This window comes from Melitaea cinxia, chromosome 7 (genome assembly GCF_905220565.1).
Source record: "Melitaea cinxia chromosome 7, ilMelCinx1.1, whole genome shotgun sequence".
NCBI classification, from domain to species: Eukaryota; Metazoa; Arthropoda; class Insecta; order Lepidoptera; family Nymphalidae; genus Melitaea; species Melitaea cinxia.
In genome coordinates this window covers 10,277,104-10,349,192 of record NC_059400.1, presented here as the reverse complement: position 1 = coordinate 10,349,192, position 72,089 = coordinate 10,277,104, and the positions used below count along the sequence as shown (strand labels likewise).

At 33.0% G+C, this 72,089-nt stretch overlaps 1 protein-coding gene and 1 long non-coding RNA gene across 2 annotated transcripts; one reads left to right on the top strand and one right to left on the bottom strand.

Annotated features, from left to right (window-relative positions):
- Window positions 1-23,817: 23,817 nt before the first annotated feature.
- On the bottom strand, window positions 23,818-25,458 carry LOC123655426. The gene is made up of 2 exons (XR_006743398.1): window positions 25,402-25,458; window positions 23,818-23,924 (listed from the first exon to the last, which is right to left on the bottom strand). It is a non-coding gene; the product is annotated as an uncharacterized LOC123655426 (long non-coding RNA).
- Window positions 25,459-39,592: 14,134 nt separating this feature from the next.
- LOC123655167 (trypsin-3-like) lies at window positions 39,593-43,843 on the top strand. Its single transcript, XM_045591002.1, has 5 exons — window positions 39,593-39,630; window positions 40,772-40,873; window positions 42,119-42,310; window positions 42,575-42,833; window positions 43,550-43,843. Exons 1-5 carry the CDS (start codon window positions 39,593-39,595, stop codon window positions 43,841-43,843), a joined length of 885 nt encoding a protein of 294 aa, XP_045446958.1.
- The last annotated feature ends 28,246 nt before the right edge of the window (window positions 43,844-72,089 follow it).

The following is a 72,089-nucleotide window of genomic DNA, read 5'->3' as shown; positions in this document are numbered from 1 at the left end:
TAATAGTTTGCGCGGGCTGGTCCACGCGTCTTAATATAAGGGAAAACTTGATTAATGTTCGTCGAATATTTGATTTATCGTGATTTTTGATTGAAGCTGTGTATCTTAATTATCAAGCAGTACTTAACACTAATGCTAAGATTAGTACTGAATACTAATCTTAAACAAGATTGTACTCGGGAATCTCATATTTGGGATTTATTCATTTCTCATGAAGAACCTATATGCGAGCGAACGAGCAAGAGAAGCATATACCTCCATAATCAGTACAACAAAAATATAAGATTTTACCTTCATAAGAGTAAAGAAAAGTAAATTTATTACTCTATATTTAGCTAAAATAAACCTAATACTTAATAAAATAACTACCATAAAAGTAATATGCATTATTCTCATTAATTCTTAGTAATATATTAATAAGTAACTAAGCATTTCACGAAAAAACCGTTTTAATTATACGATTAGATGGTATCTAGTGTGAAAAACAATTTGGCAGCAATTAAAGCATTAGTTTAATTATCAAAGCTGTAAAGCATAAGTATAAGAACGAGCTGACATTGTAATTACTGTTTAATGTTTTAAAATGCATCTGATAAAAATTACTAGGTATCGTATAATAGTAACAAATAGTCCGTTGTTATAGCTCACTGAAAAGATGCCACAATTTTTAGATACGTAATATTATATTAATTTTTTTTTCTTAACCCTAAAACAGGTTAAAACAATTTTTTTAATTAATAAATCAAACATAGCTAATTATATTCATCCACTTTAATCAATAAGTCATATAAATTAATTAGGTAATGACCTTTGCTGGTAAATTATATTATTGTGTTAAAGAAAATAGTCTAAATATTTATGTATTTATTTATAAAACTAGAATCACATACGTGTTGTGAATTAATAATAACATACACTCTTTAATACTAATTTGACCCAAAAATTATGATATGGGGATGAATTTGAAGGTTACGGCCCGGAAACTACGTGATTACGTAAAGCGCGTAACGGACCGGTCATTGACCCTGCGCGAGCGCCTGTCGTCGCCCTATTGAATACAATAGATTACCTACCGTAGATATACCGTTAGGTATTAATAACAAAAATAAATAAAACTTTTTTTGCTTGCAAGTAAGGTACTATAAACATCAATGAAGATTTTTTTGTTATTTTTTTAATTAAATCATTAGATAGCAAATGCTTAATCATAAAATGGTGAGAGTCAATCATTTGAGGGTCATAATTCTTTGATGGATAGATAAATATTTGTAATAAACAATAATCAAATATAAAACAACTATCGCTGTCTTGTCGGTTCCTTATGTCTGAGGATCGTGGTCAGTATCAGGGTTGCATCTGGAGCGGATGATTTGCATCCACCGGTCTCTATCCATGGCGTCTCTTACGACCGTATAAAACAACAACGCGATTGAGAAGAAGAATGTTTATATTCTTACTATTACGATCAACACTATATATTTAGGATAAATTTGTGAAGGTGTAGTAATATATACTTATTTCTGAACTATTTTAATATACTCTACGTACTTTTGAAAATATTATTATGTGTTTGCTTCCAATCGACAAAAAAATTGACTTCAATTACATCGACAAGAAGTACAACTTAAGTAGAAGAAAAAATAATCAAGTAAATACACATTATTAGAAATAACTCAAAAAGTACTCATCATATCTCAATCAAATTCAAAAGGAACTACATGACAAGCACCATTTTTTAATTAAAAAAGAATCATCATACCTAATCGGTGCACCCAGTAAAAAGTTCTGAGTTCTTGAAATGATAACCTCCATCGATATCCTTATTTTTGGAAGACAATTGAAAATAAAAGTCTGCGAATTGGCTTAAAGAGTCATAGACATCTTAATATACATTTTTTGATAAATATTAGGAATAAACTGAAATAAGAAAATAAATAAAGTTATTAATAAAAACTTAACAATGCAAGCATTTAGATTGGGTATATAAATATCCAACTCCATATGCAAAGAGGTCAACATTTACTACATATTAGAACGAAAGGCACTTTAGTGACCGTTATTCTTTGACGGAAGTTCTAGGACGTGTTTCGTTCTCGTTAACAGATCTTCCCTGCGCTCCATGGGACGCCAAACATCGTGACGTTTATGGCTTTTATTATGGCCATTGTTAAGACTCAACGGTACACGGCTCATGAGATATATACGTATATGTTGAATCTTAATAACATTACAAGAAAGACTATAATTGAATGGCATACACGCTCACATTTGATACGTACTATCGTCCAAGTATCTTCGAACTAAACGGCTATAATAACTAAATTAATAAATTTCGCGATAAACGTTTCGCCAGAATTTTATAACCAATTAAAGTTTCGTGTTGTGATTTATTCTGTACATCGAACGTCTCCGGTTGCGGTGACACGATAATGTCGTTGTAAAGTGTTATTTAAAGTTTAAATTGAGGAAAAAGTTTAAATGAATGTTTTAGGAACTGAATATAGGGCCTACTTTCGAAAATTTAAATTCAATGAAGAAGGAACGATAAAAGGAAATATTTTAGGGAAACCTGCAAGCTTGGGAAAAAATCGGGAAAATATAAACATGTGTGTATGCTTGATTTTCGACTATCAATACTAAAAATACTTCGTATAATTATATCTCCTATGAATATATCTTATAACTAGTAATTTTATTTCAAGACATTATTTTTTGTATTTACAAAATTTAGCTGATAATCAAAATGTATACAGTACAAATAAAAACTGACTGAGTATAGGCTCCCGTTACTTCGGACAAAGTAACAAAACAACACTAACTTAAATAAATAATTTAGTGTTTTAAGCTTTACCAACTAAGCTGTTATGTTAACTTCGAAGTAAAAAGCGTGATGCCCGAGGCGCGGTAGAAATATACAGACGGGCAATTGATTTTCGCGGTTGTATTCAACGTCATAGATATAGCTGACTTACATAGTTACTACAATTATAATACTTCAAATCATAGTAATATAAAGACATTTATTTATTTAACAAGTTCCGTACATGTACGTGTAACAAAACTTAAACGTTATCATTCTCTATCTTTAACTGAAGTTACGATTTTCAATTTATATTTACAATTTATGTTGTTTATTTGTTATTGCCTAACAAAAGTTATTAAAATACATTAGTATTAAGCAAGCTGAGCTAATGACATTAGCTTTTTTAAATCAAGTAGATTATCTGACATTAGAAAAATAATAATTGTAAAAACATAAAATACCATACGAACTAAATAACAATCTAAGATGTTGATCTCCTCTTTCTTAACGGTATTGAATAATTGATCAAGTGAAAAAAAATATAATGGTATTGTAACCGCAGTTACAAAATTTGATTAGCAGAATGGTCACGTCGGAATTCGTCTATGAGAGCTCACGATGCGAGAGAAAATAAATTGTAACGAATCTATGGATGCGTTACTTTAGATTTCTGGAAATTTACTAAGTACATACTTTATTATTAATCACTACTAAAATTTAAATTACTCATTAATTTACTTACAATATTGATTTGCGTACTCTGTTGTAAACAGATGAACGCTTCATATCAAATAATCATATTGTACGTACTTACATTATATTAGGTCAAATTATCATATTGTACGTACTTATATTATATTAGGTCACACTAATTAAAACTGTAACAAAAATATTGTTTAAAGTATTTTTAAATAAATTATAAATATTCTCACATTTTATCATATCCATTGTGTACTGAGTGCGCTCCGCACATTCGTAGATTAGTGTTTTTAGTTTCGTCGCGTTCAGGGGCAAGTGGAACGGTACAGCGGACGACGACCCGAGATCAGCGCCGATAACTCATCGCCGTATTTATTCACTATTACCGAATCGTGGCCAATGAGTGAGTGTCTTGTGACTAATTTGGCCAGTGCCTCGACATTAGAAAAATTCTGGAAAAATTAGATCAACATCGTCAATGTTTACGATCTCGCCATATTGACAGCATTTCATTTAAAACTTTAATGTAGAAGTTATGTTCATTAATTTGTTAACCGTAATATTTCGTTCACGTTGTAAATAATACTATTACAACTCCAGAGCAGTGATTATTGAAAACACTGATGGAGTCATAATTTTAAATAAGTAACGATCGTTTCACATTCATTATTTATTAAAACGTTGACGCAATCATCAAATATGAAAACGCAAACACGAAATCAATGCTCAATTTAAGTGTAAAACAGTGAGGGGTGTGATAAACGAGGGCCGTAAATAAACGGGTTGCATGTATCGGGTATATCGGTGTGATATTGAAATAGAACTGGTTCCCGGCTCGGGAACGCGGTGACCCCACGCGGACTCCCGAGGAATATTGAATCGCGACTTAGGATCTTGCAGAATGCAGTGCAGCATAGTGAATTAGAAGTGGCGCCGACCGACTATTTATTGTATTCGATATTCACCATTATTTAAACAAAACCATGTATCTGCATATCTATGGTCTGCATATTTAGCTATCTTTGGTTAAGTATTTACTAAACAGAAATATTTATTTAGTTACTGTTAAGTTATTTGTTCTTTTATTATTTATTATGCATTTATTATTATATGTTGAAGTCTAAACTAATCGAAAAATAGCTCTCGTAATTAATGGATATTCTACGTAAAAATAAATTTGATTATAAATATTAAATCCCATTTGATGTTATCTCAAATATACGTTTAATAAAATTTACAATCTGTTCTATAATACGAGTATAAATATTAAAAAAAAATGTCAAAAATAAAACATCGACATTACGCAAACTGAGCCTGAATTGCGCGCTATCGATGTTTTTAAGCGCACTTAGTATATATACAGTTATCAGGACAATCTAGCAGGAAGACCATTTCTACACAGTGGAGCAGTCGTGAGTAGTAGGAAGAAGTTATTTAGTAGTTAAGTAGTAGTTAATTAATAAAGTAAATAAATAAAATTTTATTAATAATAATAATTAATTAATAATATAAAAAAAAATAAAAATAATTGATATTTAAAGTAAAAATAAAAATAAAAAATACATTGGAAAAAATAAACGGAAATAAATATAATAATATGTAATAAACATATTTATTATATCAATTCACTTTTTTTTATTAAACAAATTTTTAAGAATTACATTCGTGTTTTTTAAAAGGACGGACCGGGCATACTCGACCTGGACCAGGCAAGGTATGTAGTGCAGATGATTGATCTGGACCCGATCAGGAATTTCTAAGGAACACGAAAAAATTTCTACTCGGGATGTAGTCGAAATCGTTACACAATTAGATATGTACCTGAATAAACAATTATTTAAGCACAGACCTATAAAATGCGGTAAATAAGTGGCAGACCACTTGCTTGATATTTATTGGTAACCATCTAAAATGAACCGATAAATCTGTACTAATATTATAAAGCTAAAAATTGTTTGTTTGTTTGTTTAAACGCGCTAATCGCAGGAACTACTGGTTTGAATTGAAAATTTGTTTTTGCGTTGGATAGCCCATGTATCGAGAAAGGCTATAGTAGTATAAACTACTCTTCCTCAAATTAACGCGCGTGAAACAGCAGAGCACCACTAGTAAAATAAATGACTATTAATATAGCAAAAATCTTGAGAGGAAGTTTTCAATTCATTTGTACTTTTTAAAAGTTAAACCCCTTTAGAATCGTTATAATTTAAAACTCGATGAAACGAAAAATGCGTCACGAAAAAAGAAAAAAAAAGCACATAGATGTAATAGAGAAAATGAGATAGAGTGCGTAACTACGTTTTGCATGGCGCTTACGACGTTTTCCAGAGCATGATCACGGTCGATGGAACAAACCGCAACAGCTTAACTTCCTGCGACTTTTCAGAAATTTAACTTCTGCCGTGTGCGAATTGCACACATCACTTATTACCTACTGATTTCGATGATTCTTTTTTCAATCGAAAGCTGGTCCTTGTCGTTTACATTTAAATTTGATCTAAACCTGACGAGTGCTTTTTGAGACGAGTATTTTTGGAGCTATCCTCAATCATCATTGGCTTTGTTCCGTCTATTGTAGACGATTTAGACAGTGTCAGACAGACACTGTGTTGCCTAGGACGCTCTTCAGGAAAACGCAGAGTTGCCAAAGCTCTGTGCCACCCTCTCGACCTTACTGGCTGGGCCCACAGGAACGACGAGTCGATACGTGTAGAGCCAGTTCGGCTGCAGGAGTCATTCACATTTAAGAGCTATACCACGAATGCTTGGCGGAGACCCCATTCCGGGTTTAAAATAAGTTTTGCTTCTCCAGGACCCTGATGATTTTGAGCCAGGTTTATCCCTCGGTCGCCTTTTATGACCCCCACAGGAAGAAAGAGGATGGTGCTATTCTACTCGGCCGACACCACACGACGCAATATATCCCCAATAATGCGTATTTATTTGACTATTTTTAAGTCTCCTGACGTTATGTTACTTGTCGGTTTTTAAAATTGAAGTCGGTTTTTTTCATTGCGAGCAAACATAAATGTAATAAATACCACAGTTAATAAAATATTCAAATAATATAATGATTACTTTTTCTATAAACGACCTTACTTTGCAATAAAATATAGATTATTTTGACCACTGATGTTAACCATTGCCAAACAGTTGCATATTATATTACGATAACGCCGTGTGAGTTAAGCTAGGGTTGGCAGCCACGTAAAACACAAATAAAAATAATTATTGTACCTTACTCAGCATAGAAACAGGACACTACTTGAGAGGAGTGTTATTTGACTATGATGTTCTGTGAGGTTGAGTGAGGTGCTTGGCTCCAGATTTTCAGGCAAAATATTTCCTACCTAGCCCTATCTCAGGTATCTTACCAATATTCTTAATAATAATTAATAATATTCTTTCATTAAAACAAAAGTGTTTATTTAACTGAACACGTTATATTCAAAATTGAACATTTTAATTATAAAAATAATTGCACCTTCTATTTCTAACTTCTATTGTTTAACTTTAAAGGGCGAGATTAAGTATAAGTTAAGGAAATAGATTAAAGTGACTTAGATATGGTACCGAACACTCAACCCCCGGAGGTGAAAGAAAGGTGACTGCGCTAATATATATAATATAATCTTTAGCCACTTAACAAAAATTGAGAGAGTTTGACTGGGAAGTCTATGCATCCACTATAGCCCCGATCTTGGACCCTCATATTTCCACCTGTTTCGGCATCTTCAGAATTTTTAGGTAGTGGAATGTTAAGAAAAAGACTGTCAAAACTACTCGTCGCAACGTTTTAATGAGAAGTTCCATAATTTCTACACCAACGGAATCCTGTCACTACCAAAAAGATAACAGCAAGTTATCGAACAAATATATATATATATATCTAATATATAAAATTCTCGTGTCGCGGTGTTTGTAGTTAAACTCCTCCGAAACGGCTTGACCGATTCCCAGGAAATTTTGTGTGCATATCTGGATTAAGGGGGTTAATAAGATATATGGCAAAACAACGTTTGCGGGGTCAGCTAGTATACATATATTATATTTAATGTAAGCAAACTTTGTAAAATTGTACCTTTAATTTCTATATTAAATACGAAGAAACTTTTTCCCGACCTTATTATAATATAAAGTTGAGGTATATATGTGTGTGTCGATAAATATAACTAAACAGAAAAGTTTGTAAATACTTATACTTTACAAGTACAACCACGAGGGTGGCTTACTATGATATAAAGTTGTAAACAATATACGCACAGCCCTATGGAAAGGTGCTCGGGTGTTACACACAGAGCAGAATATGTGCAAGACACATGTGTGCGTGGGTCGTGATGTGTTGGTATTTATCCACATTAGCATGCATCCGTTTCATTGATCCGACCTCTTTGTTCGCCAAGTGAACCCTTTATTTGGTCAATTTCTAAATAAAATTACGGTCAGATTTAATAAATACATATACTCTTTGTTGTCTCACTTGATAGTTAATAATAATATTAACTAATTTTTGATAACTGTATTATTTGTGTAGACATTTTAAGTCGCATAATTTATACTATACACTTAGAACATATTGTTTTAATATAATTTTGAAGTCCTTATAAATAAATAAAAAATAATTAAATGTATTTGACGCAACGTAAGGTAAGCAACATAATGCTAGGTACTTATAAACAATACATATTATATAAATATATTGCATATATAACACCCAAACTCGGCGTGGGAATCGAACCCACAAGCCTCGGAGCAGAAAGCTGGATCTCTGCACACTACGCCATCAGTCTTTAGTAGAATTATATTTATTGAAACTCTAGGTATATAATTGTTTGTATTTTTTTATTATTATTATTTTTTTTTTCTCTCTAATTACCTAAATTTTCTTGTTGACCTTTTGGGTCTTTGTTGGCAATTACTATAAATTGGTAAAACAAGTTTACATATACCTTCATCTGCGAGGCTTGTCTCCATTTGGACAAGTTGAGCACATGATCCTGTATTCTTAACTTTGGGGGGGGGACCTGGTGACTTATAGTACAGGTATTTTATACCTTTTTTGAGCACCAGTCCTTCGCTAATCGTGTTGACAAACTTTGTGTAAAAATTACTTATAACTTATTTTCCTCATAATGTAATCTTCATCTAAATAAATATTATTATTATTATTATTATTTATTGAAACGGAAAATTGTGGCTAATATTTTAACCTGTTTTAAGGATTTTAAAACAGATGACCTATCCAAAATAAGCTTATTTTAAATTAAGAAAGTTAAAAAAAATTGTGAGTCAAATGTCCAAGTAGCTTTGCTTAAACCTCTTTCCTATAACTGTTTTTTTTTTACATAACTAAGTCGGCAAACAAGCGTAAGGCTTACCTGATGGTAAGCGATTACCGTAGCCCATAGACGCCTGTAACACCAGAAGCATCGCAAGCTCGTTACCGACCCTACCCCTAACTCCCCCACGGAGCTCTGGTCACCTTACTCACCAACATGAACACAACACTGCTTGAAAGCAGTATTATTTAACTGTGATCTTTCTGTAAGATACTAACTACCCCGGTCGAGCTGCTCCATTTTTTGAGGAGGAAACTTCCTGCTGTGTCCTACCTCTGAAGAAGAAGAAATATTCACTTTTCTTAAAATTAAATTTATTAATTACTTATTTACACCTATTTACACTTTATTTTTATGTTGTTTTATCTCATTTTTAGATTAAAAAAAAAGTGTGCCCATAAACAACCTTTTTAATACAAATATTCTGATTTTGGTAAATTATATTAAGCTTATAATCCATCAACAAATACACGCCACACATAACGTATAAATCATTCATACGAGATATGTTCATTCTTTTTTTAACTCGCTTAAAAATACTGAATCCGTAAAATACTGAATCCTTAAAGTTCATTGTTCACGTTCAATTGACCAGCTTTAAACCTTTTAATATGTAAAAAGACTGCGAAAGATTTATTACATACATATGATTCTACGTAATTATTTAGTAACATCTCACAACTAGGCAAAAAGCTCCACTCCTATGAAGAAGAAAGTATGAACAACTACAAGCAAGTGAGTTCAAAGCGAATACTGAATGTTGTACTTTGTAATTTTTCATCTTGTGTTAAGATGAAAAAAACATTACGTAAACTTAGCCTAATGCAGTCCACTGCTGGACATAGACCTTCACAAGTTCGCGCCAAAAATGGCGTGAACTCATGTGTGTTGCCCATAGTCACCACGCTGGGCAGGCGGGTTGGTGACCGCAGGGCTGGCTTTGTCGCACCGAAGACGCTGCTGCCCGTCTTAGGCCTGTGTATTTCAAAGCCAGCACTTGGATGGTTATCCCACCACAGTTTGGCTTTTTAAGTTCCAAGGTGGTAGTGGAACTGTGTTATTCCGTTAGTCGCCTCTTACGACACCCATGGGAAGAAGAGTGGGTGACTAATTCTTTACTATCGTAACCACACAGCAGATCGGAAATTTTGTGATATGTATATCCGCTAACCTGCATTGTAATAAATAATTACCACAATCAATAATCGACTACTTTAGAAGAGCCTTTTTCCCAACGCTGGGAATGCAACATCCCACTGCTGGGTTTCATTGCATTTCTCCATCTAGAAGAAGATATAACAAAATTGTACACATGTGGTGAAAATTGCAAACGTGAGAAATTGAAATGATTATATAAGCATATTATGGAATAAATTACCTCAGTGTGCGACCGACTTTGCTTTTATAAGGATATACTTAATGGTATGTTTCTTGATTACGTATTTAAAGTAGCCACTCGCTATATTATGGCTTTGCTTACTGGAAATATAAACCGTTTTTCTCTACATTTGTGTTCTAGCTACTTTTCTTGTGTCACCTAATATTTATTTGTATTTATTACGTTTGTGTAACCAAAGTTAATGTTCCGAGAACTATAGAATCGAATAAAATATAATTATTATTAAGTATATTATTAAGTAACAGGCATAGGTATTTTAAATGTTCGATATTCATTCATCAGCCTTTAACAGTTGACTGCTGGATATAGGCTTTCCCTAATGTTTGGCATTCCGTTCGGTTACGCGGCCTCTGAATCCAGCAGCTTCCCGCTGTCTTATAAAGGTTGTCAGTCCACCTGGGTAAAGAGCGTACTCAATCTTATATTAAAATTACCCCATCACCACCGTGAAATGAGCTTTTGAGGCTTGTATGGCTCTAATTACGTACTCATATATAGCCTCATCCTCATCGTCTGGGTGTGTCGAGGTCGGCGCGTATATCTGTATGCCTTTCAACGAATATCGTTTAATATTCTAAGTATAAGGTATGCTGCCCTTGTTGACACACTCTCAACTTACGTCACGCTGTTGCGAGGGACTTTTGAACGAAAAACTCGTCACCACCTTGGATAGATGTTTCCCGGTGATAGAACAAGTTACCAAATTTGAGGATTACCGTATTCCTCCGCCTGTCTTCGGATTTTGGATAATCCTATAGAGCTTCACATTCGCCTCTCTGTCTCTTCTTCCAGCTCATGAATTTGCTCGTCGGTTCTCAGTGTCCTGGTGTTGTAAGTTGCCAGGTATAGAGTTCGTTTTATTGTTCGACAGCCGAATCTCTGCTGGAAATTCTTAGCACACCCTGCCCTGCTATGACAGTGGCTGATGTCGTAGCCAGGAATAACGGGGTTGCTGAGGAATGGAGGCCGGGGTATATTCGTGTCTATCCAGTCACCGCGGTTGACACTACGTGTTGGCGAATATAGTAGAGTTTAATATTCTCAGGAGACGATGTTCCCTGCCTCCTAGAATTTTTCGGCTCTTACGATCTCCACGGGAAAATGGGAGTTACCACTCAAATTCAAATTCTAATGCCGGAAACCACACGGCATATATGATATATGTAATTATGGATACCTATATTAAGCACCTCAGTAGACAAACTTTGATCGGATTACTTGTTAAATTTATACACACACACACACACACACACACACACACACACACACACACACACACACAGAAACACACACTCACACACGTAAATATACATATATTTAAATACAATAACTATTACGCACACGAACATAAGTATGAGTGTACAAAAGTAAGTTGCATGAAAATTAACGGTGTTTAGGAGTTGCCTCCTCAAGATTCCACTCGGCCGGGTAATACTGACCAGCAGTGTGTGGGTTTATGACAATATGTAACCCGCGCCGAGTCGTTGGCATCTCGCAATAAGTTACTTTTGTTTGTAAGCGCTTAAAACTATAGAGCATGAGAAATCCTTACATAATTCTTCTTTATCAAATAAATATGTAGTGTATGTTAAAAATAAGACATCTTTCAGCGGGCCACATTAACTTTAACTTAAATTGTTTATATTATTCTACGAAATCTTTAGACCAAACGACTTCCGAAACATTGCCCAATATATTATAGTATACAAAATATTAAAATAATAATTTCATGGTAATATACGTATATTAGTTACATAATGACTCCACTATATAACAAAAGTACGAGTGGTTAAAACGAAAACATCTTAATGGGTGAATTAAGCAGCTTAAACAACATATACGGTGTTAATAAATGAGAGAAAGATCGCATAATTTTCTCTATCCTATAAAACGAAGCGCGTACCGATTAAATGAGGTGCTCGCGTTTCTCCAGATAACCGAGCGGGAATTTCCTTTTCACTCACACATATGTGACTCCAATTTTCCATCTCATTCCGGCCAGCCTGCGCAGCCTCATCTCGCCGGCACCTCTCCGTCGCCTTCTAGTCACATATTTTATTTGTGGAGCCTTCCTGCATCCAGAACGGACTAAAGCTATCCATACACAAAACGATCTGTAATTTTGCAACTGTCTTATTTGCTACACGTTTAAGACTTAAGGGCTAAATAATCGTTCGGTTCTAATGGACTGGAATGAAAAATTAGTAGTATAATGCATAGTAGATTTTAATCTTGGCCATGTCTAAGACCTGCCAATGATATTCACCCACACAACTACCTGAATACAATAATCGCAGTCGATTTAATGCGACCTGCTACGGGAATAAATGTACGCATAAGTGACGATCTCGTGGATACTCGTACTTAGGATATAAATTGTATAGTAATAAAATATCGGAATCTAGAAGCTTCTTTGTTATTTAAATGTTAATGAATGATTTTTCGTATATTATACGAGTTCATACATAGGTACACATTACACAAACACATCCTTGTAAGTTATTTACTTTATAGACGAGAAACAAGGCTTATGTAGTATTTGACATTACAGATTTATATTTAATTACAAACTGTTTTAAATTTGCATTAAGCATTTCTTTTTAAAGTGACATATCGATCTATAACATCCCACTGCAATATATAAACCTCTTTTTCCACGTTGGAGATGGATCGAAGCTTGATCCACCACGCTGCTACACTGTGGGTTGGCGGGTATACTCATTACTATGGGTAAAGATCGCTATCAGGAGTATATGATAACAACTGGGACTGCAGTTAAACGTGCTCTCCGAGAAACGGTGGGGAGACACACAAGGACATCGAAACCGGAAAGAATCGTCAAACCCGAAAATCGCCGGTCGTTAGGCGCGTACACAGCATATACACCACTACACCAGAGCGACAGTTGGCATACAGTTATATATGTAATTCAATAGATATATTGACTTCCGGCTCCCACTTATTCTATAGGTTCTCTTATTCATTGTATTGAAACAGAGTTACAGTAGTAATTTCAAACCAATTTTTGTTAAGTGATACTACCCCCGGTCGAGTCGTTCCTGAACGCTGTCGTTCCTGTATACAATTTTTATTTACTTTGTTTATTTTTATATTTACTCCATATTATATGTAGCATGTAAACATAAATTTGGTTAATATATGTATACTACAATCAAAAAGTAATAATTACAAATAAAGAAAAACATCCAAAGTTCGAAGATAATTTGGTTTATTTCTAACTCACTTCCTTCAAATATACCTACGGCAAATCTTAATATATATATATATATATATATATATATATATATATATATATATATATATATATATATATACTAACATATAAATAATTATTGTACAACTGTTCTATTAAAAAAATATATTTTTTTGAAATATAATCGTTTTAAAATTTTATTTATAACAAATAAAAACGCTTTTTTAAAAATAATAATAATAATACTCTTTATCGTACACCATTTAAAGAAACAACAAAAAAAACATAAAATTAAAAATGTACAAAGGCGGTCTTATTGCTGAAAGAGCGATCTCTTCCAGACAACCTTTGGGTATAGGACACGATAATAGAATTATTATTTCTTGTTACTCACAAGAAAATTACTAACAAAATAATTGTACGGTCCTATCAGTCTGCTACTGGAAAAAGGTCTTCTATGAAATTGATATATTGAATCTTAAATTGCCTCACTGCACTACTGCAATTGACGATATGATTATCTCAAAACTTTTAACGAAATGTACAGGTTTGATTGATTGATTGATTGATTTTCACGGGCTATTCTCCGCAACTCAACGTCTCAGTGCGCCTATTTTGCGTAGTGGTTGGTTGGGGGCCTCATTCAATGTGCCGGTTTTTTTTCAAATGTCTTTTTTCGGCGATTATGATTAATTTAAAGGAAATGAAACATTTGATATGCTCAGTCACTGCTCTGACCGCACTTATGTTTTAAATAAAATTGTTTAAGTAAACAGTAAACGACATTCGAATCTTTAAGATGTATCAAAAAGTATCATATCCTACTCGTACGTCTTCCACCTGAAAGTCAGGTGACAAAGCAGCCCCAAAATAGACGTAGGTACTGTACTCGTAATTTTAACGACAACAGTCACGCATGTACTTAAAATGTTGATGGTAGACGCAATGACGCACTTGATTTTTATGCTTTAAACTTTCCAAATTTTGATGGTTTGCACGTTGGCTAACTATTAGCGATAAAAGATATCGGTGTGTGCGTTCAGATTAGCCACGGCCCAGATCACGTCTTGACCAAAATGAATGAAAATTGAAATCAACGGACAACGGTATACAATAGCCAACTTACGTACTTTTAACGCATATTTATAATTTCTTCGATTACAGTGAATTTGATACAGTGAAACACTATTTTATTTTTTAATTTTTTAAATCAATCATTGGCCTTAATCCATCTATTGCAGACGATTTAGACAGTGTCAGAAAGACACTGTGTTGCCTAGGACACTCATCACGCAGAGTTCCCTGAGCTCTGTGCCACCCTCTCGACCTCACTGACTAGGCCCACAGGAACGAAGAGTTGATACATGTGGAGTTAATTCGGCTGCAGGAGTCATTCGCATTTTAGAGTTATGCCACGAATGCTTGACGAAGACCCCATTCCGGTTTCAAATAAAGTTTTCCTTCTCCCTGATGATTTTGAGCCAGCAGTTTATCCCTCGGTCGCCTTTTACGACCCCCAAAGAAAGGGGGAGGTGCTATTCTACTCGGCCGACACCACACGGCAAAATTTTTAAAACGAAGTATCATAATAACATATGTTAGCTAGTGGTTTTATTCGAGTCGTTATTTTTTCATCGTAATTCTCACATTAATATTTGCGTTATCCTACTTAAGAATTTAATAGATTTGTTAAAATTTCATTTTTAAACATCTGGATAATGTAGATTTCTAATGAATATTCTAAAAACATTAACGAAATCGGTTTATTATCTTGCTATCAATTCTGTTATTAATGTCTATAGTAGGGATGTCTGGTGCAGGCTTGGGGAGGTCTAAGTTCAGCAATGGGCTTCAATAGGCTGAACTGACTGACTGACTAACTGACAATTTTATCATACATATTTTTGGATAGGTTTCACCGGTTCACGCAGCGTACGCAACAGAAGCTCTCATATTTTTTCGTAATATTTCTTATGAATACCCAGCTCCTATTGATAGTAAAGTGATGTTATATAGCCTATGGTCTCGGTAAATAAACTATTCAAAAATAATTATTTAATCCGAATCAGCAGATACTGAGATTTTACACGCTTAAACAAACTCATCAACTTTATAATATTGGTACATATTATATTCATAAAATAGACTACGGAATATTACAATTTAATTATTTTATTGTATAAATACACGTACACTATATTCCTAAGTGTTAAAAGTACATCTATTAAAGATAAAAATAACATTTTTTTACGAAACATGACATCACAATAAAATTAACAGAACACAACACATAAATAAAAATTTGTTTTAAAGTCGCTCAAGGTAATGGCGATTTTTTTGTAAATCTTAAGTCATGCTTGGACTTAAAACTGACCCTTATTCCTATAATCATATAAACTACAATAGCATACATGAAAAAAAAACAACCATGCTATTTACGAGGGAGAAGAATCCTTGTCGTTCAAGTTTACGGTCGCGCTTCGGTGATGAGTCGCCGGTCATACTTAATATTTTACATTATATTCACCGAGCTCTTCATTAATTTAGGTGGTAGTTCCTGAGAAAACCTTTAAATGTCAGAAGTAAACATTGCGAGTCTTGTGCGATTGTAAAAATGGACCCATCAAAACTTAAATTCTTAATGAGTTCAAAAGAGAAAATGTGTTCATTTGCAGACACGGCGAAACTCTTTGAATGTTTTTATTTCTAATGCTATGAGGTCTCGTGTGTCAACTTTTGATGAAGGTTTAGCTGTAATAATAATAATAATAATACTTTATTTCAGACTAGATTTTAAGTCCATATTGGGTTAGTACAACAAAACAACATTTAGAATAAAAAACAAAACAAAATAAAATTAAAAATCAATAAGTAAAAATAAAATTAAATAAAGCTGTATAGTAATGAAATTTCTCATTAAATTCCATAGATATCTATAGTAACTATTAAGGGTGACAAATATTTATCGCCTAACTGTTTAGGAATCCTTTTAGAAGGTGACAAATAAATCCATAAAAAGTTCTTATCAATTAAATATTTGCTAATTAAATAGATGAGTATAAAAATTTACATTAACTTTAAAATAATATGATCTATATATAACATAGTAGCATTTACAAGAAATTAACACTGTTTACATTTTCTTGATATGCATAAAAAACGTAATAAATATAAAGTTAGAATGATGACCAGGAAGAAAACCGGCCGTATTACTAATACAGCGCACTGAGACAAAGGAGGCGAGCGAAGTTCACGCATATTTAAATAAATAAACTTAGCTAGAAGAGCGCTGTGGCCGATGTGAGGCGTATGCGCAGATTATGTTAAAATCAAGAACGCATTAGACATTTAGATGCGCCAATGATGTTTTCTTAATAATAATACATACACAATTATATTTAACTTAATGACAATGGTATTTATTCATTTTTATTTAGTAAGAATTACCAACGTAAACACACGTTTAAATTTGTTTACAATATATTCTTATATTTATGTGCTTAGCGCGACTTTAGACAAGTAAGCCGTCAGATAATAAAACAATATTTTCTATATTTAAAATTTTTTTTCGTATAATGCGTGTTAACTTTAACATTTTTAATAACCTTGAATAAACTCAGCGACTGTTTGTTTAAATAAAGTAATAATACGTGTAATCATTGTCACGATATCGATAGCCGCAGCTGAGTTGCCGCATCTACGCTTCAACCTACACGACGTACATCGCACGTAGATGGCCGCGAATATTGTCTCGGCCGTGAGAATCGGATCTTCCCGATATGCCTTCTATACTTAGACGCTGGACACTGCTTTGTTCGTGACTTAAGTATACTTTTTGAATATTAAATATCTTATTGTATTGATTGGAACATATTTTATATAATATTATTATATATTTATTAGTTTATCATTTGCAGCGTAAAATAATTGTGTTTGCTAGCAAACGAAAAAAACCGACTTCAATAATGGGCCATGGTCCAGTCCCCGTAGGTAGACGAAAAAATAGTCAAGTAAAATGCGCGTTATTAGAGATTACTCCAAAATACTTTACAGATCTCGATCAAATTTAAATGAAACTACATGACAAGAATTGGTATCGGATTAGAAAAAGAATCATCAAAATCAGTACACTCAGTAAAAGTTATGAGGTACAAAAAACGTAGGTCAACGAAAACATTTTCAAGTAAATACAGATTGTTTGATATAACTGAAAAATCACTTATCAGGTCTCAATTAAGTTTAAATAGGACCACATGACAAGGACCGCTTTTGGATGAAAAAGAATCATCGAAATCGGTCCATACAGTAAAAAGCTCTGAGGTAACATACATAAAAAAGTACAGACGAGTGTGCTTTAGACCACACGACTGAAATAATCGCCAATCACATTTTTCGTAACGCTCTCGTCACGGATACACCAGCTCACTCCCCAAGTCAAGCGCGCGCAAAGACGTTTACTTCAAAAACTCAAAGACAAGAGGTGCAAGCACACATTTTCTTACTGTCATTCTCTCATAGCCCAGTTACGTTTCGTATATCTAAGACACAGTGCAGGCCAATTATACAGGCCTAATATGGCAAGCAGTTAATAATATTAAAATACCCGTTTTTTATTCAATGCATATGGATGATTACACGGTACATTTACCAAAATAACATTTTTTACAATTTTTGTCCGTCTTTATTATTTATTTTTTTTATCTGTAATAAGGAGAATCTTAGGGTACTTTTATTTTAGAAATTTATATATTTTATAACTATGCGAACTAAACAATAACTTTTTTGTTAAATTCCACGCGGGCGAAGTCGCGGGCACAGCTTGTTATGTACATATAAATAATATTCAAAAAACCGGAGAGATTTTAGTTAGTTTAATAACTGAAGTAACTTTTAAAATCAAAAATAAATCACTCCAAAATTATCGCAGACAGTGCGAGAAAATCTCGAATTTAATTATACTATTGTAATATAATATTATTTCTTACAGATATAAAAAAAAACTATAGCTTTAAAAATAAATTAAAAGACTAAGTAAAATAAGGTTAATCTAAAATATAATCATATTAATGTCCAAAATGTTTTGTAGTATAATTTTACAAGAATATTTTTAGCTATTGTATATTTCGGCACCTTTATGCCTAAAAAATATTAAAAATAATGTGAAAATATTTCGATAGTATTTATTTTTTAGCCGACTTCAAAAAAGGAGGAGGTTACTCAATTCGACCGCATATATATACATATATTTATTCTTTATTGCACTTTAAAAAAAACATAATTACATGTCATTTTTACAAATTATGTTGAAGGGCGAACTTATCTCTGTAAGAGATCTCTACCAGTCTACCCATGGTGATGAGAGATGATATACATATAATTTTTTTTAATGATGTTCGGGGATTATTTATCCTTTCTGAACCGATTTTGATAATTCTTTTTTTTTTGTTTTAAAGGAGATATCCCAGGCGTGGTACCATGATAAGGAAACCAGGATCTGATGATGGAATCCCAGAGAAATCGAGGGAAACCCTCGAAAATCGTAGAGATGACTAGTGCTTTTGTTAATTTTGTTCGTCTACTTACGATGTTGATGTAATTGAAGTCGTTTTTTTTTTCGTTTGCGAGCAAACACAATTATTATATTTTACTATATATATATATATATATATATATATATATATATATAGGCGATGATTCATAATATCAGTTTATATTTTGAATCAACGCCTATCCGAAGTTTCGTAATTATTTTACTTTGTTTTAGATTAAAATATCTTAGTTAAAGTTACATACTTGCATCTTGGTTTAAAAATTACACAGCGTAATTTGTAAATTGAGTGTGCAGTGTTGTGTGACATAACAGCAAAAAAATTTTTGTATAGTATATACACGAACTTATAACAAAGACGAGACGATAAGAACGTGAAAATCTTGTACGACCACGGAGACTTCTTTATATTTAAACAGTGAAAAATTATTAATCAGTATAATTCCATCATCTTGTAAACAACGAAACAATCCAGTAAATACGAGCACAATACGTTCGCCAGTGTCACTACAAGGCTGGCTGTTAAGGAGACAATTGTGAACAATTTTCCTTCTTCCTGAACGGAAAACCTTGCGCATCGCGAGAGGTCGCCACTGGCCAAACGTTCACAAGCATTATTATTTACAATAAATACAATTATTTACTATTCTATTTTTAATATTTCACATTACATGTGTTCTTCCTTATTCACGTGTAAAAAGTTACGAGTCTAAAATAATGCACGATTTTTTGTTAATATTTATTATTGTCATACTACGAAGTTTAAAATGATGAATAAACAAGAGACACTTTTTGTTATCGTTTTCTGTTGGTCGTATAATTAGGTGTAATTTATAAAGTTTTTGCTGCATAAACTTTTTGCACGCGGATTATTTTGAATACCGAGTGTAACTACAAAACTGAATCTTGTGATTACCAAATATTTGTTATTAAGGCATTATTATGAGATCTATTTAAAGAATTCAAGGATTCCTTTGACTTATAACAAGTTTTTTACTTACTTAAGTGCAAGTTAAATGAAATTCTTTTTAAAATATTCTAATATTGTTGAATAGTGAAAACGTTGTTTGGATGTCGTTGACACGAGTGTCGAAATAGCGCATATGTAACACAGTAACGATTTCCTAACTTCAAAGTAATCTAGTAATAAGCAATCTGAGGGACTCTCTCTCGTTTAACGCACGGTGAAAGTGAATTGCATAAGATGCCCTGTATACGGTGAAACGTAGAAAACTCATGAGCTAGGAACTAATGATAAGTTACAGGAACTCAAACATTAAAATAATGTAAATGATATACTTGTATTGTCCTTTCGCAGATATATTATAGTTTCATTTGGATTTGTCTTCACTGACAAGTTGTTTAAAATTATAAACTTAAAGTTACTTACTTAAGGCTATACCTGGAAAAATTACAGTTTTAGCAATTAGGGCAACTTTTGTACATTTCCTTTTAATCCTTTTTAATTTTTTTTGTCAATCAAATTTTTGTGTTCAATAAAGAGTAGGTAGAATATAAATAAGAAAATATAAAATAGTAAATAAATAAAATTAATTTACAAAGCTTCAACACAATCGTTGCTGACTATCATCAACCATCCTCACAAACTAAAATATTTATTGGTTTGCGAATACGGATAGATATAAACGATTATAATGATAAGATTATCAACTTCCGTACCTCGCTTCTAACGCTATGCGAGTATTAAGATATTATCGTCAGAATAAAATCGTAGAATTAAATTTTCTAGTCTAGTTTTGCAAAAAAAAGCCAAGGCAGAGTCTGTTATTAACAATACCTAGTTAATTATAATTATCATCAGTATATCATCAATCTTCTTTTAAGGTGACAATGTGTTTGTCACACTATATACATATATAATTTATTTCTAGTATTTATATCAAATTGATTGTCTTTTAAATATTGAAATTTATGATATAAAATTATCAATAAAATAATTTCATTGTCTATATTTGTGTTAACTTTTTTAATCTGTATTGAATATATTTTATTGTAGATATTCAGCGGTTTTGAGTTAATTTAGCTAAAAATATTGAGTTCGATGATCACATTTATTTTGAAGGATCAATACGAGAAGTAAATCATCGATAACAAAGGGGATTTAGGGTATTGGTGGTAACGTAAACATTTTTTGACATAATATTAACAACATAAATAACATATAGAGACTCTTTCGTACATAAACAATATAAAGCGTATCTCGATGGTTATAAACTTGTAAAGGAAACATGGTTATTATTAAACAACACGTAAGTAGTGAGTCAATGGGACGAACAAGTCGGGACGGGCGCTTCTTGGAACTCTTTTGTGTTGCACATATCATTCTCATTGTCCAATAATACAAATTCAAATTAGTACATTGACGTTTAAAAAACGACAACGTTTAAAATAAGCGATAGTTCTTTTTCCAAACTCTTATTTTCAAATTCAAATGTTTAATTTCAATTTAAGTAAGCCTATTGTAATATCACAAATGCATAAACAAATTAGGTACACAGTTTGGGGTAGTACTAACTACTTTTTACGTTTCATGTTATTCAGACACATAATTCTATTATTTATATCATCATTTAGTTATATCAATTTTATACTTTAAAGTTAGTAAAACACGGCAAAGATTATAGAGGTTATTTCTTCTAAACGGTCACCGTAAAATAAGACTTGTTTGTAAATATTTATTTTATAAATATTATGCGAAAAAATAAGGAAATATAAATACCACGGTAGACATCTTCAAGGAAAAACAAATCATGTTATTAATCTGCTTGGATCTGGGCGGTATTTAAAATTTAACACATTATTTAATTAAGATAAATATTATATAAATTAAAAGTAAAAAACCTTTTTAAAAAAAAAAGCTTTTATTTGAATGCGCTAAAACGAAAAAAAATAATTTTTACTTTAAAACTTTTACTATCTACTTATTAAGTCATTCCTTAATTTATATGATATAAAAACTTGTCGCGAGATTTGAGTACTCGTATTTCCTTAGTGTGTAATTTTTAATAGTTGAAATCAATCACATCAAGTTATTTAATTTACTTGTTTATTAAGACAAGTAATCTTTCATTTGTTACCCATATTGTAAAAGTGTATTAAATATAACTAATCCGCCATCTTGGACATGCTGCCATGTTGGATTTAGAATGACGTCACTAATTTAACCATGCATTGTCATCCAAATTGAACTTGTATGCAAAATTTTTGCTGGCGACTGTGGCGTGGGGAGCGGTATGTTCAACTGGGTTAGGTCAATAAAATTGATGTATGTTCCTTAATTTTTCTCTGACTAAATATGTCACATTATATTTAAAATTAAGATTACACTTATTTTTATCTATGATCTACAGATAACACTGAAAAGATCATATTTAGATAAATATTTTTATTCTAGAAACAGAAAATAATAAACAAAAAATAAACGGTTTTAAACGCCAATGTAAAAAGCCGTTGATGCGTCGCATCGACGATCCTGCGGCCCCGTAGGTCGCCAGAGGCAGGTAACGACATAAAACGACACGCGTCGTTTAAACACAATCTTTTAAAACATGCGATTCGCAATTTTTGTCCAAAATAATTTTTAATACCATATTTTTACTGTTGTTCTTTTTTTTTATACCACTAGGTCTACAAACAAGCGTACCGCTCACCTGATGGTAAGAGATTAGATGGTAGAAGCATCGCAAGCGCGCTGCCGACCCAATCCCCAATCCCCCCAGGAGCTCTGGTCACCTTACTCACCAACAGGAACACAATACTGCTTGAAACAGTATTATTTAGCTGTGGTCTTCTGTAAGGTCGAGGTACTACCCCAGTCGGGCTGCTCCATATTTTGCGCAGGAAATTCCTGCTGTGCTCTACCTCAGTTAATAAACTAACACATTACTAGAGGTTTTAAGAATCAATACTTAATATGCTTGAAGGCTAAACATCCAGATTAAATCCTTAGAAGAAATTACTTACAAATATAATATATTGTGTAAAGAAAAAATCTTGCTGTGCAATAGTAATTTACGTTAATAATCGGAATTAATAAAAATAAAGATAACGTCATTAATAAAACCCAAATGAAAGTCTCAGTCACTTGAAAAGGTTGTTCTGTTTTTTATCTATCGCTCTTTTTGGTTGTAACTTCTATCTATTATTCTTATGTTCGATATAATGAAAAAAAAAACGTTAGCTGTCGTCATTTAACAATATATCCTATACAATGTTTTAAAATTTGCCTTCTTTTCGAAGCCCCGGTGACAATAAGGCGATCCGAACATTACCTAATAACAATGGTAGTGAATAGATAGAAACAATGTTTAGTTTGTGAATCACTGTGATATTACTATTAAACGTTAACGTATATACACTCGTAGTAGGCAGGTACATATTATGAGTCAAATTGACGGTCTGTGTCAAGCCAAGACCATAAAAGCGCATCCCAGTTGTGAGGTTCATACAGTCTGCAAAGTACGTTTTTATTAATAAAAATAATAGTTGAGTATGATTTTTTAATATAGGGAAATTATTTAAAATTGAGGAAGATAAGGGTAGGGCAAGGGACGATATTGGCTTCTGGCTCGAAGATTTCATCGTTTTCTCTAAAGTAGCTGTTTGATACGACACTTGCTTGCTTGGCTAGAATACTATAATGCGTGGGTTACAATGAATAGCTCAACCTTCTGAGTTGTAAGGCATTAAGAGTTTGTAACCTTGTCTTCTTACCACCAGAGAGAAGCAGAAGATGTAGAAGAAGCCAGAACAGCTACCAAACATAATAAATCGGAAAAATAAAATAAAAAACTGTTTTCATTCCATCTAAATTGTGTAAAAATAGTACTTTATAATAGTTGTTCTCTTAACAAGATCCGAGCATCAGACACTTTCTGCATTCACACCTCCAACCGATGAACCTGGAACAAAGATCTGAATTCCAATGACACATATCAAATATTTATTTAAATCTTTTCATCATTAAAAAATGCAATTGGACACTTTAAATTAATTTAAATTAGAAGCTGCATGAGACCGCCAAGTAAAGCAGGAGCGAAGTGCAGTGAGGATGTGGATTCATTTTCTAATCATCTCTTTTGATAGAAGTTATATTTGTAGAAATGAAACAACTGTAGTACGTATATGAAATAAATAACAATTATTAAAATAAATGACAAAAAACCACGAAACTGAATATTACTTAGGGAAGTTTCAACCTGTATATAATGTAGGATTTTTTAATAAGGGCAGGTTGACATTAAAATGGAATAAAGAGCAAGCAGTGTGTGAGGTAATTAATAAGTCGGCTGTACCTATGTACCTATAACAAATGCATTGAATTCCCTACCTTAGGAATAGACTTATGTGTAGTAAAACGTGTTTATTAATTATAAATCTTGAATTTTATTGCTTACTAAAGAAATGATGAAGATGTTTCCTTTTATAACTCAGTTAGGTATTAGATACATAAAAATAATTAAGTAGGTATCAAGAACACAGATACACCAAAAATAACATCTATTATTTGTTTTCCCTTACGTAAGTCTATTCAGTAGCTTCTTTCAAATAGAGTTTCTAAATATAGCCAATATGGGTAACTATAATATTCTAGTATATTTGAGTTATATAGGTACCTACTATAATATATTTTATTTTGTCAATTTAAGCGAAAGATCTAAGCAGAAATAAAGAGAAACAGTTTCATCAATTGGAGTTAAGCCTTTGCTGTAGTCATCTACATTTGATTTAATCAAAAATGATAAATATTGTTAATGGTTATTATAATTCGAATACATTAATAGTACGTGATAAAAATGTAGCAAAAAATGTTAACACATCACATGTAAATATCTCATAATATATTCAGTTTAAAAAAGATACACTGCGAGATACATTTAAATACGTGTTACAATAGAAATTCTCTATCTAGTGCAAATATTTGCCTCGCGTGAATATAACACGTACAACACACTCGCTTAGCTGATTGATTTAATGTGCTAGATGACCTTTAAAACGGCTTGTCGTATACATGACATCACATAGCAATAATCAACTTAGCCTAGATTTTATTAATTATTATTACAGTAAGCGTAGTTTAGATACGTCCTAGCATTGGAAAGAGTAGGTAGACTCAATAAAAAGTGTAACAAAATTAGTCGACCGGCCATCAAACGACGTGGGTGTAGCGGTCAGACACAATTCTTAATCAGACCGCAATTACCCATATTAAAACAACCAATACCGCCGAGTGGATCCCAAGGCCTTCAGCCTTGTTTGGTAAAACTCAGCAGCAATCACGCACTCGACTTCTTTGTTACGTCCAGAATTAACATTTAACGTTCCATGTCAAAATATATGTAAATAATCGAGATAACATCTGTGTATTAAGATACGGACCCGTCGCGCTAGTCAACTGCACGCCAACCGTAATGACAGCAAGTGAGGCATAAAACTGGAAAATTAAATCACTTCAGATCACTCGATGACATCAACGAGTAATGTGAAACCGTAACTTGCAATGACAAAGAGCCAATTATTGTGAAATAAATACGTGTAGTGGGTGTGGAGGTGTGGACGTACAAATGCAAATATATTTATCATTTGCCTTTACCAACTATGAACACGTAATTGTTCAAAATTTGTTGTATTGTTCAGATTGAGATAGCCCGCGTACAACAGACAGTACTCCATCATCTACTGTTAAAATCTTTTTCTGATTAGTCAAATTGTTTTGTCTCTCTGGAGCTGTGATAATTACTAAGTTACGATACTTAACGGCAACTGAAATACAATCGAAAATGAATTGTATTAAAAAAAATAAATTTGATTATTAATATATTCAGCTCTCTTTTCTATATAACTCTGTCTATTTACTTTCAAAGAAATAAGGTTCTCGAATAAACCGAAATGGAGTTTCAACCCGCCTACATTAGTTTGCAGGTACAATGTACTGATGAAAATAACACGAATAAAATCTTGTACTGCCTTTTAAAGTAATAAGACAATGTAGTTCATTAGTTAAGTTAACTTCACCCACGTTGAAATAACACCTTCACATAGTTTTTTATTCAAAAGTTTAACGACTTAATCTTTGGTAACTTCCTCAAGGCTGTAGGATATTACTCTGTGGGTCTATTAACAAACAATTTTTGGCAGTTCTATTAAAGTTTGTCATTATACACCCATATTGAGTAGTTCGATTTTATGTAAATCTTTATTTAATATTAATACGACCTGTCGGGTATGTGAGAAACTTGCAATCGCTGTATATTGAAATTTTTAATGTGTACAAAATAATTTTTAGTGTATTATCACATCATGATCATCATCATGACTTCAGCTTATTGCTGTCCACTGCTGGTCATAGGACTCCCCAAGTTCACACCAAAATTCCCGGTACTGATGTAATTGATTATACACTAATAAACTTAATAAAAAATTAATTTTAATTTACACTTTTTCAGATTGAAGATTTTCACGTTCGATTAGAATACTTGATATTTATTTAATTACTCTAATACCTTTTAACTATACTGTTTACAAGAAATACTTGACACCTTATATCAGATTAATAGTAAGTAGAGGTAAGTAACTGCTAATGCTGTATGAAATATAATAAATGTATAAATAATATGAATATAATGTATGAATACTTTTACTTGCACATTCATTAATATTAGTATAAGCTCTTTAAATACAACAAAAAGTCGTATATCTCAAAAGCATTTCGCCCGGGCGACGAATGGCGTTACTAAATCGTTATAAGATTTACATAGGTATTCCTTATTTTAGAAAAAGTATTAACATGGACAAGGGTCCATTAATCTTTACGGAAACTTCAGAGCCATGAGCCATGCGCAATGCCGGAAGCATTTTTAAAGGTATTCTACTAACACCCAAATATAAATCGAATGTGCGTACTGTGTGGCTACGGTACTAAAGAATATAGCCACCCCTTCTCTTCCCGTGGGTGTCGTAAGAGGTGACTAAGGGATAACACAGTTTCGCTACCACCTTGAAACTTAAAAAGCCGACCGGTGGCGGGATAACCATCCAACTGCTGGCTTTGAAATACATAGGCCGAAGACGGAAAAGCAGCGTCTTCGGTGCGACAAAGCCAGCCCTGCGGTCACCAACTCGCCTGCCCAGCGTGGTGACCATGGGCAAAACACATGAGTTCACGTTATTTTTGGCGTAAACTTGTGGAGGCCTATGTCCAGCAGTGGCCTGTATAGGCTGTAATGATGATAATGATGATAAATCCAATTATTTCTTTTCTATTTTCTAGATTTCCGTATTTTTCATAAATTTTTACAAATTAACAATGCAAAACAAATGTTAAAAAAATTAAAAGTTCAATAAATCAAGCCGCCATGTCCCATATGACACGTGACAAATCGTTGCTCAACATTGTTTATTAATATTTTTATTTTTGAAATAACAAGCACCAAGGTTATTTCCTTATACGAAGCAACAGCGAAATCAACCTTTAACTACCCGTTTTGAGGATGCGCATGCGCCTGGTTTTGCATGTTTTCGAGGATTTTACATGCATATCGATGAAGATATAATTAATTTTATTTATTACTACATATATTTTACTGGGCGGGATATCACGTAAATGTTAAATATAATGACGATTTTCTTTAATCACTTTCAAAACTCTAACAATAAACAATACAATATAGGATTGTAGGTATAGTTGCCGAATCTTAAATAGAACCTAACATATTTAGCATCATCCATTCCAGAGACGAAAAAGCAATTAATATTAAAAAAAAAAAATCGAGGGCTGTACGGATTACAGAAGTTATTGTAAATGGTTTTTGTACAAGCTTCGCGTATTAGAGGAGAAAATATCACCGCTCATAGAAATATTTGTTTGAGTTTTGTAGTTAGGTACATGATGTTATATTAATAATCATAAAAAAATACACAAATCATTGTTGTATATATAACAATAATTACAAACAATCTTCCCTTAAAATGAAATCTTTTAAAATAGCGTCTATCTAATGAACATAAAAGAGTTGTCCGAAAACATTGATAAAATTTAACAAAGTCATTCACACGAACTAGTTAACCAGCACACTCAGATAGGTAATAATAATTTTAACCGCATCGGAATAATGTAACAACTGATATAGTAAATGATTGCGGGTATGTGATAGCGTAAATAATAATGAATCCATAAATATACAATGTAGACACATCTGAATTTTACATTAACCTGCCGCGTCAAATGAATACACGTTGCTTGTGTTCCAGACAATGAATTATGGACTGCGACCGCTATTGAATTAAATAAATTATAAAGCCATTACAGAAATTTTAAGACAGTTAAACATAACACTAAAAAAGACACATACAAATAGTTTTTCATAAAGCAAAAGTCATCGCAACTTACACGTTTTTAAGCAAACAGTTAAAAACCAAAACTGACCAGGACCAAAAATTACTATTTTATTGATCTTAGCAGTTTATATACTTCATGACGTCAGTATTTGTATTACAATAGCAATTTGTTATTACTAGATTAGTCTCAATTATTTCGTTACCTCTTTGTAAGCGATTGACCAATAGTCGAAGCGAACAAATGTCAGTCATATCGTTCGGTTGACGCAACTGAGTTGTGAGTCGACTTAAATGCCATTAGATTTACCTATTTACCTATCATAATAACAGTCGGCGTCAATTCATGTGTGATTTGCAAGCCATGCAATAGAGAAAGATGAGCATACAGCTTGTTGAACGTCAACGTGTAATATATTTCTTAATGTACCTTTAGGTACTTGTGTTATACAGTAAAGGTTATATATGGTGTTTGCTCAGAAACTGCATACATTTTTAGATAATTTTGTTACAGACAAACTTATTTATTATCAATATTACAAAAATCATCTTACAAATAACAGAAGCTTAAGGTTATTTATTGTTAGCTTAAGGAATAATATTTTAAACTTTAAGCGCTGTAATCTCATACAAATAATGCGTAACACTTTATGCTGAACATTTCAAAGTTATAAATTTATAACACCTGGGTGACTGTGTTCTATTCGGGTGCAAATATAGGATTTTTTTTTTAAATAAAATAGGCGGTATTAAAATAATAACATATATATTTAAATAAATGCCCCTTACAAACGAATAGTACAAATAAAACAGCAAACCAACAAACCATATTAAAACAGTTGAATATTACGTTTAAAATTGTTTTATATTTCGGTACAAAAACCAATAAGAAGCTTCTATAGATAACAGATTTATTTTTCTTATTATATTTTAATTTTTATATTTAAATTAACCTTACAGAAAATACTTCAATGATATTCGCGATTTACAGAGTTAAAATATATAGTCGTATACGTATCATAAAAATCATCATATTACATCAGTCAATATCGCAGTCAAAAAAATATTTCAATATAGACGAGCAATAATAATAACACAAAATATTTGCGCCGATCTCGTAGTGTCAATATTGTACTTTTGAAAAATCATTATTCTAAGCTACGCGTATACATAAGAATACGTTATAGGTTAATATAACTATTTCAATAGCCTAATATTCTCACACACTTATCGTCTCCTTCCGCAGTGCGTTTTAGTACAATAAAAAATTCACAACAAATCTAAAGAAGTTTCATAGTAAATACGTAATGAGCTGGGAACGTAGATCGGCGGCCATTGTCCGGAATCAAGACGCCTTCCGCTAAAGAAAAACCACTTAACCGAGACCTCTAGCCCACCGTACCCTTTCCACTTGAATAATATTAACTGAACTCTAGTAACCGTATGATGAAGGAGCTTGTTATGCTGGTACAGTGCGCGTATTAGCACAGGAAAGTATTGAAAGGCGGAATGCTGCAATTGAAAAATAGAAACTGTATGAACTGACAATGTTTCACTTACGTAAACAATTATTTATTTATGTAAAAGAAAAGACTTTCTTGTTTTTTTTTTTATTTAATTTTATTGATAGAATAAAGACTAGTTTAAAAAATAGACCTTGATCAGTGCACATAATCTGTTTAATAACTGGCAGATAATGACTATATACTGTTATAATTATAAATTTAATGGTAAAATTATTTTTAGAGTCAATATAGCTATTGTTCTGTTAGCATTAAATTGACTCGGAATAACACCTCAGCTAAGTAGTTAATAAATGCTTATCCTACAATTTGGGTCGAAGATTTCTAAAATTTAATTTCCTATACACTTACGCTATTTATGTCTAATATTATACCTGAGTGAGGTCTATTTTTGAATATTATTTTTCTGTTAGAAATTCTAAGCACAAAAAATATTTTCATAGTACGTAAATGTATGTAACTACAACCGTTTCTTTAAAAAAAGAAATTGTGCGTTTTAATTCAACAAATTTCATGTAAATTTACTAAACATATGTCTATACATAAAGTCACTCTTATGTCCTGGTTTCAAGAACTAAATTTGCTACAATTTCGTTTATTAATTAATAGAAGATCTGCTCAATGCAATAAACTGATTATATATTTACATATTTCACCTCTCTCCTAATAAATTTAATTGAATGTTATGGATATGTTCATGAGTTGTAGTTGTGATTGATTTTTTATGGACGTTCTAATTATTTAATATGTTAATATTTATATGTTAGTATCTATTTCTTTCGCTATTTTTCAATGTGTTAATTTTTATATTAAGTTTAGTTGAGTGTTACATCGAAAACTGTTACTGCATTATAATATGACAGGTACATATATATATGTATTTCGTATTAAGCAAAGTTTATATCTTTATATACTGTTACGAGTACTATGGAAAATTTCATATATACAAAAGGTATTTGATAATTTTGTTTTAAAAACGTTTGTTCGTTTTCGAATGTTTTGTCGCTCGTGTAGATCAGACATTTTTTACAGAATATCACATTAACAGAGGTCATCCAACGCGTTATTTCTTTACGCTTACTACCTTAATACAAATAAAGGTACAATAGCGGGGAACCATAAATAGGAAATCGTCGCTCCAGTGGCTCGAATAATTCACTAAGATTCTCAGTTTCACGTGAAATCTTTTTCTGTATGTAAATTGAACCAGCTGATATCATAAAATTACTATCTCAAAACTTATCTCTAAATTAGTTACCATACAATATATTTCTATATAATACAGTTATATATATAAAACATCTTATTTAAAGCATTAACATAAGGTAAGTCCAACAGTATTATTTTTGCGGTTATATGCACTATTGCCTGTATCGCCGTTACATTTAATCGTAGTATTAACTAAGATGATTAAAGAGATCACGATCGGACTGATGCTACCATGATCTATGGACTGCAACACCAGGCCAAGATTCAAGCGCGTTTCCGACTCGGCCCTCCCCAGGATGTCTTGCTACCTTACCAGAACACAACTTCACTTGGAAGCAGTACCTATTATATATTTATTAATGTAGTAGTGTAAGTCAACCTGATTTTCCCATTCAGGCTACACCGAAATTTTGAGCAAGTTAGATCTGCTGTTATTTGGACATAGGCTTCCTCTTCCTTAAGAGAGAGATAGGAGTAGAATAGCGGTCAGTTTTCTTATTAAAAACTACATTTTTTATAAGGTGCCTAATACAAGAATAACAGAAATTGTTAATATTACAGTGAATCTGAGAATTAAAATGGAGATTACAATAAGTCGTAAAAGATAAAGTCAAAAATGAGAACATCGTAATTTTTTCAAGTTCAGTAAAAACTATTTTTATTTGATATGCAAATACGGAGTACTTAAGACGTAAACGCGCGAATATAACGAGAAAATATCTATCCTATCGGAGGCTTCAAAGGTCAAACATCAAGCAATATTAAGTTATAACGTAATTTATTCAAGAATAAGACAAAGTTGCCGATGAATTAGTTATTCGAGTTGATGACATGATATCAAAAATAATTGGTTAGACATTTGACACCTCGCTTATTGTTTAGTTTGTACCACCATTCTAAGCTGATTAATTTGATAGTTACTGTTTGAGGTGTTTTTTTTTACAAATATTTATATTTTATTAATATTTTTAATAACTGATAAAATATGTCACGAAATATAAGTAAACATGTTGTCAATAACTATTAATATATATTAATTTTTTAAGAACATTCATCTTTCATACATTGACACGTGATTAATGTAGAATATAGTAAAATAAGGTATTGTTGCTTGCACCAAAATGTAGCGGTTGAGAGTCAGACTTCAAATCAAAGCGAATGATATGAAACCGTCCTTCACGGTCGAACGCCGACGACGCGAAACACTGTTGGACGATTGAAAATAAAACACTAACCGATACTGCACTATCAGCCTCGTTATATTTAAATGTTTCAGAAAAACAAACTAACAGATATAGGTATAAAAACATACCAGCATTTACTGTACCGATACGAATAATCGTTTTAGCAAATCGTGTTTATATATTTTGGAGTATTGTTGTTTTAATCAATTATAATGATTCATTTAATAAACCATTTTTATTCTTAAATATTATGAATAATATCTAATTGTTCGTAAGGGATAAACTCCAGTCGAGTGTCGGAGTTAATAACACACGCATACACATTAAACGCACAAAACAATGAAAAATTATATTCTTTCACCGTGCAATATGTTAGCATTGGACAATCACAGTTGCACAATATTACGTTCATAACGACGGTCTTATCACACGCCATACTAGATAAAATGAAATCGATAAAAAAATTCTGTGTACACTGTAGGTTTCCGATTTCACAAATATTATGATATAATTGGAACCATATAAATACAAATTTTACTTCGAAATGATGACTTCACTGAGGTACATCAGGAAATATTCTGCTCAAAATCTTGAGCACCCCTTCTGGGGAAGTAACTCAACTTACAGAAGATCTCAGCTAAATAATACTGCTCTCAATTAGTGTGATCCTCCTGTGGTGAGTAAGGTGATGAGAGCTCCTGGAAAGGGTCAAGGCTAGGGTCGGTGACGGGTTTGTGATCCTTCTGTTGATGCAGGCTTGAATAGGCCACGGTAGCTTCACCATCAAGTAGGCCGTATACTTGTTTGCGGCCCCGGTCGAATAAAACAAAAAATGTTTATCTTTGTTTTGTTTTAACCATGCACTAATGTACAAGAAAGTCACTAAATATTATTATCCATCCGCAGATATACTTTTGAACGATTTGTCGAAATACTACGTAACATTTAATCAAACGTCATCGTTTAAAAATAAAAAACCTAAAAAAGTGGAAGAAGTAAAATATTTTACAACATTCGCGTGCATTATAGCAATGAGTGGCGCCTTTAATAGTTTTTACCACAAATATGTTGAGGAAAGTTTATCTTTTGCATATCCATTTTTAATTACCGTTGTTAGCATGCTATAAAGAAAATACATACCTTCGAATCAAATGCTCTTTAAATTATTTTGTACTATTATTACCATAAATGACATTCGTTTATTCATTCGCAGAACAAACTAGTTAATCTATGGAATATAATATTTTATAATGTGTAATACATTGTGTTTAGATACATTCGAAATATGAGTAGTAACAATACAAGTACAAACTGTACACAAGGTCTTAGTATCTCATTAAAAATTAGATCATTCGCTACAAATGTCTCGAATAATAAGACTATTTCGTAGTGTGTGATCCAGGAAGGGAAAGGTCTTTGGCTCCCACCGGAATGTGCGTTGCGTGGGCGCAACTCCCATGAACCCGCCTTTCCATTGATTTAACTAGCGCTATCTTATCTCGCCCAATAACCGTATTATCTTATGTCTCAACGTGTTTCTTTCCTTAAACGCCAAAATTTTAAACAATTTAGTTTATAAGAACCACTCTACCCAACGTAATGTATACGATTTATGCAACAAAACAAATTAAATGTTATTAAAACAATGAATAGTATTTTTAAAACGAATATAAAAATATAAAATTTGAAAAATTTCGAGAATTTAACTTACTTATTTAACATATAATGAATTAATAGGATTTCGGCTTTTCGTAATTTCCTGAAAGAGTGATAATCGATTGACGCGGAAAAAATTAACAAATATCATACTGGTATGTACTAACACTTATCAGTTAACGTTCTAACAATATCCTAGTAATAAAAAAACCCATATAAACTTACGTAATTGGCTTAAAAAATACACGTGTAAAAACTAATAAACCAATGTGTCGATACTCGATAGCAAAATTATTGTTACGAAGGTAAGACGGCTATAAAAAGGTTTTAGTTATCTAACAATAGATGGCGTTAGTAGCAACATTTTGATTTTAATGAAAATATATAAAATGCAGTAATTATAAATTAGAAAATTGTCTGTGTTTACTATTTATAATAAAGCAACTTTTTCGGATTTTATTGCGCTTTATTAAGTTTTTTAGATGTCCGACGTTATTTTTATCATATCCCTAAATATAACTGTACTCAAGTATAGATTGTGAAAAAAATTTTGATAAGTAGATTTCAGTTATATTCTATGGCAACCTCTCGTACCCCGATGATTTTAGCACCCTCTACCCCACCGTTACCGCGGCCGCTGCTGTACCCGGGAATAGTGGGGCTGCCGGGAACTAAGGGCCGAAACTTTTGGTGCGAACTCATGGGTTTTTTGCCCCTAGTCACCACGCTGGGCAGGCGGGTTAGTGACCGCAGGGCTGACTTTATCGCACCGAAGACACTGCTGCCCGTCCTCGGCCTGTGCATTTAAAAAGCCAGCAGTTGGATGGCTATCCCGCCATCGGTCGGCCTTTCAAGTTCCAAGGTGGCAGTGGAACTGTGTTATCCCTTAATCGCTTCTTACGACACCCATGGGAAGAGAGGGGGTGGCTATATTCTTTAGTACCCTAGCCACACATAAAATATTTTATTATGACCGACAAAAGCTGACTACGTAAATATAAAAAATATATATTTTACCGCCGAAATCAGAAACAGCAGTCAAATAATGTTTATTAGAGTCAATAATGTTTATTGTTTATCCACGGGCACCATTGTTGCACCATTATTCGGAGTGTATCCCGGACTTCGAAGAGGATGAGATTAGTGCAGCGCTCGAGCAGCTTAAAAACGGGAGGATCCCGGGGGATGACGGAGTTACCACTGAGCTCCTTAAAGCCGAAGGGCGACCTGTCCTAAAAACCTTGCCAAGACTCTTTAACGCCGTCATCCACCGAGGTACGCCGGAGGCGTGGTCCAGCAGTGTGGTGGTGCTGTTTTTTAAGAGAGGCGATAAGTCTCTGTTGAAGAATTACAGACCGATCTCACTTCTGAGCCACGTCTATAAACTGTTTTCGAGAGTTGTTACGAATCGTCTCGCCAGAAGACTCGACGAATTCCAACCACCAGAGCAGGCTGGGTTTCGAAATGGCTACAGCACCGTAGACCACATCCATACTGTTCGGCAGATTATTCAAAAGACAGAAGAATATAGTCAGCCGCTGTGTACCACTGCGCTGGAGGATGTCTTTAAGACCTTAGATTGGGGGGAACGAGGCTTTAACGTCAACGGTGAATTCATCTCTCACCTTCGTTTCGCCGACGATATTGTCATCTTTGTGGAGACGTTGGATGAGTTAGGCCGGATACTGGCCGGCCTAAACGAGTCCTCCCAGCGTGTCGATCTCTGTATGAACTTGGACAAAACGAAAGTTATGTTTAACAACCAAGTCATACCGAGACCGGTATCGGTTGATGATACCCTTCTCGAAGTTGTTCAGGATTATATTTACCTAGGCCATACTATCCTACTAGGCCGCAACAACTTCGAGAAGGAGGCCGACAGGAGGATTCGATTGGACTGGGCAACGTTTGGCAGGCTTCGTCGAGTTTTCACTTCGAAGATTCCGCAATATGTTGACATACGCAGCCAAGACGTGGACACTGACGAAGGACTGGTCCACAAGTTTAGGGTCTCTCAACGTGCAATGGAATGCTATGAAAGGAAGGCTATGATAATACTGAAAGGCTATGAAATTACAAAAAAAAATTCAAAATTCAAAATTATTTATTTCATGTAGGCCAACCTGTGGCTCTTATGACACGTCATAAATCTACCACCGGTTTGGAATGCGAATTCTGCTGAGAAGAGCCGGCAAGAAACTCAGCAGATGCACTTTTCAAAATATTCATTTTACAATATTTTCAATACTAACTTACAATACACTATACTGATTATAAAATTTCTATACTAACTTGTGTTTTACTTGCTATTACATCCTCTTAAGTTTTCTATGCTAACTTGTGTTTAGCCGGATGCCTAGCCGATTTATCCAATGAAACTTTGTTAGAAAAGAATATATTTAATCTAATAAAACTTTTATAATGCATGTCAAATATACTAAAATTTGTCATTAAGAAATTCATTAACATTGTAATAACCGCGACTCAATAAGTGAGTTTTTACGCATTGTTTAAATTTGTGCAGTGGCAAATATAACAACTCCTTCGGAATCATATTATATAAGCGTACGCTCAACCCCACAAAGGATTTTTGCACTTTGCGCAGGCGACATGATGGTATTTCGAGTTTATGACAATTTCTAGTAAGACGATTGTGTGTATCGCCTCTTTGTTTATGTAAATGAATATTTTGTCTCACAAAGACTATATTATTATAAATGTACTGTGAAGCTACCGTAAGTATTCCAATCTCTTTAAACTTTTCACGAAGAGATACGCGTGAACCTAGATTATAGATAGATCTGATGGCTCTTTTCTGCAATTTAAAAATAGTTTCAATATTAGCTGCTCCGCCCCACAATAAGATTCCATAGGACATTACACTATGGAAGTAGGTGAAGTAGACAAGCCTAGCCGTTTCCACATCGGTAAACTGTCTAATTTTTTTGACAGCATAGGCAGCTGAGCTGAGTTTTCCTGCCAATGTTGACTAGCCCGTTGGCGCAGTTTGTAGTGACCCTGCTTTCTGCTCCGAGGGTTGTGGGTTCGATTCCCACCCCGAGTCTGGGTGTAATATAAATATTTATTTATATATTTATATATGTATTATTTATAAGTATGTTTATCGAAAAAAAAATATGTAGCTATATACCAGTCGGCTGTTACCTATAACACAAGCATTAAGTTGCTTACTTTAGGAACAGACGACCGTGTGTGTATTGTGTAGATATTTATTATTATTATTATTATTATAATGTCTCAATGTGCGCGTCGCACTGAAGCTTACTATCCAAGGTCACCCCCAGAAAAACAGTGGAGTTTTCAATTATAAGTTTTTCCCCATTTATATTTATTGTTTTATCAATTTTATTTACATTTGGTACAATGAATTCTAAACACTTAGTTTTTTTTTGCGTTCAAGAGCAAATTATTAACAGTAAACCAACGCGATATCAAAGATAACGTACTGTTCACATCGTCAAAATTTACTTTGTTTCTGTCAGTTTTAAATATTAATGGTGTATCATCTGCAAACAGTACAATATTGCAAGCATCGCGCACATGATACGGTAAGTCATTTATATACACCAAAAATAGAAAAGGATCCAAGGTAGAGCCCTGTGGGACACCCAATAGAGCAGATGAACCCCTCGATTTAACGTCACCTACACATACACTTTGAGTTCGATCACTAAGGTAAGAGGCAATGAGATCAAGTGCAACGTTTCTGATACCATAATGGCGAAGTTTGAGTAGAAGAGTTTGGTGATCAACGCAATCAAAGGCCTTAGAAAGGTTTCAAAAACCCCAATAGCATTCTGCGAACGCTTCCAGGCATCGAAAATATGTTCTAGAAGCTTTGCACCCGCATCAGTTGTGCTCCGACCCTTCGTGAAGCCGTACTGTTCAGGGTGTAGTAAGTTATTAACACTAAAATGCTGCATTAATTGATCAAGTATAATTTTTTCAAATATTTTACTAAGTGTTGGTGGGATTGATACTGGTCTGTAATTATTAATGTCAGTTCTATTGCCTGACTTAAAAAGAGGGATGAGTTTACTATGTTTCATCAAATTAGGAAAGATACCCAGAGCAACACATTCATTAAAAATAACGGCTAAATAAGGAGCAATGTCATTTATTATGTTAGATATAATTTTTACAGACATAACCCCATAGATCACCAGTTTTTTTCATTTTCAACATCTTAAAATTTTTGATTATGATATGCTTGGGGTTTCTCTCAAAGATAGGATTAGAAATGAGACTATCCTCGAGAGAACGAAAGTAACCGACATAGCCCAGAGAATTAGCAAGTTGAAGTGGCAGTAGGCTGGTCATCTGTGTCGCAGGGTCGATGGCCGTTGGAGTAGACGGGTCCTAGAGTGGAGACTGCGTCTTGGCAAACGCACGCGTCCTCCGGCCCGTTGGACCGAAAATCTACGTAAGATTGCCGGTGTAGGCTGGATGAGGATTGCGGAAGACTGGGATCTCTGGCGTGAACTTGGGGAGGCTTATGTCCAGCAGTGGACTGCGATAGGCTGAAGTGAAAGTAGATTTCAGTTAGAAACGAAACTTAATCCCATAGTCCGTAAATAAGAATTGTATTTTCGTACTCATATTTTAATTTAATTTGTTTGGAGTAAACAACGTTTTGAAGCTATAAGACTACTACAGAACAATAGATACAGTTTGGGGTACGTTAATAAAACAACGCACTCATAACGAACGTGCAATGCTAAGCAGCTATTAATTCAATTAACACATACCCATGTTACACCAAAGTCATAGGAAGACCAAGCAATTATCCAACATCCACTTATGTAAATGATTTTAATATTTTATAAGAAAATCATTTTTAAAAGAAGGATTTATTTACGCCTATATTTTGTTTTGCCCATATATTACAAAATAATTGTACTTAAATTTGACTCATCTTAACGCTTCATCGTGGTACTGATAAAAATATTCTATGGTCAAATATATCATATCATAACTTCGTCGTTTATGAACCGATTTCGGTAATTCTTTTTTGTTGGAAAGAAGATATCTTGAGGATAGTACCATGATAAGGAAACCAGGATCTGATGATGGGTTCCTAGAGAAATCAAGGGAATCCCTCGAAAATCATAGTGACTAGTGCGTTTGTTAATTTTTAACTTGTCGATGTAATTGAAATCGGTTTTTTTTTCATTTGCTAGCAAACACAATTATTTCGGAATTAATTCCAGCTCGAAGCTCTTGATGCTGCAAAGAACTTGACTCTTAAGAATAATTAAAAGATTTTATACATTCATATTTTATGACACCATAAAATAGGTACGGATAAATGAATTTAAGAAATTTTAGGCTGTTTTTTGTTTGTTTACGGTTTAAAACAATAAAAACCAATTACTTTAAAAAAAGACGTTATACGCACGGAGCGTAAAATATTTTGCGTTGAATGAATTTTCATAAAAGTTATGAGACTGAAATAAACCTAACCAGCCTGTAACCGACTCATAGTTGAGAAATTTTATAAGTATAGGAAAATATTTGGAGCACATTATCAGGCGTCGATGGTACAAGCATGAAAGTGTTTCTTGAGCAGAAATTAAACCACACGGCCACCGGCATTCGAGCATTTTTTATCGAATTTGTTAGTTTTTTAGGAATATTACCAATATGCGAATAATACTTGAAAATGTCAAGATAAGTGGAACGTAATTCCCAAATGAGTAATTTGATGTTTTGATAACGAGAATTTTGCGGTGAATCCAAAGTAATATAACGATCAAATATCCGCAAACGTACAGAATAAACTAATGATCTGGTGGACAAAAATGGTAACACTAAATAACTTTACATTGGAACCAAACAATTAAAACTCATTATTTCTGAACATGTATTTTAATTGATTATGTTTTTACAGCACTCTTTAATATACATATCAATGATTAAAGCAATTCTTGTGTGTAATCTTGAAGAAAACTATGACTAACATGAAAATGATAAACAAGAAAATTTTCCAAAGCGTTATATTTGTTACTTTAAAACAATATTTACGTGTAAACGGAAAAGTTAAGTTAAAAAATTCGTTAGGTCTAAATGGAAATTCCAGTGTTTTTTATGCTTACTGTATGTACTACTAATACTATAATTATAGTACATATGTACTACGAGTATAGTATTCGTAATTCAATTATTTAGGTAAGCAATAAATAATTTTATTGAATTACGAATTCAGTAGTGTACTACTTATCCTAATCGTGTTTTTTTTTCGTTCAACTCTTTCAACCTTTTGAATCGTTATATCTCAAAAACGGTGTCTCTTAGGAAAAAGTATATAATAATTATCTGATCTATAATTTTTGTCTGGACTAATTTTATGATAAAACTTACTATTTTGCTGAAAATCGCGAAAGCCCCGTTTTTGTGACCCTTGACTCCGAATAAAATTTTTTTCAGGTGTCTGATCGATGAGGACTTTTTACATTTTATTTATAATAGTGTTTGGAACAATCCTAACAATTTTCAGCCAGATGTGAATTTTTGTAAGCGGATGTCTAAATTGACCGGACTATATAACCAACTGAACATGAAATCATATACAACAATTATTGTTTACGATTTCGTGCTCCCAAACCTATACCTACACCTATTTGGGGTATATGCTCCAAAGTCAATCGGTAAAGTTGAACAAAAATATATAATTAAATGCTCGTTTGTAACAAGACCCGAAAACGAATAAAACATTCTCCTTTTTAAATCTGAAACACTTTTTCAAAGAATATGATGATAAAAATATTGATGATACGTATAAAATTCCTAAAAATGATAAAGGGTATCTTTATATTTTATCAGTTATAGTCAAACACCTGAGGTGTCGTACGAACGTTATTCTGACTTCAAGATATATCATCTCAGTCAAGATGAGTACTTTATCTGTGATATTGTTGTTTTTAGGTAAGTTTCTTTCCGAATACTAAATATGTTGTGTATTTTCTATTTTTAATTGTAAAAAATGTTGTTGTTTACCAAATCAGACAACAAAGACAAAATGCAGTTATTTTAAGGATTACGTTTATTTAAAAATAGTTAAGAGACTGAAACTATTTCCTTATGGCTTGTTTGAAACGCAATATTTTTACACACCAAGTATAAAATTTTCCAAAAAATACTTAATATTTAGGAACATAATTATTATTACTTCTTGCTATCATAAATATGTTTGAAAAAAAATCTATTTTAATTATTAATTAAATTAATCTTTAAAGTGAACGGTTTTTCTGCAAAGTTTAAACTCACTTAACCTTACATACGTACTTTACATCGTAAAAACTATGCAAATAATAATAATAATAATAATACACTTTATTGTACACCAAAAACAGAAATGATACATATCAAAGAAAGAAAAAAATATTGACAATATATTCATTAGGTACAAAGGGCGGCCTTATCGCTATAAATCGATCTCTTCCAGGCAAAGGGCAAAGGAAATGGTCTAGCGTCAGCATAAGTGTACAAGTTGCAACAAATTTATTATAAATATTCAAATAATTAAACATATACATACACACATACATAAATAGATACATAAATAGCTATTATGTACCTATTATATTACAAAATATATAATAACACTGTACCTTATTGGTGGTACACTAGTTCTTAGCTCTTCGTTCGTGCACGCTTTAATGCCTTCCTCCCTGTCCGTTCGTCGTGTCGTCACATCCTCATCGTGTCGTCGTACCCGTGTCGCCATACCGCAACTGCATCGCTGATGTTCATACCCCTACTACTCTTTGTTAAAACACTTTATAATTACAACATAAACAAAAGAATATTATTTATTTTTGGATTGTTTTTAACTGAGATAGGGCACAGCGGGCAACATCCTGCGCAAAATCGGGAGCAGCCCGACTAGAGAGGTAGAGAGGTACCTTGACCTTACAAAAGATTTCAGCTAAATAATAGTGCCTTCAAGCAATGTTGTATTTCAGTGGTAAGTAAGGTAAGGCTCCTGGGGAGGATTGGGGGTAGGAGCGGCAACGAGCTTACAATGTATAGGCTACAATAATCGCTTACCTTCAAGTAAACCGTACGTGTTTGGCAACCTAGTTGTATTTAATAAAAAAATAAAAACAATAAATAGATTTTACTTACTCAATCAATTGGCGGTAATGTTGTAATTTATTCAGTTTTTAGTTTTTCCTCGTCATTGCCAACGACAGAATTGGATCGATCGAGTCGTATTGTAAACGGATTTGAAATTGATATAAGCGAAATACCATATCAAGCAACACTATGGCGTAAATCAAGTTTAGCCTGGGCCTATAGGTGTGGAGCTAGCATTATATCCACCGATGTTTTGGTAACAGCGGCACATTGCATTGAAGGGTAATTATTTACGTGTATTTCTGAAACTTTACATTTTCTACACTTAGGTAAATCTATACTAATACATTGAAAACCGTTTGTTTAAACGTCTCTTAGGATCGTCTTGTTGCCTAGAAATATTAAACGTTTTTCTTATTGTAGTAAATACAAATTTTATTTAAATTTAGTTATAGCTACTAGTTATATATTTTGAAAAATGTTACTTATACATAGATAATGCAAATTTAATTCATAGGTAATTGCAATATTAAAGTTTTTTTTCAGTTATGAGTCGAATCCTTCATTATTTAGAGTGTCAGTTGCGACTTCCGATCGACTCTCCGGCGGAGATTCATACGAAGTGTCCAAGATTTTTGCCCACGAGGGTTATTCTTCTTTTACACTAGAACATGATATAGGACTACTTGTTACTTCTCAGAAAATGAAGTTTAGTTACAAAGTTAACGCCATATCTATCGCAGAACCCAATATCAATATTCCACCTGGAAAAAGTGCATTAGTCTCTGGATTTGGAACTACTTCGGTGAGTACGAAAATTCAAAAATTTTAAGAATTGTTTAAGAAGACATAGTTTTTAGAAAAATAGATATTATGCCTGGCTTACTATTTTTCTAGTTTAACTTTTTTGCAATATTTCTGCTTTTTAAAGTTTTGCTTACAACTGTAACTGTCATCAAATTTTTTTGAAACGTCTACGTAGGAAAGTATATATCTGTCTTTATATTCTAAGATTAAAATCCATTTCTTTTTTATTAAAATAACACCAATAACCACTCTAGTGTAGTGGTCCTAGTAGTCGCCTAAAATACCGACGCTCTGCGGGTTCGATTCCCGCCCGGGATCATATTTGATTTGTACAAATATTCTTTTCCAGTTCGGATGTCTGTTTTTGTGGATCTCCCCACCGTGCCTCGCAGAGTTACGCACGTTAAGCGATATGATATAAGCGATGATAGCAATCGTTATTCATAGTAAGGAACATATCCGCCAACCCGAAGTGGAGCAGCGTTGTGGATTAAGGTCCAATCCTTTTACTACGTGAAGAAAGAGGCCTATGCCCAGCAGTGGAATGTTACAGGCTGAATGCGTTATGTTAAAGATTATAACAGTTTAATAAGATAAACTCAACAAAGTTAAGTAGTTAGTATTAGTAACTTATTACTTAGTAACTTAGTTACCGTATTACTGCCTAGCTATAAATATGATACTTATCTCGATTATTTTTAACGTCGTTTTCAGTATCAAGGCACAGTATCGAAATCTCTGCTCGCCGCGAGCGTGAATATCATCTCACAAGAAGAGTGCACTCGAGCTTACCTTCAAATAGCTGCGATCACACCCGGGATGATATGCGCTAGCGCAAATAATCCTCCGAGAGACGCTTGCCTAGGCGACTCTGGTGGGCCTTTAGTTGCTGATAACACTTTAATTGGTATTGTATCTTGGGGTGAAGGTTGCGCTACCTACCCAGGCGTGTACACTAGGGTTTCTGACTATTACTCGTGGATAGTAAACAAAATTGCACTAGCGTAATTGGATTCAATACATTACTGTACCACTCGTCTAATTACATAATTTCATCATCACCAGTAAACCTTTTAAATTACTTATTAGTCAATCAAATTTGTTTTATAATTAAATTTTTTATAATAGTTCAAACTGAGAAACAATAGTATCAAAAAGGTGATTTTTAATTCACAAGTTTCAAAAGCCTTAAAAAATTGTCTCATGGAGGTCAGAGGTTTTGTGCTTTTACCCTACGGTATTGTAAAATAATCGTATTAATATTATATATTAATAAATAATAATAAAACAACATTAAATGGATTTCTTTATTAACCTTAATATTTTAAAAGGCTATCAAAATACGGACCATAAATACCTTACTAATTTTCAAAAAAAAGCTCCTCTTTATAAAAATTATAAGAGTTTATAAAAATAGAAATATTCTTATTACAATTTTTGTAGTAGTTCTTAGCATGTAACACAGAAGCATTTAACAGATTTATCAGTGTTTATATCATGGGTTGATTTACCTGTAAATGTCGATAAAGATAGGATCTTCCGAGAGAGCAACTCTTGGAGAGTCAGTGAGTCATAAATTGATTGATTTTATAACAAGGTATTAAAGTATCACTTACATTAATTTGTTTTTTGTAAGAAAACATCATTAACAGTTTAGTGACTATTTTTTACTCTCACCAAACGTTAAAACCGGTAGCAAAATATGAAACTGTGCAATTGATAACAATTAATCATTACAATACTTATATTAATATAATTATAATCAATATTCGTTTTTCCTTAATTACTACATTAACTACGAAAAATAAGTGAAGCTCATTTCATTTCCTTAAGGATGGAAATTCAGAAAGTGAAACACTAAGTATTCTAAATACAGAAATCAAATAAAAGTTTTAACAAACAAACAAAAAAATCGCTACGGGCTACTATTCTGATAAAGTTTTTCTTATAATTACTTTTTTATAATAGATTAAAATATACTGTAACAACCGTTCAAAAATTACACATTACTAAAATATTGTATACTAAAATATATGAGTAATTATAACAAAAAAAAAAATACCATGAAAAAAAGAACTAAAAAGATACCATTAAAATTAAAATAATCGTTTAGAGTAAAGAATAAGTACTCGAGTCTTTTAATCCGCGCTGTCAACGAGCACTGACACCCTGATTGATCACCTCATTTAAATCTGACGAAGATTCGATTATGATTATCGGAGCCAGCCGAATTCTAGCTATATTTTATATATTTTAACAATAAAAACAAAACTAAACATACCTACTCTGTGTAAATAAGAATTAATGATGATGATAATAATAACACTTTTTTGTGCATCAATAAGGCGGTTTGATCGCTAAAAAAGCAATATCTTAAAGGCAAGTTTAAGGCAAATGAGATGATATATATTTATGATTATAGATATTGATGGTGTAGGTGTATCGTTTTACCCTATAGAAAACAATGTTAAACAACTCAATAAATAAATATACATACAGATACAAATAGTTAGTTACATAAAAGTACACATATGCTATATACATATATACACAAATGCAAAGCACATAAATAAGAATGTTTTTAAAAAAGATTAATACTGGCAAAAGGAGATAATTTTAGGAGTGCAACACATGAGAGCATATAGGTCTTGTGTAAGTGTTCTTGTAAATGTGTAATTTTGACTCAGTCGCAGAAGGCTTCGTTCGAGCCGTTGCACTTAAAGCTTTGTAGCGGAACTATAATAATTTTTTCTTAAAAAAAACCACTTAATTGGATATAGCTAGTCAGTCACGTAGACAATACAATACGTTACCATGAACACACAAAAACAGGACGTTTTCACTAAAGGATTAAGGATATAACACAATGTAACATTTTATAATTTAAATAACATCTAATAATATAACGCTATAAGCGATTAGACCGAATTTTTACATTACAAACTCTATGTTTAAATGACTGTTTAATGTAAATCTTTCCTGAGTGGTGTGCAATAAAGTATATTCTATCTATCTATAACATTGTATAAAGTCATAATAATACTAATTTCAAGCAGCCAGCATTAAATTATTTTGTACTACTGTACTACTGTGTAAATTACTATTTAATAATGGATTTTGAATGAATTTATTATTTACATCATAACTGTTACATTTTAAATGTAAATAATATTTGCATCCTATAAAATATGTTGAATTGTCTCATATTTGTGTCCTATGAAACTCTATACCTGCCTAGATACAACTTGCCTGCCTGATTTTCTTTGAATTGTTTAAGATTAATTCAGATAACTTTGACTATTGTTCAAATATATCTGAATTGGAAGCAATATGAGCTTATCTACCAAGAGGGGTTCCTTCTTGTTGCTTAATATAGATGGCGCCTGAGTTTAACATGGAAGGTTGTGACACAGCATCCATACTAAGTATTCTTTAGAGTAAAATTAGCGACAGTGAGTTTCCATATATTACGTTTAGCATTTTGCTGTCAATGGTTATTATTTTATTTATTATGAAAAATGTAAAATTAAAATATTTTATACACACAGACAACATATTGTAACCATACACACACGATCGTCTGTTCCTAAAGTAGGCAATTTAATGCTTGTGTTACAGTTACAGTTTTGTTGATGTATAAATATAAATAACACGTATAAATATAAATGTTACAACCCAACTCAGACAGGAATCGAACGCGCAACCCGCAGAGCAAAGAGCAACCTAGAAAGTCCTAGAAACTGCGCCAATGGTCTAGTCAATAAATCGAAAAGCTTTTCATCATATTTCTAATCAAAACGACATACATTTTTCTTATGGGCAAGATGATATGTAAATTAAGTCTATAGAAAAAGGTGATTTTTATTAAGAATAAAATTTATCTATTAATTTGTACCTACTGACAAGCTTCTAGAAGGGCGTAATACATTATTCTGTTTGAATTATCCGAATCTGTCGCAATATGTTTATGACTAAAGTCTGTTGTCGCCCTAAGCATTTCACAGCGTGAGTGCACCCGCTGCACCGGTCAATACGGTTACAAAACAAATTCTTAGACCGAGTAAATTTTAACGCATTGTTTACTACAAGGTTTAGGCTATAATATTAATTTATTCATTATAATTGATTTAGAAATACCCTAACATGTATTTATGTTTTATTTTTTTTAATAAATCTGTAAATGTACGACAAAGATGCGCTGAAAAATACTTTTAATACACTTAATCACATAATAAAATGAAAGACCGTAAACTAATTTAAATGTTTTATTTCTGAACAAAGGCAACGTCTCTTGTTACTTACTATATGGTAAGGTAGGTTATGGCGGATTGTACGCCACTCGCCTCCATTTCATACTCATACCGTCATACGTATGTCTTGAATGTCCCATACATGATCCTTAGTATGTTTTCATTTATAATTAATTGACCTGCTTTATATTGTTAGTATATTACAAAATTAAAAATTAAGCTGTGTGACTACGGCAATAAAAAATATAGCCACCCCCTCTTTTCCCGTGGGTGTCGTAAGAGGCGACTAACGGAATAACACAGTTCCATTACCACCTTGGAACTTATAAAGCAGACCGATGGCGGGATAACCATCCAACTGCTGGCTTTGAAATACACAGGCCGAAGATGGGCAGCAGCATCTTCGGTGCGATAAAGCCAGCCCTGCGGTCACCAACTCGCCTGCCCAGCGTGGTGACTAAGGGCAACACACATGACTTCACGCCCTTTTTTGGCGCGAACTTCTGGAGGCCTATGTCCAACAGTGGACTGCGATAAGCTGAAGTAATGAAGTGATTACAGGTAATACAACCAAGTCAATCGGTGTATAGTTTTATTATAAAAACATTCTTCAAAGTAGCAACTCTGATCAAGTATGGAAGACCATTTCAGATTTTTGTAACAAGTGATGACAAGCGTAACTATTTAATCAATATAATACGCTTCTAATTAAATTTGAAAGTCAAGCATCAATATGTCACCAATATTCAATTCGATTAGGCCATTGAGCGTCTAAAGCCACCAATGAATATGTGTAATGCTATAGTCCCTCGGCCTATTACCTGGCAATTTCACAGAACAATCTACGTCGGATCGTGTCGACAGCACACAATCATGTGACACACACCGGCTTTGTAACCGAGAGGGACGGCACTCGCTCCCGCGATTTGTTTACACAGTGTAGCTTTCCCTTTCGTGGTGTGTGTGTGTGCGTGACCATCTGGCGGGCGGTGGCAGCTTTAAGCTTGTAGTAGTGTCGCCCCCACATCGATGCACACCCCATTTCGGGGTAGCGCTTCGTCTGTGTGCGTGACCCAGTCGAATAAATCTAATCTAATACACACAAACATATTGGCGGCTCGGCGTGTCATTTTTACGCTTGTGTTGTCGCTACTTGGGGTTCTTTATGCGATGCGATGATATTATTATTCTGACGATTACGGCATCCTTTATGCCTACAATCAAATAATTAATAAGGGATGAAGTGTATTGTTGCGCGGCTGTTAGTGATCGGTATCAGACCACTTACCTCATTCACGCTTTAGAAAGGTTACCATGAAGTTTATTATAACGTGTTTATTGTAATTGCACGTCTATTGTTTATAACAGCGCTACCTCTTTATTAATTGTTTTCTGGTGCACGTTTTCCAAGCTAACGTACATACCTAAATTTCGCTAGTTAAGGAATCAATCAAAACTCCAAATAATTTTAATATATAGCATCTATATAATAATTTACAACAGTAAATAATATAACTAACATTTTTAAGAAGTACTTTAATTTATTCCTTGTACGACAATATTTATAAACACAAGAAATTTTATCGACGCTTAAAGATTAACGAGGGGAATTAGTATTATCAATGAAGGCGAGAATTGATTAAAGCGTAGTGACGTCAAGGAATTGATATCGATAGCGCCAATAAAGATAAATGTGCTCATCCTTTACTAATAGATACAGTGTGAAAAAAAAACTATTGTTAAATATAGTAACTAGATGGCGTTACCAGATATAAATAAATGTGACATACTACACTGTAAACAACAGATTTACTCACATCATTAAAACCTGTAATATTTTCGATTCTTGCTTATTACGTTTGGTAAATTCAATAATATACAAAATCATACTTAAATTATTTTCAATATTACTATACATTTACGTGTTAAATACAAACAATGTCATATCGAATTTTAACACGAATGGTTTAGATGGACATTTTGTAAGTATGTAATGGGATATCTAATGTTATGTTTTATAATTTAACGCATGTGTTTTATTGAACGACAAAATATTTTTCGTACATTTATTGTATGAAACAGTTGACAAGTCGTTTAACCCTCGTACAGTTTAACAATTATGCGGCTGGCTCATTGTGACGTGACCCTCTCCACCTATTGTAGACACCAATACACTACCACCAGTTTAATAAGATCCTTCGATTCTTATTTAAAAAATCTTTATACCGTCGCATTGAGTCGAACTAAGAATAGCGAGGAGGGTCAAGGAATAATGGAAAATTATATACAAATATTATTATCCAGCCCGTTCACAAATATCAATAACGTATTACCGGCCTCCGGACAGATTTAAAAAGTTAATAACGACCATTTTAAATTATTACTTAAGTTTAAAACTAAAGCCTCTTCGTGTCAGTATTGTAAATATGTAGGGCTATTTATTTTTGCTTATATAATCAGGAATAACTTTAACTCTATCATTCAATGAGGGAGTGAGGATCTTGTCGGTAATTTTTAAATAAATTTTACCAATGGATACATTTAAAATTATTGTTGCATAAAAAAGTACTTGAGAACGAAATTGCTCTCGTTAGTTTGTTTTTTGTCACTAAAAAATAAAATAATTTTGATTGCGAAATAGGTACAATAAGGAAAATTAATTATCATATCGGTCTTTTTTCTCATTTCTTACTTTTTCTAAAAAATTTGTTAACCAAATTATTTCATATACTAAAATACTAAACACATTATTACATCCCAATTCTAGATACATCCCAAGGGATTAAAATAAAAATTGTTACCTTCCAAAACAACCACACTTTTCTTAATACCTAATTAAGTTACCTTTAAAAAAACGAAAAAGTTAAATAAACTTCTAGTTTCTAAAGCGTATCCGTAATTAACTAAGCCGCCAGAAATCGAAGTAATTATAATGATCAACAATTTTAATGAAAACAACTATCGATATCGTCACTGATAAGCGGAGCGAGGTTTCTCCAAACCTAACTCAGTCAATCAGTGAGTCAGTTCAGCCTATTGCAGTCCACTGCTGGGCGTAGGCCTCCCCTAGTTTGTGCCAGACATCCCGGTTTTTCGCAATCCTCATCCAGCATACACCGACAATCTTACGTAGATCGTCGATCCAATGGGCCGGAGGACGTCCCACACTGCGTTTGTCAAGACGCGGTGTCCACTCCAGGACCCGTCTGCTCTAACGGCCATCGGTCCTGCGACACAGACGACCAGCCCACTGCCACTTCATTTTGCTAATTCTGTGGGCTATGTCGGTTACTTTCGTTCTCTCGCGGATAGTCTCATTTCTAATCCTATCTTTGAGAGAAACCCCAAGCATAGCCCGTTACTCACTGAGGATACGGTACCTTACTCACTGAGGAGTAAATACAGATCTAACTAAAGAGACAATATCTCCGGCGTTAAAAGGCCAGCCCGAACGGTTCGGTGGATGGGGCGCCACCCTCCTTGCGAAATTACTACATTTGAAGGGAACAACTTTTTATGAGAAATAAGCCGCCGCTATGAATCTGGAATTATAAGCGAATCGAGTGGTGTGAGTACATTGCCTGACTGTATTGATTTAACAAGAGCAAACAGCGGAATTTGCTGCAACTCCGATGTGTTCCTATCATTCATAAACATTTGTTAACATACGTATTTTTCGAACCTAGTAGATATTTTGTCAACAATAAATTAACGGCACTATAAGCGCATTGAAAGATGCTTTATAAAATTTCGGACAAAATTTGACATCATGTTTCTGAGTTTGGGAGATATATTTACCTAATTCTCAAATACATAAAAATAGATTGACCTTAATATAAATTATTTATCTGACTTCATTATTAAAGCGCGTCGAATCGAAAGATAATATCTTCCTTATTAAATAAGCACTTTATTCTAGTTAAATTAATAAACGCTGACATTTTGATTTTTTTACAATTTTTAAAACGTGTTTCAAAACATAATAAATTTGTATACCTATCTTGCAAACAATTTTTTACGATCAATCTATTTTTAAGATAAATAAAGGCAAATCTTGTTTGATTCGTTTATACAACATCGACAAACAGGTGAATAGAGTACGTCAATGTTAACTAAATCTCCATCGAAATGTTACATAATACGAGCGTGAGATATTCCTCAGTGGGCGTCGGGAACGGAATGCCAGAGGAAAGCAGATGGCCTTGACATCACAATATTTGGTGCGCTTAGCTAAACAGCCCCATACAAAAAAAAAAATTCTTCATACTTTTCATCGAAAAGAAGCAGTATGACAACTAAGCGAAACCTGTTACGGACAGTCTGTGGAAGCTAATAGTGAGGTAATGTGCGCGTTTATTGGGCTTTCACGCCCCGTGCGCCAGCACTCGCTATCTACAGTAATTAAAATCTTAGCATATCGTTTGATACTAACGCTAATCGTGTCGTACGTTTTAAGTAAATTTCGAGAAAGTTTATGATTTAGAATATTGTTTTCACAAGCGCAGACATTTGTTTGTGAAGCGAAAAAAGAGAAAGCAGGTAGGCGATTAAAAATGACCCAGGGAATGTATTCGTGCGGACAATATTTTAAAACAAAATGTCACACGCTTTCCACGGGTGTCTGCACCCCCCTCGTCTGAGGGGCGGGAGAAGTAGGGGCCGTGGAGATCTCCCGCCAACCAGTGGGGTGTCATTGTGGACTGTGGTGTCGTAACTCCGCGAACTTTTTAATTTACAATTAGGTAGCTTCCCATTTCTCTGCCCTATTTAGACTCTGTTTTACCGGCAGCCACAAGCGAAGCCTGTAATTAAAATTTACTTATCACTACGTACGCAGCCTATAAAACTTTTTTGATGAATATATATTTTTTAATAGTTTCATGATTATTGTACTACTACTATTTGTATACAAAAATAATATTTACTCGTAGCTTTCGCTTTTTTTGCGTCTTTTTTTCCACGTTAAATACCAATGACATCCTCTCAGCTTCCTAAAGACATAGTGGATGCTTTGTAAACACAACAAATAAATCAAACCGGTTCACGGTTTAACAGCGGGTGACAGAGGCGACTGCTTATTGTCACTACAGGCCAACTAATTAACTTGTTTTACAACAATTCACCAAGTTTTAAACACAATAGAAGTGGCGTATAAATGTGTATATTTGGCATTGTAATATTTTTTGTTGTTTTGTAACTTTTCGTCGCCAATTTATACGGCATAAATCTTTAAGGGACTCTTTTTTTGTCAGTTGAACAGTTGAAATGTGAATAAAGCTTTACAAAGACAATATGTACCCTTTAAATATGTCCGAACTGAACACACAGTTCCATATTTTCAATTTACTCATATAGAAAGTTGGTAGATACTAGATCGTATTGTGGTTCAATGTACGCTTTTATTCAAACACAATGTAGAATCGATGCAAACGCGTCCCTGCATAGATAAAAACTCCGAATATAAAGGTAAATTGTATTGGATTTTCAAACGCTGTATATTTTTTGGAATACAAAAAAAGCTACTGGCAACAATGTATGTACCTCTGCTGTTCGTTATATTGAATGTGTTTTCTGCTTAAGAATATTTCAGCATCCCTACTTGTGATTTACTCGCTTAAAGTCTAGTTAATTTAAAATTACCTAAAACAGAAATTCTAAATATAATAGATATTCAAAACTACATTAATCGATAGGGTTTTAATTTACCTTTAAATATTTAACCTTTATACGGTAAATTAAAACTAAAGTCATCTCGAAAATGTCGTGGGAACTCAACTTGTGACGAATAAAAGTGATGTCACACTGAAATATGAAGCTTGATTCACATCATAGTGTCTTACATCATTCTACTTATTAGCCCTAATACACTAACATTTTTGTATCTCATTAAAGAGACCATCCATAAATAGGAGAAAACGGTAGCTAGAAATAACTATAGAAGGGCAATCACATCACTATTCGTGCTCGTGGTTACTATTTTCAGAGTTCCGATATTCGACAGCCGATGGAGCATTTCCTGAAAACTATTAACTTGCAGTTTAACTTACGTATAGGTATGTATATATTTCTGTTCTTCATGATTTAATAACTCAAATCGAAGGCGAATACTTTTTTTTTGTAAATGATTACACGTATTTAGTATGTAACGTCTATACTTACATACCGAATAATAAAAATTTTAATAATTTTATTTGAAGGGATATTTAATTGAACATTTATCGTTGTGTGCATAAATAGATATATTTATATTGTTTTTAAAATAGAATAAAGCAATAAAAATCATATTTTTGTAAAAATCAGTTCGCATATTTTACTCCATCCGTTAGTAAGCTTATGTACCAGTATAATTACATTAGTTGGTACACATAATAGTTGCTTTTATTTTTATTTAGTGTTAACAGAATCACTTAAAATATTTATTCGTTTATTACATTTCGTGATTAATTTACGATATTTTTTATTAAAAGATCAAAGTATGTAGTAAATAACATCAGTATCAGTCACTATATGAATATTTGATAATAAAAATTTTCAATTCAATTTAATAAATACTTTTTTAACTGTATCATCACAGCAGCTTTTCCCACTACTGGACATAGGCCTCCACAAATTCACGCCAAAAATGGCGTAAACCCATGTGTTTTGCCCAAAGTCACCACGCTGGGCAGGCGGGTTGGTAACCGCAGGGCTGGCTTTGTCGCAGTGCAGACGCTGCTGCCCTTCTTCGGCCTGTGTATTTCAAAACCAGCAGTTGGATGGTTATCCCGCCATCGGTCGGCTTTATAAGTTCCAAGGTGGTAGTGAAACTGTATTATCCCTTAGTCGCCTCCTACGACACCCACGGAAAGAGAGGGGGTGGCTATATTCTTGGATGCCGTAACCACACAGCATAACTGTATAGTTTTATAAAAAATTTTATACCTTCCTAAACCAATGAAATCTATAAAAATTAAGAGACGATTAATATGAGAATATCTACTACAACCTACTAGATACGAAGATTCATATCAAAGTTACCTCTGCTGGTTGTTGTTCATTGTGTCATCATAAAAATGTAAGCAACATGTCCCGTTAGGGCCGTCTTTTATTGAAGGTCCAACAAAAAAAAACTATTCACAAAACGCACCGCCACCCTCAACTTTGGACAAAAAAACTGGGATCAGAAAGAAAGGTCCACAAATTAAGGAATACCATTGGAATGTTGCATTCGTAACGCTTCACATGTATTGTTTGTTATAAGTGAAATACCTATCTATATATCGACATACATATATTGGTAAATAATTTCACATAAAACTTACTAAAGTTTAAGCTTTTGTTTGATTGTTGCTCAAACATTGCATGCTCCTTTGCACGTGTACTAATAGTTTGACGTATCAATTCGATTTGTGTTAGTAAATATACAAATTATGTTCATGCATGAAGTGTTCGTCGCAATTATTAAGTCATTGAGAATCTAATGAAGTACTAAATAATTATAAAAAGGTTTTAAAAGTATGAAATTCTAATATTTTCCTTGGGAACTTTAACTTGAATCACCGTGACCAATACGATTCTAGAACGTTCATTTATAAATCGGTCGTAAAAAATTTTACCTGATGCTAATAACGGAAGGCCCATTGCCACGTGCGACGCTTCTGCAGCTTGTGTGTCGTCATTAGAACATGTTTTTTTCAACGCTTCCTATGTTTTGAAATAGTATTCGAGTATAGTTACTTAAAATGTAGCATGGAAGTTAAAGAGAAATTCAACGCGTATTCAGACTTATTTTAAAATACTTGTTATCTAGAACACGTTGATATCAAATAATGAATTTTGAATACAATATAAAGAATTACATATATTTTAGGATTAATTATAATTTTGGTGTCAATATCCTCTTATCGTTGCTTGTTTTAATAAGATGCCAAAAGTCGTTAAGCAAAATGTGCCTTTTGTGTACAATTGTACATACAAGCATTTTGAAGGTTTCAATAAATATATTTCATATATGTGTATACATGTATAAAATAAAACAACTTAAAATCAAGAAAATATATTTAAAATACTTATTTTATATTTTAATATGTTGAAGCAATATTACCTTTTTACAAATTAGTTTGAGATATTTTTCAATGCATACTCCATCAACATACACTCTAGACATAGTTGAAGATACTTATGCAATTTTAATCTTTTTTTTTCTAACTTAGTTTCGAGATGTACACTATGAAATAAAATAAAATAAAAGCCTAATCAGATTATCCAGCACAATATTATGTCTTTCATTCTGTCTTCTGTTCGACCACCAGCGACCTTTAGCTATAATTATGTAAACGGTGTGCCCGCAGTGTGCGAGAACTTTTACACAAAAAATTGGCTACATAAGCCACGCGCCAGCACACCACAGACAAAACCGGAGTTGAATGCAGTCGCCGTGGCCGTCTTCGGCCGAGAGGGTGTACCACGGTCGATACTGATATGTACATAAAAACATATACAGATATGTAGATAAAAAAATATATAACATTTGCATAATAACGTTATAGAACACGATTACTTTTAAAAAATTTAGTTTTTTAAAGTTTATTGTTTTTTTAACAATATACTGGACAACAGTAACAAAATTCGAAGCTAAACCTTCAGTTTTGGTTGCCAGGATAGTTGTGTTTTATTCTTATTATTTCTATAATTGCTAGAAATTTTTGTATGGGAACCCAAACTTTAACTTTTTCGACTTTTTTATTATATTCGTTAGTTTACTTATACCATAATGTACAGTTAGGTAGATATTCTAACACAAAATACCAAATGAGGTTAATTTAATAATTGTAAAATACAATAAAAACAAGAATAAATAAATCGACCTGCTTTCGGGAGTTTTGCATGGGCATTTAAAAAAATATAAAATTGCTGGTTAAATTTTCAACCTAAATTATTTCCTTGGTAAAAAATTAAAATATATGCGACCAGGCAGTCAAGAAATACGCTATCAATCAAAATATGCTTACAAATTAATGAACTTGTTTCAGATTTTTTTTGTCCTTTGTAAGATAAAATGATTTAATACACCTTGCAAGTGTTGACGTCAAGTCAATAGGTGTCTTGATTTATTACTTAATATAACGGCTTACTAACTTTTCAAGGTGAAAATAATATTGATTATGTACTCGAATTTGTTTAATATTCGGAAGGATTATGTCCATATAAAGCTTTATTGAGAGCCAAAAAGTTTTAGTTTAAATTTTAAATAAAGATTTACCTACTTGGTCGTCTCTTGTCGCTTCAACAGGATTTACAATAATTACGATGTTTCAAATCCTATAACTAATTTTAATAAGCATTTTAATAAACATGGTATTCAAAATATACATAAAATTTATTTAAAATATATTATTAATTTACTATCCAATTCCTTCAGTATGTTTTAAATAATTATAATGAATAAATGTGTTCCGATACGTTTTTGATCTAGCCAATTGAGTGAATGTCCAGTATTATTATCGTAAGTACGATTACAATGACGTTAAAACGAAAACGTCAAATCGAACAATGACGTAAAATAATGACGTATGCATTGGTATAATTTTACCCATAATGATCACGTAAAAGATGTGTAGCTACATGTATTCTAGTACATATTTACTTAATTAGATTTGACAAGTGGTTTCACTGGCTGTTAGTGCTTCGATCCTATAACTCCTGTGATTTATGTGTACCGACAAGGTTAAAATGGCAAAATGGTTTACAGCCTTTTAAATTAAAGATTTAAAGATTAGATAGAGAGAACAGTAAATTAAGTGAACTGTTGTAAAGTCAAAATATGTTTTTAATCCACTTCAAAAAAAAAAAAACAACGTTTCGTGTACAGTATGAGATATATATGTATATATGAGATTCAAATTAGTAAACAATAGGCGGTCCTATTACTTTACAGCGATATAATTTACACGGTTGTTAACAAAAATAAAAAGTTAAATTAGAATTTACTTTTAAGGTAAAGTATACATTACGAATATGTTTCGGCGATTTCATCGTATTACAAAGAAAAATATCTTGAAACGCAGATAGTCCTGGGCGGCGAAATGAGTTGCCCTTAGCGCGCAAGGGTGTGAGACGTTCGACATTCCTCGGTGGTGTAAGTAACAAACTTTAAACTCGTATAAAAACTAGCCAATCCGCCCAACTCTTATGAATCCTGGCGTAATGCTTTATTGCCCTAACTTATACTATAAAATGATAAGTTTTATTAACAGGAGGTAAAACACGTAAAGAGCAACATACAACTTTTGAATTTATAGGTTGCGAATAGGAATAATAACAGGCAAAGTTGAGTTTGATCAGGGAAAAAATATATCAAAACACTTTTATTTGTTAGATACTTATCACGCCAGATAGTTTTAACAGCATCCAGTGAAACAGGCCTTAAGAAATTGAAAGTGCCTACATGAAACAGTGGCAATTACTAGGATTTCACAAAATTATTAACAAACTAGCTCTGCCCGCAACTTCGTCCGCGTGGAGTTCAACAAAAAGTTATTGTTCAGTTCGCAGTTATAAAAAAATCTAAAATAAAAGTAGCCTAAGTTACTTCCTACTACACCAGCTATCTGCCAGTCAAAGTTCCGTCAAAATCGGTCCAGACGTTTCAGAGATTAGCCGAAACAAACAGAGAGATAGACAGGCAGACAGACAGACAAAAATTGTAAAAAATGTGATTTTGGTATATGTACCGTGTATACGTCCGTATGCATTTAGTAAAAGGTTATTTTAATGTTACAAACAGACACTCCAATTTTATTTATTTGTATTGATGTATAGATTTGTATGTCAACTAGTCAAAATACATACTAATGTCAAAATATTGTCTGACGCTATAGCCTATAGTCGCTTACATTTTACACCACCCCCTGAAGGAGCCCAGTTAGATGGGATTCTCCCGCTCCGCCATAAATCTTAGGACCCTCGACCGCCACCCGGTTTCACTCCGAATATCTATAAATACCTTCTACCTACATATTTCAAATAATAACGGGACGGCCAGGACAGTGTGACAAAGTCGAATATTGAGCGAGTACCGTCTTTAAGTCTATATAAATTATGGTAAGACTTTCTCAAAATGTTTAATACAGTGTCTTACTTTTCGCTACATAGCTTGATAGTCACTTTTTAATTTATTTTATTAAATGTCAATCATTGTTATAGTATATCACTAGCCTTGTATCTTTTACGGATTTACCCGAGTTTATATTTATAGGTACTTGTGTATACATAATTATTCATCATATTATACAGACATTTACAGGACATATGACAGAAATTCTTTCATTTTATTGTATAATTTTAACCCTACTATTATATTTTTAAATAATTATTAGTTGGAAGTATTTTTTTAAGCTAATGTAATAACTTAACTCAAATCTCTATATATATCGTAACAACATTATTTGAGGAGACCACAATGTTTAAAAAATCAAATTCCTCCAGACGCTATTTCACTACACGAGACACCCGACCCACCCTCCGATCCACCTCTTTAAAAACCACCGAAACGCTACCAACTTCACTCTTTGTTACAGGAATTATTAACTTATTCTAATTAAACAAAGATAATAATTTAAAAAATGAAAAAAAAAAAAACATATAACAATTTTAACTTTGTGTTGAAATACTTATCTGTAACTGCAAATAAGCATGATGACAATTTTTGAAATATCCTCCTATAATGTAGGTATGCTAAATCCCTACTAATACTTATTATAAATGTGAATGTAAGTTTGTTTGTTACGCATTCACGCGAAAACTACTTAACTGATCATTATGAAACTTTGTTCACATTTTCTTGGAGTTATTATAGAAGTAACATAGGATCGCTTCAGCCTGTATTATCGCACTGGTTGGCATAGGCCTCTTTCCCCATGTAAGAGAAGGATAAAAGCTTAATCCACCACGCTGCTCCAATGTGGGTTGGCGAATATATTTCCTCGAGTAACGATAGCTATCATGACATGATAACAACCGGGACTGAAGGCTTAATGTGCTCTCCAAGGCACGGTGGGGAGACCCACAAGGATTGCACAAACATCCAGACCACGGCAAACATCTGTATGGCCAATACAAATGCTTGTCATGTGCGGGGATCGAACCCGCAACCGATAGCACAACAGCCACAAACCAGTGCTATGACCGTTGCGCAATAGTGTATGGTTCCTCTTTGCAAAAACAAACACTATTAATTAATGCCATTGCATTACCTAATAGTGTTTGTTTATGTTCCAAATAACAAAACAATGAGAGCCAAATGGTTAAAGTTAACACGACGAGACGAATTCTTAAGTTTAAATATAGACAGCCGTGTGATTAACGAGATTAACTCAAAAAAATTCGTAGTGAACAAGTATGTATTCTTAAAAAAATTACAGTCAACGAGGGAGATAATTACAAACTGACACTAAGTATCGAAAGGCTATACATAATAATAATAATATAATAATAATAATAAAAGCCTTTATTAACAATCTTATATGTTACATTTCATCTTATCACTACTTATGTACTACTTACTAATACTAAATTGGTTGTTTATGAAAGCAACGTAATTAATTTATTATTTGTATTAGACACCGGTTTTGTGATTGTCTTGCTCTTTGGCATAGGCCTCCCCAAGTGTTCTCCACAACGATCGATCTCTTGCTATCCTCATCCAGCATGGTCCTGCTACCTCCTTGATATCATCCTCCCACCTTCGATACTGCCTGCCTTTACTTCTCTTATTATATCTAGGGCACCATTCCGTCACTTCGTTTGTCCACTTTTCTGTCCTACTTCTTATTATGTGTCCAGCCCATTTCCATTTCAGTTGTTTAATTTGGTATTTTATATCTTTAATCTTAGTTCGTTTTCTGATTGTTTTTAAACTAATTTTATCTTTTAATTTTATGTTGAGAATGCTTCTTTCCATTCGGTGTTGACAGGTTTCTAGTGATTTGATATTTTTCTTTGTACAACTCCATGTCTGGCATCCGTAGGTCATGCTTGGTAGAATGCATGTATTATATATTTTCTTCTTCCCTTCTATTGGTATTTCCGAATTTTTCATAATATCTTTTAGAGCCCAGTATTTGTTCCATCCTAGGTTTATTCTATTTTGAATTTCCTTGGTTGTGATGTCTGTTGGGGATATTATTTGACCTAAGTATGTATATTCATTTACTATATAAGGCTATACATACTTAAGTTTAAATAAAAAGGAATATCCACTAAATATCAGTTCAGAAATTGTTTAAATATTATATTTCTCATAAACAAAGATAACGATACCAAAAATAATGATCGCAAGCAAATATACGTAATGGTAATAAAATCAATAAGAATGGATTAAACCTACTAGTATAACCGTTATAAACGTACTCTCGATTCTTACAAAATACGACGAATTAAAGTTCTAAAAGCAAATGTTTATATTATTCACGTCAAGGATAAAAATACCGTATTGACTTTCCAAAGACGCGTCTCAGGTACAGCGTCGGTTCTCGGTGCTCAGTACTGCGTCGCGATACGTATTAGCCTTGGGTCTATTCCGCGACGGTCGCTCTGACACGGTTAGAGCTAACAGGCAATGACTCAATCTTTACGTGACAATAACTGGCCATCCTTGATATACATATTCGAGTGTTTATTAACTCCCAACAATACTACAAATACACGTAATTTCCAAATAGCTTATTTTGAGAAAATTAGAATTTTGAAACCTACAAGTGTATTTTTTGTATAATTGTAATAATTAATATTTTAATAATTTGATATCTTTTGTGTACTTATAGATTAAATTTCTTATCAATCTTTCTTCTCAAATTTAGTATTTTTGTGTTTGCTCGTAACGAAAAAAAACCTGATTTCAATTACATAGACAAGTAATATGAGGTAGATAGACGAAAGAATAGTCAAGTAAATACGCGTTATCAAAGATAAGTCAAAACGTAGTAATTAATTAGGTCTCGGTCAATTTAAATGGGAGTACAAGACAAGCATCACCTTTCGATTAAAACAAGAATCGTCAAAAGAGATTCACCCAGCAAAAAGTTCTGAGGTATCAGACATAAAAAGTACAGTCAAATTGAGAACCTCCTTTTTTGGAAGTCAGTTAAAGACAAATAAAACCTACTGTCTAAAAAACGAAAAAAAAAAACCAGTAGTTTAGAATGTAGTTAAAAGCAATACTGAACAACTACACCATCGAAATGAGTAGTTTCTTATCAATACACACACAAAAAAAATTATAAATTCTTTGCATAATAAAAAGATTAACAGCCGGGCTCAATTGAATTTTGTAGGGCTGTTCGGGAATTTTAATTGGTTGAAATGTGCGTCGCCCGTCAGGAAAAAAATTGACTAAAACAGATCACACATCAATAGTTTATATAATGTTGATGGCTGCATTTAAATTCGAATACCTTAAGAATTTTTAACTAGAAATTTGAAGAATGGTGACGTTCCAAATTCTTTGACATTATCAGTTGCGCGCACGCAAATGCCAATGGAGGAAGCGATCTCGCCGGCGACAACCGCCATGACACAGGAAGTAGAATCCATATTACGGGTCATAGACCCCGAAAATCATGATTACGTGAAGATTTCATTTGCAAATTATGACAATACAATTTGAATAACAATAGATTTTCGCCTAGTTTTGAATTAATAAGTAGGTCTTGCGATTGCCATATGTCCTATATTAGAAACGCATTACACAATTATTCTTGTAAATGCTTCAATTTTTACATATATTTTGTATAACTTCTATGATAGAATGTAACAATTTTTGTTGCTATGAACGCAAGAAAATAGTGGGATTGTCAGTAATGAAAAAAAAAAGTGAACATTTGTATATTTTAATTTTTTAAATACATATAACATAATTTACTGAACTTTTGTGTTCTGTACGTTGAAAATTTTGATTTTTGTAAAGATTACTAAGTACACTAACCAAAGAATATTTCATGAATACTTTAGAAAAAAATATATGAATTCCAATGAATTTTCTCGCACATAATGCGTTTACGACTATATTTAACTCTAAAAATGCGTTTTCGTATTATTTCTTTCTTTTTTTCTATTACGATAGATACCGAAGCCTGAAAAAACTTCTCTCTAAATACATTCTAATATCTATATGTGTGGCTGAAAATTTTCTTTTCTTTCGAAATTCATTCCCCAGCAAATGTACAGGCTTTATAACATTATACTATGGCTATAATAACGAAACAGGAGCGTCAACCATCTTTAATACTTAGTATAGTATAGTTATAATTATATTTAAATAGTTCGAACGTTTAACGTGTTGCATAATGTATTATTATCACTGTAATACAAACAAGAAGAAGTGTGTTATCGTGGATAGCTTAGTTTCAAAATGTTTAGCAAACGGATTTACTTGTTACACAACTATGACGTAGTAAATATTAATCGCCTACTACTAATTTTGACCAATACCAAACCTTAACATAATTGTGTTTTACTCGAAAACGAAAAAAACATCCGACTTTAATTGCATCAACAAGTAATAACAACGTAGATTGACAAATAATTGTGTTTACTGGCAAACAAAAAAAAACACGTACGTAGACGAATAAATAGTCAAGTAAATACGCATTATCAAAGATTATTCCAAAAGTTGTAATCAGATCTCGATGAAATTTAAATGTGACCACATGATAAACATCGGCTTTCGATTGAATTAAAAATCATCAAAATCGGTACACCCAGTAATAAAATATGCGGATTTTCAAGAGTTTCCCTCAATTTCTCTGGGATCATCAGATCCTGGTTTCCTTATCATGGTACCATATCTGGGATATCTCCTTTCCAACAAAAAAAGAATTATCAAAATTGGTTCAGAAACGACGAAGTTATCCTCGAACAATATATATATACGGTCGAATTGAGTAACCTCCTCCTTTTTTGAAGTCGGTTAAAAAGTAGTCAAATAAATATGCGTTATCAAAGATTACTCAAAATGTAGTCATCATATCTCGATCAAATTTAAATAAATCTACAAGACAAGTATCAGCTTTTGATTATAACAAGAATCATCAAAATCGGTACAACCAGTAAAAAGTTAGGAGGTATAATACAACTTAAGTCGATGAAAAAAAGTAGACAAATAAATATGCATTATTAGATATAACTTAAAAAGTACGTACTTGCCAGATCTCGATATAACGAAGAAATATCATACATATTAAAAATTAACTGAGGTAAGGCACAGAACTAAGGTAGAACAGCAGAAAATAAGGTGACCAGAGCTCCTGGGAGGAATTGGGGATAGCCTCGGCAACGCGCTTTCGATGCTTCTGGCGTTACAGACTTCTATAAGCAACGGTAATCGCTTAACACCAGGTGAGCCGTACCTACGCTTGTTTTGCCGACCTAGTTATATAAAAATAAAAAATTTAAAAACGAGTGTTTAACGACTGACGTAAAACTTTCTATCTTCACTAACTTATATCTGCCTCTCAACTACCGTTCGCCTCGCATGATCACACTTTTTGTAACGCTCTCGTCGCGCATTTACCAGCTTACTCCTTAAGTCAAGCGCGCGTGTAGAAGTTTTAACTTAAAAAAATACAGTCGCACTTAACCTTCTTTTTTTGAAGTCAGTTAAAAAGTAGTGCGTATTCTACGATAGGTAATGTAAAAGGGCGTCGAACGGCGCGAGCGTTGTCGGCGCCAAGCGGCCGCGTCCGCGACCTTATTACGCTCCTGTTTGCTGTTCGTGCCCACGGTCGCAACCTCCTTGCCCATCGATTCCCATAATCCGTACTGGTTTAACTTACACACACCTTGTATTAGTCAACGAATCTTAACACTTAAATCACATCACATCGCAGCCGAGTTTTTCATAGATAAAAATTAGTAAAATCACGATGAGTTTATTTACAGAACAAAATACAGTGAATGTGATAAACAGTCCAACAAAAACAATGTTAACTGTACATGACTTAGCATAACACGAAAATAGATAAGCCTAATGTAATTTTGTAGTTGCAGGCGTAACTATTTAAATTTTAACCGAAAATTACATTTTAAAATAAATCCAAGAAACGCTAATTGAGTATCGATCACGTGTACCAAAAGACTTGACGCGCCAATGATTTGATGTTGCTATACAAAATACACCTACAATTCTTTATTTTTAGTCCGATAAACTTTTTTAAAGGTGAGACAGTGATCTACCGGTGAAGAACGAGATATGCTTCTGAATAAAATGTCTGCCAAAATCATGTCCCTAATTAAAAGCAAACATACACAAAAATTGTCTGCGCTATCGCATTGAAAAAGATGCACATCATAAATTACTATACAAATGGTAGGTCATAATCATTCAATTTGACGAAATTATACTGAGTTTCGGCGTAGAGGTAAACACTTTAGTACACTACACGTACTTGAAGACTTGCCAATTATTGTTGGACTTCAATCGACCGAAAGACCTCCATCACTCTAATTTATTTAACGAATACGCTGTATCATCATTTTACCTTAATTTAATAAAGGAAACTTCAACGTGTCAGTATAAATATGCTAGTAAACGTTTTCCACTTCAATTAAAACATAAAATTTATTTTTATAGAGCTCACTCTGTCGATAATTTCTAAATCATATATAGGCAATTTAAATTAGTAGGTTAACAATCAAACAATTAGTGATGCGACGGACGAGAGTTAAGAAAGCGACAATACATTAACCTACACTGTTGTAAGGAAAAGCGTCACACGAGTTTTACTCAATTATAGAGAATGCAAAGAAGTGTATATTCTAGAATGATTTACGAAATACATATAATATCATTTTACTAATATAAAATTCATGGTTACATTTTTATTATTAAATGTAAACAAATACTGTGATAGGAGACTAATAATTTATTTAAAGTTCTCAGAACACGTATTTTTTATACATACTTGTATATACATTGTCCAAATCTGTCACCATATATATTATATACACCATCAAAATACAATATTCATTAAGAAATGGGCTAAAGATAATTAAATAAGATTCTTCCGGATAGAAATATACATATATGTATATTTAACCTGTTTATAGAGGTAAGGCAGTAAGAAAGTGTACTTTCACTCTATAAGTTGATGCTTTACTCCTTATTCTATCACACCTCATTTGATTCCAAGGTTCGATGTTATTGCGCTATAAACAAAAGAAAACTTGTTATCTTCGAAATAAGGAAGCCTGAATTGTTTTAAGTGCCTTTTTTAAAATTTATGTACTTAAAAACTCGTTCACCTTATTTTAACTTACAATATATGATAGATTCACACACGTAGAAAAATATCATTATACCCTTTTCATCTATTTTGTCCTATTACAAAATATTTACTTCTTAAACTTGCAACTTGCTCTGCAGTTCAAATTAAAACGCGCCCTAAGTATTAAAAACGTATTTTTTATACTTGCATACAAAGGACATGTTCATTATATATGTAGGTTAAGCCCAGAATATGGTGATGCGTATATCTTTAAACAGAACCTACAACCACATATTCTTTGAAAATGCTAATGTTATATTACATAAGAGTCTCATATAAAGCGTAATTAATATTTACGTGATACAAATTTAAAAGTTTAAAATATTTAAGAGCTAAACCAAAATGTTTCTATAAATTTACTATTATTGTCACTTGTACATCTAACTATGCGTAAGGATACGTTAACAATGTTTTTAATAGGTCAATGATATACACATCGGTTTATTTATGGAATCTAGAACATGGTTCTAGAACAATTAGTCATAAATACTTATCAGTGTTACGGTTACAGTAAATAATTTTAAATTTAGAAAACGCTACACATTTTATACGTGTTTATTTCAAAGTGCACTTTTATATTTAAAAATAAAAATCTGTAGTCGAGTCATCTGTATCGAGGTATGTATGTATAATTGTATTAACCCTCAATATTAATAAGAATGTCTTTGATAGAAGTGTAGTCGTTAGCTGGTAGCGTAGTGCACGTCTGACGGTCGGAAGGTGAAAGGCGTATCGCTTTCGAATTAGATCGCGTTAAATCGACAACAGAGAAAACACACGGCAACAAGTACTCTCTCGATGTTTATGTAAACAGTGTTCATGTACAGATAGATCGCTTTAAAAATCTCGTTTTTCTATTAATTAACATAAACGTATAACTTTAAAAAAATATTAATTGTTTCAGGCATATTTAACAAACATATTTGTAATAGTGTGTTGTATATTTCTAAGTTATATTGTTTATACAATAATCGCTAATTAAGTATCATTAGATATGAGTTTTAGTTTTATTTGTTCACAGATATAGGTCGATCATACACTCGAGATATCAAGATCTATACTAATGACGCAGTTAAATTCAATGTCAAGCTCTGGATTAAAATTATCAACGGTTACAGGTCTATTATTAAGAAACCTTCATTATTTTATTTAGGACATCGATGCAGAGTAAAGAGTCTTGCTCGTAGCAGATGAATGGAGATCAAATATATTTGTACCTAGATGAACAATGTGGTTTTATCTGTTCTGACGTTAAGGTTACTTCTTCAGCCGTATTTATCATAGCACAACACCTAACAGCTTCTAATACAAAAAGTAAAATTATCGTCGCGTCGTCAAATTATCGAGACACGACTAGAAATCCCTAACACATTATATAGGTACAGCAAAATATTTCAATTAAATGGAAAACATATACTTTATACTTTTAAACTGTGATACATAAAATAAAAAATATTAAGAATTTATTTCTATTAATGTGTTAGTTTGAACGCATTTTAGGAAAGTCAGGAATAGATTTCCTGAGAAACACAAATGGAAAAAACACTTTGTAGAAAATGAAATAGCGCACTTTTGTATGTTAACTTAGACATAAGTATTATATAATATAAATAAGGTATAGTTTTATTGGTTTGGTGGGTGTCGTAAGAGACGACTAAGGAATAAGACAGTTCCACTACCACCTTGGAACTTAAAAACCCGAGAGATGACGGGATAACTATCCAACTGCTGGCTTTGAAATCCACAGGCCGAAGACGGGCAGCAGCGTCTTCGGTGCGATAAAGCCAGCCCTGCGGTCACCAGCCCGCATGCCCAGCGTAGTGTCAATGACCAACACACATGAGTTCACGCCATTTTTGGCGCGAACTTTTAAAGGCAGCAGTCCATGTCCAGCAGTGGACTGCGATAGGCTGAAATGATGATGATGATGATGCTGATGAGGCAACTTTTCTATTTCATTAACATAATTATAGCGTTGATCCCCGCACATAACAAACATTTATATTGGCCATACAGAGGTTTGCCATGGTCTGGGTGTTTGTGCAGTCCTTGTGGGTCTCCCCACAGTCCCATGGAGAGCACGTACCTATCTGCCACACCCGCATTGGAGCAGCGTAATGGATTAAGCTCTGCTCCTTCTCTTATATAGAGTAAGAGGCCTATGCCCAGCAGTGAAATATTACAGACTGAAGCGTAATGTATCTAATGTTGATGTAGCAATTTTAAATTCTACGATTTTATTTTTGTGTTGCCGACTGACCGTGTCCGACTGACCGTGTCGACGCGGGTTCGATCCCCGCTGGAGCGGTTAATTTTTGATATGATATTCAAAAATGTTTAGAATTCCTAATGTGTGGGTAACACAAAAATAAAATCGTACATATTAAAAATAGCATGGTCTCGTCTCTTGTCAAAGATTTTCATTGTAATATGAAACTTTGAATAGTTACGGGTTTCTGTAAAGAACTCACTATAGACAGCGCCACGGTTCACTTAAACCGAATATAAAAATTATCATATCAAAAATTTCGATCTAGCGGTTACATCGTTTCATAGCTTAATTGGCTAGAGCTCCGACACGGTCAGTCGGAGACGCGGGTTCGATCCCCGCTGGAGCGGTCAATTATTAATGTTATTTCATTTTGAAAATGCATGTCTCTGACATTTTCAGAAACATACAGGTTTTCATTCAAAGTTTAGCGCTGTCAGTTCAGATTCGAAAACACGATCACTTAAAAATGAAATATTTACCATTTATAATCACTTAATTTCGATTCCCCCACTTTATCTATTGAAAAAACTCAACTTAATTTGAAAATTAAATACTTAACAATAAAAATAACAACCGCTCTGCAGTGGTGTGTGCGCCATGTAGGTGCCTAAACACCGGCGGTTTGCATATTCAATTTCCGCACGCGGTGGATATTTGTATTTCTACAAATATTTTCTCTGGTTTGAATACCTATCCTTGTGTGTCTGTCATCCTGTGAGTGGTTCACCATGTCTCGCTGAACACGTTAGGCTGTCGGTCCTGGTTGTTATTATAAACACCTGATAGCGATCGTTTCCCATAGTAGGGAATATATTCGGAAACCCGCAGTGTAGTGGATTAAGCTCCGATCCTTCTTCTGCGTGGAGGTAGAGACCTATGCCAAGCAGTAAGATGTTACATGCTGAATCGTATATATATATATATATATATATATATATATATATTTTTTTTTTTTTTTGTACACGCATATACTCCATAACCATGGATTAGGAAAGGTACACTCTCAATTGCGTCAACAAGCCAGTCAAATAATAAAAAATAATAAAGCTCCTAAGTACCCTATTATAGCTAATAGTGAGGAACAATTTTGGAGTCCCTACAGTAGAGTCATGACCCACACAGAGTAGCGCAGCGTGTGCAAACGCCTAAACACTTCGTAAGATAGACAGTATAAAGATTCATGGATAGCCTAATGGTTTTTGGTGTCCTATGACCGTATGACCGTTAACGTTGAACGAATATCCTTTGCTTATAAGCTATAAGCAATAGACTGAACTGACTGATAGACTACTGAAGTGTTTCTTTTTTTTGAAGATTTTTTTTTATCAAAACAAAGCTAACCTACAATCAAACGTAAAACTGATAGTCTATTGTTGCATGCGTAACTTACAATATACAAAAAACATCACATGCTTTCATATTAGTTTGAAATATACTTATAAAACTATAAATATCACCTTAAGTGCATCCGGCGCCGACGACTACAAAATGTCAGCCACGTCGTAAATTTACAGCACAAATTTTTGTCGAAATTCTTCGTAACATTGGATGTGGCAGTTTTTCAATCCTGTCACGAGAAAAATGAAACCAGACTTATTTTGGCAACTTCTCACCAGGTCATAGTCATACAAAAAATACAAAACAAAGTCACTTGTAGTGAGGTCATCTAGTACGAAGTAGGTGACCTCTGCAGTTGAAAATTGTGCGAGTATTGTTACACATCTCACCCAAACATACTTTTACATAGGTTTGCACGTACTTTCCATCAATAACAGATTCTACATAATATGAAGACTAATTTGAATAATCCATTATCGATTCCAAATTTTTTTTTTTTTTTACTAAACTTACGATTTTAGAATATTTATAGCGTCAGTTTTATCGTATTTTTTACATATTGTTAGTTTTTTAGAGTTCTTGGGTTCTTTACAAAATCAAAGTTTTATGTTATACTAGCTGCTGCCCGCGACGTCGTCTGCGTGAACGCTATACAGCACCAAAAATACCTACGATTATACGTTTTAAAATAACATTCATTTACCCGTTTCTTCTTTACATTTCATATCTACAGAAAAATCTCATAGATGGCGCTGCTTTAAAATTGTCTTGTCTACTTATATTAATTTAATTATGTTTATCGGCTTTGTTACTTAAATTGCGTGATTTTTATAGTGTGAAGCTAGCTTATATAGCATGGTTATTAACATAATAACAACAACATTCAAATATGCGTCGTTAGATTACATGTTGTTACAAAATGCGTTGAGAAAATAAAGGTTCACTGCTCGTTCCCGGTAGGTGATAGCGTGATAATATGTAGCCTATATGTTGACCCGACTTCTTAATAATATTCGTGCCAAATTTGAAATAAATCCATGCGGTACTTTTTGAGTTTATCCCGGACATACATACAGACAAACAGACCAACAGACAAACAGACAAAAATTCTAAAAACTATATTTTTAGAATTTTTGTCAGTATCAATTGTAGACCACATCCCAAGTCTTCTTTTTAAAAAATATTCAATGTACAGTTTTGACTTTCCTACCATTTTATTATATGTATAGATTGGAACTATCGTAGAAAGTCTCAATAATACCAAGATTTCAGACTCGGAAAAAAATAGAGGTAAATTTTTAATTACGTCAGTTGAATCGCTCCGTTAGACAGATACCTTCCAAGCAAAGATGAACCGTTTCTTGTTCAAAATCATATTGATACGGTAGGAATTCAAGCTTTATCTATTTACTCGCAGAGTTCACTTCTTTTTAGTTATATTTATGTTTATTTATGATAATTTAGAAATAGATCAATAATTGACAGATTTAAATTACCATATCCAACATTAAGTAGCAAATATAACTTACCTCCTTTCTTGAACGATGCGTTGGGCCATCATCTAGAATAATCATAAATTTATTTCAAGCGGCTAAGGAGCGAGTATATTGGCGAGCACAGCTCAATGCCAATCATTAGAGCGGTAATAGCAACCATGTGCGTAAACGTTAACTTACATTATACTATTTGCTTCGTTGTAATAAAGTCGAAAATTTGTTGCAGGTTTAACTTCTTTGGTTAAGTGAATCTGCAGTATTTTAATACTTGCAACTCCATAAGGCAAGGAGACCTAACGGTACGGTATACATTGCGCTTATATAATTTCCATGAATAAAATAAACCGAAAGGTCAAAAATAAACAGTAAAAAACGTTAAATTTTAATATTTCATCTCCTCATAGCTTATTTACATATATAATAATATTACATTTATTAAAAAGGAAAATATATAAAAAACCAAAATTGCAAACAAAATCTTTTTTTAACCGACTTCAAAAAAGGAGGAGAAGGAACTAAGGAAGAGAATTTTCTTAATTCGGCCATTTTATGTATGCTCGCGGATAACTTCGTCGTTTATGAACCGATTTTGATAATTATTTTTTGTTGGAAAGGAGATATCCCAAGTGCGGTACCGTGGTAAGGAAACCAGGATGATGGCATCCCAGAGAAATTGACGGGATCCTTCGATAATCGTAATGACAGTGCGTTTGTTAAGTTTTTTCGTCTACTTATGTTTTATTACTTTTCGATGTAATTGAAGTCGGTTTTTTTCGTTTGCTAGCAAACACTTATCTTAATCACAAACATTAATCTTAATTAATTATCTTTTTTTAAAAATCTACATTTTAGGTGACTTTTTTGTAAAATTTTAAGCGATGTACAAAAATAGCTAAAATATTATTGCTTCTGTTTACGCAGAATAAAAATTAGAAATTCAACAACAAATAAACATTCAATATCCATTAAAATAAACTAATAAAAATTGTTGAAATGAACACTACAGAGTGTGCAATATAAATAATTTTTACCTTCTAAATGTAGGTACTTACGTACGTATAATATCACTTTAAAATACATATATTCGTAAATGTACATGTAGTATAAAGATGAAAACTAGTTGCATCTCACATTAGTTAAATTGCCAAGTTCTTAGTTTACTTGGTATCCCGATCGCACCCAGCCAGACGCTGCGTCATACGATGCTACACGAGTTCCCTCGGTTATTTTCCACATGACGAACGTTCACCGATGACAATTTAACAAACAATATTGTTGAAGAACGTTAAGTATCGTGTTGATATTATCAGAGATGATCTTGACGATTCGTATTAGTTGATAGTATGATTTAATTATAGACAGCATTAAATACTTTGAATCTTGAATCTTCGTTATCCGACCACTACTAGACTAGACTGCTAGTTGAATGTATCAAAACATGGCATATAATTAATTTTAAGTTTTTTTACAAAACAATTTAACAATAAACCAACACTGTTTCTTCCACTGAAAACAGATTCGGCGTTTGATAAAACGAAGCAAAGACATAATTAATGGTCAACGCATAAAAAGGGCATATTTGTACCGCTGAAAAAG

Coding starts and splice junctions, on each gene's coding strand:
- LOC123655167 (XM_045591002.1), top strand. CDS start 39,593: ATGCGAATAATACTTGAAAATGTCAAGATAAGTGGAAC. Junction 39,631..40,771: donor AATGTCAAGATAAGTGGAAC/GTAATTCCCAAA, acceptor ATATTTTATCAG/TTATAGTCAAACACCTGAGG. Junction 42,311..42,574: donor GCGGCACATTGCATTGAAGG/GTAATTATTTAC, acceptor GTTTTTTTTCAG/TTATGAGTCGAATCCTTCAT.